This window comes from Manis javanica, chromosome 14, assembly GCF_040802235.1.
Source record: "Manis javanica isolate MJ-LG chromosome 14, MJ_LKY, whole genome shotgun sequence".
Classification (NCBI taxonomy): Eukaryota; Metazoa; Chordata; class Mammalia; order Pholidota; family Manidae; genus Manis; species Manis javanica.
This window is the reverse complement of record NC_133169.1, coordinates 29505528-29577616: the sequence shown is the minus strand read 5'-3', so window position 1 is coordinate 29577616 and position 72089 is coordinate 29505528. Positions and strand designations below refer to the sequence as shown.

The following is a 72089-nucleotide window of genomic DNA, read 5'->3' as shown; positions in this document are numbered from 1 at the left end:
ATATTGGAAATAATTAGGTGATAAATAATAAGCTAAAACATTTTGGACTTGATGTTCTTTGTGATTTAGAGACATACCTAAATTGACCCATGAGAAATTAATCAAAGGTAAGTAGTGAAAAGATAAATTTTAACAACAATTTAAGAGGTCTTTCCCCTGAGGGTGTTAATCTTTAATTAAAAGCATTCAATAAGCTGAAACAGAGGGGGAAGAAACATTGAGCACATCTGAAATAAAGGTGGTGCTAGAAAATCTATTTAGTTTTATCTCTAAGAAACTTGGCAAGCAAGTATTTTATCTATTCATTCATTTGCAAAAATGTGTACATCCTTTGTTTGTAATCAATAAACATGATCCGTTTGAGATACTTTCAGAAGTTGTTTGTCTACTAATTTGGTAAGTGATAACATCCTAATTATTACTCCCTATTTCAGAATTCTGGTTTTGTTTTGTTTTTTTTTTTGCAGGATACAGTATTTTTTCTTTTCCCAGGAAAGGATATCTTATCCTTCTTGAAATATGAACTTGTCACTTTAATTTTTCCTAAAAATAATAGCTCCTTTCATTTACAATGAAGATTTATTCTCTTAAAATATGTTCTCCTTACTTAAAAAGATAATAAATAGGGTGAGCAGATTGTGTGTCTGATTGTGAAGGGAAGTAGTCCTGTTACCTCCTACTAACACTTTTTCTTTATTTTTCATTTCTTACTACAACTGCTTTTCCAGCTATGCCTTATGATTTATCCATTCTCTTCGTTTTCTTCTTTTTATCTTTACAGCATGAAATAGATTAATTCAATTAATATATTCTCTGTTAATGAGTCATTTTCTTGTCATAGTGTTTATTAAATTGAACTTTGCACTAATAATTATCATTGCTGCATTCTCAAATTTGTATTGCTTACAGATAAAGCCTAGATATTTGCAATAGAAACAACTTAAAAAGCAAATGTTCTACAATATAGGACTGATATATAATAGTTAATTTTAACTCAATTAATTTAGCAGCAATGAAGCAAAGTTTACCATTTATTAATACATAATATGAATCTACTCCATTATAATTTTTCTATTCAATTAAGCTTTATAGATGTATATATGCTGTTAAAAAAGAGATAGCACCACCACCTTTTCTCAACAAAAGAGAGCACATGTGTATGATGTGGTCTCACTTTAAAGCCAGCCCACACTCTACAAACTAATAAAGTGAAGATTTCAGACAATGTCTTGAAGAACTGTAAGAAATGTGTAGTCTTCAAAACATAGAGCTTCAGGGAAGCCTGTTAATATTATTAAATTGCTGTATCCCACAGGAGGCATGGTAGCAGCAAGGGCACTGGCCAACCTCACAGCAGTGATGGGATTCCTCCTGGGAAAATTCTCTGACACCAGAGAGCCCCAAGTTCTACATGCCTTTCTTTTTTTACTGATTTACTTGGCAACACTGTTGGGAAAAATTCTCATTATTGTGCTTGTGACCATGGACCAGTGTCCTCACACCCCTATGTACTTCTTCCTGAAGAATTTGTCCTTCTTTGACCTCTGCTTTATTTCCATCATTGTTCCAAAATCCATTCTCACCTATCTGTCCCACAACACCTCTATTTCTTTCCCACGATGTGTATTGCAGGTCTTAATGTTGATACACTTTGCAGGGTCTGAGGTGTTCATCCTCACCGCCATGTCCTATGACTGCTGTGTGGCCATCTGCCACCCCCTGCACTGTGAGTGCATCATGAACAAGACGGCATGTGGGAAGTTGGCAACTGCCTCCTGGGTCCTCAGAGGATTCTTTGGAGGTCTATATGCGACTGGCACTTTCTCTTTCTGTGGTTCCAGAAGAGTCTCACGGCTTTTCTGTGATGTTCCCTCATTATTAAGGATTTCTTACTCTAAAGATCATATCACTGTTAATGTCAGTGTGGCCATTGGGATATTTTACGGGTTTGTTTGTTTACTTGCCATTGTTTTCTCATACATCTGTGTTTTTGATTCCGTGCTAAGCATCCCATCTGTACAAGGCAGGCCAAAAGCTCTCTCCACCTGCCCTCCCTATCTCATGGCTGTGACCACCTTTCCCCTGACAGGAGCCATTGCCTATTTCAAACCAGTGCCTGAGTCCCCCTCTCTCCTGGCCTTGCTGCTCTCAGTGCTGTGCTCAGTGCTCCTCCCTCTCTGAACCCTGTTATCTACAGCCTTAGGAACAGAGAAATACTTATTCCTATAAGCCATTGCTGTTGGACATAAATACATTGAACTTTTAAAGCATATATACTACTGTATATATACAAGTGCATTTTACACTCCCCAAAAAGAAAGCAGAGATTTTTTTACAAACACATGTAATACAATTTTAAAAATGAGTCATATATTTAGCCATAGAATGAGCCTCAATAAATTTAAAAGGATAAATGTGTGAAGTAATTCTGACTTTATTGAATATGTGTATGAGTGTTGGGGATGGGTGTGTATGAAATATCACTGTGGAGTAATCTCCAGGAAATATTGCTAAAGAAAGTTTTAATTAATATTACTTGTATTAAACAATAGAAGGATATACCAAAGCTAATACAGGTGATTTTCTATACAGTTAGGAATGCTACGTGTGACTAAGACAGGACTGGAACCTTCTTTGTATTCTAGCATTTACTTTTTTGTACCTTATTTTGTAGTTTGTAGGTCATGTAAATATTACACATAATTGTACGAAATTAAATTAAATCTTAAATCACTAAAATTGGAAGCAAATTAAACTAATTTAGTATAAATGGTTAGCCTAAATATGAAAATATTTTAATAACAGTAAACCAGAGTAATGTGATGTAAGGTTCAGTAACGTAAATCATAAGGGCAAAAAAACAAAAGGATACACAATATGGCTGCCAAAGAAACAAACAGAAAGAGAAAGTCAAGTACCTTTGAGGCATGAATGAACTACCTTTCAATGTAACCAAAGAGTGAAGTAGTTACCACGTAGAGAAACTTCAAGCACATACATGCAAAAGGAACAAAAACTTTTAAGTATCATTTTTTAGTGACTGCTAAATTACTAGGTAAAGATGGGATATTTTATATGGGATCTATTACAAATGATAGAGAATGAAAACACCTGACCATAATTAAACCTATAATGAATAAAATAAAGGCCACAATACATTATATGATCCTGATATGATGCAGTAAAGGTATACCGCATCTGAATTCTTCTGCACAAAACAATGAAAATAAGAATCAATCAAACTTTTATTTTACAGACAGGACAAGAGACAGAACAAGTTCAGTCGCTATGGAATTGTAATAAAATAATCCAGAAAGTGCACGAGTGGCAAATTGTTGAAGATTAAAAGAAACCCAAGACACAGATCAACCAAATTTGTGGGCTTTTTTGGACTCTGTTTTGAAGAAATCAAAAGTATAAGACACCTAAGCTGCAACCAAAGTGATTTGACACCTAATGGCTGTTTGACAATGTTAAGGAAATACTGCTAAGGTTCTTCTAAGCAACAGCTCAATTTTATTGTATTGGATAAGTAGCCCTAATTTTATTGACAGAGACTAAAATAATTGTAAGATTCCGGGAGTGTGGGCAAGGGGCGCTTTGGATGAATCAATATTCCAGCTGGAACCTGACAGGCCCAGCTCCTCCCAGCTGGGTGGTGGCTCCCGTCCTCCTCAGTGTAGGCCGAGGTCAGTGGGGTGGAGTTCAGACTCCCTGAGCTCTGTGATAATATAGGTCAGTTCCTTATAATAACAACAATCTCTATCTCTCAACATATATATATATATGAATATATTTATATATGTGTGAATATATTTATAAATGTATAAATATATATGTATTATGGGCAGTAATCTTTCTGAACTTTCACTAAGATTTCAAAAGTTCTCTCTGCATGCAAAAGTTATAATTACGTGAGGTGATGCATTGATTCATGTATTACTAACATTATTTTGGTAATTCTATTGCTGTATATAGATGACCCTGGAATAACATGGTTGTAAATATATATATAATTACTATTTATAATAAATATATTATAAGATATATGTATCTTATACTGTGTATATATATATTATGCATATGATAACTTTTATATAAGTATTCTACAGAGAAACAGAGCCAATAGTTTATATGTAACATTTTCTTCCTCTTAGAATTGTCCCTTTTAAATATGCACACTTTGACATGTGATGAGCAACTTGTTAGAGTTATAACCTACTAGAACAAACCACATTTATTAAACAAATGTAATCACTTGTACAATATTTGTGTTAAAATTTCAGTAGAATATCTTTGTAACCATTCGTCATGTTTGATAGCTGCACAATGTTCCATGTTGCAAGCATTTATTGTGTGGAATCTTCTGTAACCAGTTTTCTATCAATGAACATTTTTTAAATTCATTTTATTATCATTAATCTACAATTACATGAAGAACATTATGTTTACTAGACTCCCCCTTCACCAAGTCCCCCCTACAAACCCCATTACAGGCACTGTCCATCAGCTTAGTAAGATGTTGTAGAATCACTACTTGTCTTCTCTGTGTTGCACATCCCTCCCTATGCACCCCTCCACATTATACATGCTAATTGAAGGCCCCCTTTCTTTTTCCCTGCCCTTATTCCTCCCTTCCCACCTCTCCTGCCCAGTCCCTTTCCCTTTGGTAACCGTTACTCCATTCTTGGGTTCTGTGATTCTGCTGCTGTTCTGTTCCTTCAGTTTTTCTTTGTTCTTATACTCCACATATGAGTGAAATCATTTGGTACTTGTCTTTCTCCACCTGGCTTATTTCACTTAGCATAATGCCCTATAGCTCTATTCATGTTCATGTTGTTGCAAATGGTAGGATCTGTTTTTTTTTTTTTTGTTATGGCTGAGTAATATTCCATTGTGTATATGTACCACATCTTCTTTATCCATTCATCTACTGATGGACATTTAGGTCGCTTCCATATCTTGGATGTTGTAAATAGTGCAGCGATAAACATAGGGATGCATCTGTCTTTTTCAAACTGGAGTGCTGCATTCTTGGGTTAAATTCCTAGGAGTGGAATTCCTGGGTCAAATGGTATTTCTATTTTGAGCTTTTTGAGGAACCTCCACACTGCTTTCCACAATGGTTGAACTAATTTGCATTCCCACCAGCAGTGGAGGAGGGTTCCCCTTTCTCCACAACCTCGCCAACATTTGTTGTTGTTTGTCTTTTGGATGGTGGCAATCCTTACGGGTGTGAGGTGATATCTCATTGTGGTTTTAATTTGAATTTCTCTGATGACAAGCGATGTGGAGCATCTTTTCATGTGTCTGTTGGCCATCTGAATTTCTTCTTTGGAGAACTGTCTGTTCAGCTCTTCTGCCCATTTTTTAATTGGATTATTTGCTGTTTGTTTGTTGAGGAGCGTGAGCTCTTTATATATTTTGGATGTCCAGCCTTTATCGTATCTGTCATTTATGAAAATATTCTCCCATACTGGAGGGTACTTTTTCGTTCTGTTAATGGTGTCCTTTGCTGTACAGAAGCTTTTCAGCTTGATATAGTCCCACTTGTTCATTTTTGCTTTTGTTTTCCTTGCCCAGGGAGATACATTCATGAAGAAGTCGTTAATGTTCACATAAAAGAGATTTTTGCCTATGTTTTTTTTCTAAGAGTTTTTGGGTTTCATGATTTACATTCAGGTCTTTGATCCATTTCGAATTTACTTTTGTGTACGGGGTTACACAGTGATCCAGTTTCATTCTCTTACATGTAGCTGTCCAGTTTTGCCAGCACCATCTGTTGAAGAGAATGTCATTTCCCCATTGTATGTCCATGGCTCCTTTATCATATATTAATTGACAATAAATGTTTGGGTTAATATCTGGGGTCTCTATTCTATTCCACTGGTCTGTGGCTCTGTTCTTGTGCCAGTACCAAACTGTCTTGATTACTGTGGCTTTGTAGTAGAGCTTGAAGTGGGACAGCGAGATGCCCCCAACTCTATTGTTCCTTCTCAGGATTGTTTTGGCTATTCGGGGTCTTTGGTGTTTCCATATGAAATTAGAACTATTTGTTCTAGTTCATTGAAGAATATTGTTGTTAATTTGAGAGGGGTTGCATCAAATCTGTGTATTGCTTTGGGCAGGATGGCCATTTTGACGATATTAATTCTTCCTAGCCAAGAGAATGGGATGAGTTTCCATTTATTATTGTCCTCTTTAATTTCTCTTAAGAGTGTCTTATAGTTTTCATGGTATATGTCTTTCTCTTCTTTGGTAAGGTTTATTCCTAAGTAGTTTATTCTTTTTGATGCAATTATGCATGGAATTGTTTCCCTGGTTCCTCTTTCTGTTAGTTCATTGTTAGTGTGTAGGAAAGCCACAGATTTCTGTGTGTTAATTTTGTATCCTGCAACTTTGCTCTATTCCGATATTAGTTCTAGTAGTCTTGGAGTGGAGTCTTTAGGGTTTTTTATGTACAATATCATGTCATCTGCAAATAGTGACAGTTTGACTTCTTCTTTACCAATCTGGATTCCTTGTATTTCTTTGTTTTGTCTAATTGCCATGGCTAGTACCTCCAGTACTATGTTGAATAACAGTGGGGAGAGTGGGCATCCCTGTCTTGTTCCTGATCTCAGAGGAAAAGCTTTCAGCTTTTCACTGTTCAGTATGATGTTGGCGGTGGGTTTATCATATATGGCCTTTATTATGGTGAGGTGCCTGCCCTCGATAACGATTTTGTTGAGAGTTTTTACCATGAATGGATGTTGAATTTTGTCAAATGCTTTTTCAACATCTATGGAAATGATCATGTGGTTTTTGTCCTTCTTTTTATTGATGTGTTGGATGATGTTGATGGATTTTCTGATGTTGTACCATCCTTGTATCCCAGGGATGAATCCCACTTGGTCATGGTGTATGATCCTTTTGATGTATTTTTGAATTTGGTTTGCTAATATTTTGTGGAGTATTTTTGCGTCTACGTTCATCAGGAATATTGGTCTGTAATTTTCATTTTTGGTGGGGTCTTTGCCTGGTTTTGGTATTAGGGTGATGTTGGCTTCATAGAATGAGTTTGGGAGTATTCCCTCCTATTCTATTTCTTGGAAAACTTTAAGGAGAGTGGGAATTATATCTTCTCTGTATGTCTGATAAAATTCCTAGTTAAATCCATTTGGCCCGGGGGTTTTGTTCTTGGGTAGTATTTTTATTACTGATTCAATTTCTTTGCTAGTAATTGGTTTGTTTAGATTTTGTGTTTCTCCTTTGGTCAGTCTTGGAAGGTTGTATTTTTCTAGGAAGTTTTCCATTTCTTCCAGGTTTTCCAGATTCTTAGCATATTGACTTTCATAGTAGTCTCTCATAATTCTTTGTATTTCTGTAGGGTCCATTTTGATGTTTCCTTTCTTGTTTCTGATTCTGTTGATGTGTGATGATTCTCTTTTTCTCTTAATAAGTCTGGCTAGAGGTTGATCTATTTTGTTTATTTTCTCAAAGAACCAGCTCTTAGTTTCATTGATTGTTCCTATTGTTTTATTCTTCTCAATTTTATTTATTTCTTCTCTGATCTTTATTATGTTCCTGCTTCTGCCGACATTAGACCTCATTTTTTCTTTTTTTCCAATTTTGATAACTGTGATATTAGACTATTCATTTGGATTTGTTCTTCCTTCTTTAAATATACCTGGATTGCTATGTACTTTTCTATCAAGACTCTTTCACTGCATCCCACAGAAATTGGGGCTTTGTGTTGTTGTTGTCATTTATTTCCATATATTGCTGGATCTCAATTTTAATTTGGTCATTGATCCATTGACATTGACTATTTAGGAGTGTGCTGTTAATCTTCCATGTGTTTGTGAGACGTTTTGCTTTCTTTGTACAATTTATTTCTAGTTTTATACCTTTGTTGTCTGAAAAGTTGGTTGGTAGAATTTCAATGTTTTTGAATTTACTGAGGCTCTTTTTGTAGCCTAGTATGTGTTCTATTCTGGAGAACGTTCCATGTGCACTTGAGAAGAATATGTATCCTGTTGAATTTGGGTGTAGTGTTCTACAGATGTCTATTAGGTCCATCTCTTCTAGTGTGTTGTTCAGTGCCTTTCTGTCCTTACTTATTTTCTGTCTGGTGGATCTGTCCTTTGGAGTGAGTGGTGTGTTGAAGTCTCCTAAAATGAATGCATTGCATTCTATATTCTCCTTTAGTTCTGTTAGCATTTGTTTCACATATGCTGGTGCTCCTGTGTTGGCTACATATATATTTATAATGTTATATCCTCTTGTTGGACTGAGCCCTTTATCATTATGTAATGTCCTTCTTTATCTCTTGTTACTTTCTTTGTTTTGAAGTCTATTTTGTCTGATACTAGTACTGTAACACCTGCTTTTTTCTCCCTATTGTTTGCATGAAATATGTTTTTCCATCCATTGACTTTAAGTTTGTGCATGTCTTTGAGTTTGAGGTGAGTCTCTTCTAAGCAGCATATGGATGGGTCTTGTTTATTTATCCATTCAGTGACTCTATGTCTTTTGATTGGTGCATTCAGTCCCTTTACATTTAGGGTGATTATCGATAGGTATGTACTTATTGCCATTTCAGTCTTTAGATTAGAGGTTACCAAATGTTCCAAGTTACTTTCCTTACTATCTAAGAGTCTAACTTAACTCACTTAGTATGCTGTTACAAACACAATCTAAAGGTTCTTTCTGTATCTCCTCCTTTTTCTTCCTCCTTGATTCTTTATATATTAGGTTTCATGTTCTGCACTTTTTTTCTATCCCTTGATTGACTTTGAGGACAGTTAATTTAATTTTGCATTGTAATTAGCTGTTCTATTTTCTTTATTGTGGTTTCATTACCTCTGGTGACAGCTATTCAACCTTAGGAACACTTCAATCTATAGCAGTCCCTCCAAAATAGGCTGTAGAGATGGTTTGTGGGAGGTAAATTCTCTCAGCTTTTGCGTATCTGAAAATTGTTTAATCTCTCCTTCAAATTTAAATGATTATCTTGCCAGATAAAGTAATCTTGGTTCCAGGCCCTTCTGCTTCATGGCATTAAATACATCATGCCACTCCCTTCTGTTCTGTAAGGTTTCTGCTGAGAAGTCTGATGTTAGCCTGATGGGCTTTACTATGTATATGATCTTATTTCTCTCTCTGGCTGCTTTTAGCAGTCTGTCCTTATACTTGATCTTCCCCACTTTAATTACTATATGTCTTGGTGTTGTCTTCCTTGGGTCCCTCATGTTGGGAGATCTGTGGATCTCCATGGCCTGAGAGACTTTGTCGTTCCCCAGTTTGAGGAAGTTTTCAGCAACTACGTCCTCAAAGACACTTTCTCTCCCTTTCTCTCTCTCTTCTTCTTCTGGTATCCCTATAATGCGAATATTGTTCCATCGGATTGGTCACACAGTTCTCTCAATATTCTTTCATTCTTTGAGATCCTTTTTTCTCTCTGTGCCTCCGCTTGTTTGTATTGCTCTTCTCTAGTTTCTATTTCATTTATTGTCTCCTCCACCATATCCAACCTGCTTTCAATACCCTCCATCGTGCTCTTCAATGATTGGATCTCTGACCTGAATTCATTCCTGAGTTCTTGAATGTCTTCCCATACCTCCTTTAGGATGTTGATGATTTTTATTTTGAACTCCCTTTCAGGAAGAGTCATGAGGTCCATCTCATTTAAATCTTTCTCAGGAGTTGTATTAATAATTTTTCTCTGGACAAGATTCCTTTGGCGTTTCATGTTTGTATATGGTGCCCTCTTGTGTCCAGAACACTATTCTGGAGCTGCTCCACCCCTGAAGCAATGTCAGGGGTCGCAGGGGAGCTGTACTGGTGCCTGGGGGGAGGAAAGAGCTCTTCCCCACCTCCCGGCTCCTGTGCCTGTCTCCACTGCCTGAGCCAGTGGGCCCTTCACACAGTTATAAGTTTTTATCCCAGAGCAGCCAGATATGGATCCCTGCTTTCCACAAGTGGCCAGAATCCCAGTCTCCCTAGGAACTCTGCCTGTATTAACTTTCCAACCCAGTAGTCATGCAAGTCTCATGAAAGCACCATGAAATGTAGGTTTGTGCTCCCAGAGCAGATCTCTGATGCTAGGTATTCAGCAGTCCCAAGCCTTCCACTCCCTACCTGCTCCATTTCTCTTCCTCCTGCTGGTGGGTGGGAAGGGCTCAGGTCCTGTGGAGCCACAGCTCTGGTACGTTACCCCATTCAATGAGGTCTTCCCTTTTCTCCAGGTGTATGCAGTCTGAAGCCATCCTCTTTCCTGCTGCTCTCTCAGGATTATTTGCACCAACTATATTTTCTAATTGTATCCTGTTTTAGGAGTAAGCCTCTGTCTCTCCTCTTACACTGCCATCTTTAATCCTGTAAGTTCCACTTACATTTTTAACTCAGTGACAGTTTTACCGTAAAAGATGCAACATAATAAAAATGTAAAAATGATCGCTACTGAGCCTCCAGCCTCCAAGGAGAGCTGCTTTGCTGTCACACCACTTCAAATTAATGAGCACTCTTGTAGCAGACACAGTGAGCTTGATGATAAGCAGTGTGTCTATGAATCATGTATGGGAATTGCTCTGATCCCAAGAGAAATAAAAACTTTTTCTCAAAGTTTCTCTTTGATATCACTGTTGCCAATTTATCCCTTAAGTGACTATGGGGTTTAATTACTGTCCAGAATGCCAGGGAGAACTGAGTTAGAAGACCAAGGGTTATTTTAACAAACTCTTCTTCTGGGACTCAAACTGTAGATGCACTTGCTTGTAATTTCCTTTATTTAACCAGAGCTTTGTAACTGCTGTACTGTAGCTCTCTAACAAGTCCCTTGGAACACTCTGAGTACGGCTTTAACTGGCAGGGCCCCAAGCTCAATGACGTTACTAAGAAAATAAACTTGCTTTCAAGCTTTTTTCCCTATGTCCTATGAGGGACAATTTATATCATTAGTCTCTGCTTTTACCCTGCCCCTATTTTAATAAGGACTCTTACTGGAAAGCCAAATTATTAACAAGTTAGAGAAATCAAAACACCTCAAGGGAACACTGAAAAGTGTCCATTGGAACAAAGTAATCCCATTTGGGATTTGTATTACTGGATAATACTGATGCTTTTTTTTTGTTGTTCTCAAACAGAAGTTCTTAGTGTGTTTCTTCTTTTTCCAATATATACCCTAACTCACCTTTGGCAAACCAGGCACAATATATCACTGAGCCCTCCATTATTAGACAACTTTCAAGAGGTAAGATACTAGCATTTATCAAACCGACCATCACTAGAATGTCAATTTTGATTTTTTTAGTCTTGTCATACTCCATTCTCTTTTCCCATTCTCTTCCTGATGCTCCTTTAAAACAAGGGTTGGTTGCTAGACACAGAATAAATACTTCAAGAAGTGAATGTTGGTTATACAGAGAATACAACTGGGCTTTAACAACTGACCAATGAGGTGCTCCATGTGTAACTTTGTAGCAGTTGCAACCCAAAGTGTTCATTGTGGATATTAAAATCTGCATCTGGGGATTTCTAAGATCCTACTTTTTAACAGCCACTACCTTCATTTTGTCCTTACATACTTGTTTTGGAAAAGTGATGTATATAAAATACAAAGTGAAGCTATTTCTTAATTGAATAGATTTAGTGCATAGTCTTTCAGTGTTTTTTAACTGATATATCTTACATTTTCCTATTTTAGGTTCATAAGAGTGAATATAATTACAACATATAGCATCTTTTCTTTATTTGCTATTTAGAAAATGTGGCATTGTCACCACAACCACACTGCTTGCTTGTTTGCACCTGGCCTGATATCCCATGCGTTAGATCTCACATGAGATTTCAGTTCAGCAAAGATGAAGAGCACATATTTAAAAACAGTCATTAGGAAGAGAAACGCAAAAGCCGAAGAGGACTCATGTTCATCACTATTAGAAATTATTCAGGTTATATCTGAAAGCATGTAAGTATATATTATTTTATATTTATTTGCATATTTGTGTACAGTAAAATTCATGACAATGAATAAAAATATATGACAATATAGACACACATCATTTATACATTACATATTTATATATCATTTATATATTTGTAATTTTATACTCAGAATCCTGGTCACATGCCATAGGCTGGGGTTTGATGATGACATGTGCTTGCACTGCTGTAAGTCTGCTCTTGGGAGTCCGGATCCAGCTGAACCCCAGGAGGCTCCTGTGAGCTTGGAGTGAGTACACATGGGAAGGGCCAGGAACTAGGGGGGAATGATGAAAGCAGGAGCTCTGATCTTCTGATTATTGAATAAATCATGCAGTGTCAGGTAGCTGCACAGCTGTCATATGCCATGGTCTCAAGATTTGCCACCTCATTACTTCCCAATAAGTGAAAGAATCACTTTTATTATGAAAATCTCATAAAAAGATTATGTTCATGAAAAATATATTCTTGAGCATTTTCCAAATGATGTAGTGTGCTCACTCATGAGAAGTACCAATGAGAAAAGATGTAGAATTTAGATATTACCATCCAAAATTACAGGATCACCAACTAAGATATTAAGGTAGAATTTTTCTAAGAAAAAAATTAGTATCTCCAATTCCTCAGCAAAAAGGATTAGATTGATGATCTGTTTGTAATTGAAATAAAGGGATTCCTTTCTTGTTTGTTTGTAACTGAAATGAAGGGATTCCTTTCTTGGCAAGTGTCAGCTCTTTTAGAGATGCATTTCTTGATGACTGATCTCTTAGGGTAATCACCTCTCCTGGGTGTCTGTGCTCAATCGGTGCCAGCTCTGGGTGGGTGTAAGCTCTCTGAGTGTTGGGGCACAAGAGGTTCATCTCTTTAGGTGCGTCAACTCGTAGGACTTATCCAAGCCAGTCCATAAGAAAGAAAAGTTTATGACCTGTGATAAATACAGGAAGCAGCCGTCTTAACTGCCAAAGGAGTATCTCCTTGAAGAGCACAGGGCTGTTCCTTTTTTTTTTAATTGAACTTTCTTTTATTCATTCTATTATCAATAATCTACAATTACATGAAGAACATTATGTTTACAAGACTCCCCCCTTCACCAAGTCCTCCCCACAAACCCTATTACAGTCACTGTCCCTCAGCTTAGTAAGATGCTGTAAAATCACTACTTGTCTTCCCTGTGTTGCACATACCGCCCTATGCCCCCCCATTATACATGCTAATCGTAAGGCCCCTTGTTTTTTCCCCGCCCTTATCCCTCCCTTCCCACCCATCCACCCCAGTCCCTTTCCCTTTGGTAACTGTTAGTCCATTCTTGGGTTCTGTGATGCAGCTCCTGTTTTGTTCCTTCAGTTTTCCTTTGTTCTTATACTCCACATATGAGTGAAATCATTTGGTACTTGTCTTTGTCAACCCTGCTTATTTCACTGAACATAATATCCTCTAGCTCCATCCATGTTGCTGCAAATGGTAGTATTTGTTTCCTTCTTATGACTGAATAATATTCCACTGTGTATATGTACCACATCTTCTTTATCCATTCATCTACTGATGGATATTTAGGTTGCTTCCATTTCTTGGCTATTGTAAATATTGCTGCAATAAACATAGGGGTGCATCTGTCATTTTCAAACTGGACTGCTGCATTCTTAGGGTAAATTCCTAGAAGTGGAATTCCTGTGTCAAATGGTATTTCAATTCTGAACTTTTTGAGAAACCTTCATATTGCTTTCCACAATGGTTGAACTAATATGCATTCCCACCAGCAATGTAGGAGGGTTCCCCTTTTCCCAAAACATTTGTTGTTGTTTGTCTTTTGGATGGTGGCGATCCTTACTGGTGTGAGGTGATATCTCATTGTGGTTTTAATTTGCATTTCTCTGATGACTAATGATGTGGAACATCTTTTCATGTATCTGTTGGCGATTTGAATTTCTTCTTTGGAGAACTATCTGTTTAGCTCCTCTGACCATTTTTAATTGGATTATTTGCTTTCTTTTTATTGAGGTATATGAGCTCTTTATATATTTTGGATGTCAACCCTTTATCAAATCTGTCATTTATGAATATATTCTCCCATACTGTAGGGTACCTTTTTGTTCTATTGGTGGTGTACAGAAGCTTTTCAGCTTGATGTAGTCAAACCTTTTCATTATTGCTTTTGTTTCCCTTGCCTGGAGAGATATGTTCATGAAGAAGTCACACAAGTTTATGTCCAAGAGATTTTTGCCTATGTGTTTTTCTAAGAGTTTTATGGTTTCCTGGCTTACATTCAAGTCTTTGATCCATTTTTAATCTACTTTTGTTTATGGGTTTAGACAGTGATCCAGTTTCATTCTATTACATGTAGCTGTCCAGTTTTGCCAGCACCATCTGTTGAAGAGACTATCATTTCCCCAGTGTATGTCAATGGCTCCTTTATCATATATTAATTGGCCGTATATGTTTGGGTTAATGTCTGGAGTCTCTATTCTGTTCCACTGGTCTGTGGCTCTGTTCCTGTGCCAGTACCAAATTGTCTTGATTTCTGTGGCTTTGTAGTAGAGCTTGAAGTTGGGGAGCAAGACACTCCCTACTTTATTCTTCCTTCTCAGAAATGCTTCCGCTCATTGGAGTCTTTGGTTTTTCCATATGAATTTTTGAACTATTTGTTCCAGTTTGTTGAATAATGCTGTTGGTAATTTGATAGGGATTGCATCAAATCTGTATATTGCTTTGGGCAGGATGGCTATTTTGATGATATTATATTAATTCTTCCTAGCCATGAACATGGGATGAGTTTCCATTTGTTACTGTCCTCTTTAATTTCTCTTAAGAGTGTCTTGTAGTTTTCAGGGTATAGGTCTTTCACTTCCTTCATTAGGTTTATTCCTAGGTATTCCATTCTTTTTGATGCAATTGTGAATGAATTGTTTTCCTGATTTCTCTTTCTATTAGTTCATTGTTAGTGTATAGGAAAGCCACAGATTTCTGTGTGTTAATTTTATATTCTGCAATTTTGCTGCAATCCTATATCAGTTCTAGTAGTCTTGGAGTGGAGTCTTTAGGGTTTTCTATGTACAATATCATGTCATCTGCAAACAGTGACAGTTTAACTTCTTCTTTACCAACCTGGATTCCTTGTATTTCTTTGTTTTCTCTAACTGCCATGGCTAGAACCTTCAGTACTATGTTTAATAACAGTGGGAAGTCTGCATCCCTGTCTTGTTCCTGATGTCAGAGGAAAAGATTTCAGTCTCTCACTGTTCAGTAAGATGTTAGCTGTGGGTTTATCATATATGGCCTTTATTATGTTGAGGTACTTGCCCTCTGTGCCCATTTTGTTGAGAGTTTTTATCATGAATGGATGTTGAATTTTGTCGAATGCTTTTTCAGCATCTATGGAGATGATCATATGGTTTTGTCCTTTTTATTTACGTGGTGGATGATGTGGATTGATTTTTGTATGTTGTACCATCCTTACATCCCTGGGGTGAATCCCACTTGGTCACTTGGACATGGTGTATGATCCTTTCGATGTATTTTTGAATTTGGTTTGTAATATTTGGTTAAGTATTTTTGCACCTATGTTCATTAGGGATATTGGTCTGTAATTTACTTTTTTGGTGGGGTCTTTACCGGGTTTTGGTATTAGGGTGATATTGGCTTCATAGAATGAATTTGGGAGTATTTCCTCCTTTTCTATTTTTTGGAAAACTTTGAGGATAATGAGTATTATATCTTCTCTGTGCATCTGACAAAATTCCAAGGTAAATCCATCTGGTCCAGCAGTTTTATTCTTGGGTAGTTTTTTGATTAGTGACTCAATTTCTTTGCAGGTAATTGGTTTGCTTAGATTTTCTGTTTCTTCCTTGGTCAGTCTTGGAAGGTTGTATTTTTCTAGGAAGTTGTCCATTTCTTTTAGGATTTCCAGCTTGTTAGCATATAGGTTTTCATAATATCCCCTAATAATTCTTTGTATTTCTGTGGGGTCCATCGTGATGTTTCCTTTCTCGTTTCTGATTCTGTTGATGTGTGTTGATTCTCTTTTTATCTTAATAAGTCTGGCTAGAGGTCATCTATTTTGTTAATTTTCTCAAAGATCAAACCCTTGGTTTCATTGTTTTTTTCTATTGTTTTATTCCTCTCAATTTTATTTATTTCTTCTCTGATCTTTATTATGTCCCTCCTTTGCCTGATTTAAGGCCTCATTTGTTACTCTTTTTCCAATTTTGATAATTGTGACGTTTCACTATTCATTTAGGATTGTTCTTCCTTCTTTAAATATGCCTGGATTGCTATGTACTTTCCTCTAAGACTGCTTTCGCTCCGTCCCACAGAAGTTGGGGCTTTCTGTTCTTGTTGTCATTTCTTTCCATATATTGCTTGATCTCTATTTTAATTTGGTCATTGATCCATTGATTAATTAGGAGCATGTTGTTAAGCCTCCATGTGTTTATGGGCCTTTTTCCTTTTTTTGTTCAATTTATTTCTAGTTTTATACCTTTGTGGTCTGAAAAATTGATTGGTAGGATTTCAATCTTTTGTAATTTACTGAGGCTCTTTTTGTGGCCTACTATGTGGTCTATTCTGTAGAATGTACTATGTGCACTTGAGAAGAATGTGTATCTTGCTTTTGGATGTAGAGTTATACAGATGTCTATTAGGTCCATCTGTTCTAGTGTGTTTTTCAGTGCCTCTGTGTCCTTGCTTACTTTCTGTCTGGTGGATCTGTCCTTTGTAGTGAATGGTGTGATGAAGTCTCTAAAATGAATGCATTGCATTCTCTTTCATTCTTCAGTTTTGTTAGTATTTGTTTCACATATGCTGGTGCTCCCGTGTTGGGTGCATATACATTTATAATGCTTATATCCTGTTGTTGGACTGAGCCCTTTATCATTATGTAATGTCCTTCTTTATCTCTTGTTACTTTCTTTGTTGACACTATTTTGTCTATTTTGTCTATTTTGTCTGACACTAGTACTGCAACATTTGCTTTTTTCTCCCTGTTGTTTGCATGAAGTATCTTTTTCCATTCCTTGACTTTTAGTCTGTGCATGTCTTTGGGTTTGAGGTGAGTCTCTTGTAAGGAGCATATAGCTGGATCTTGTTTTTTTATCCATTCAGTGACTCTATGTCTTTTGATTGGTGCATTCAGCCCATTACATTTAGGGTGATTATCGATAGGTATGTAGTTATTGCCATTTCAGGCTTTAGATTTGTGATTATCAAAGGTTCTAGGTTACTTTTCTTACGATCTAAGAGTCTAACTTAACTCACTTAGTAAGCTGTTACAAACACAATCTAAAGGTTCTTTTCTATTACTCTTCCTTTTTCTTCCTCCTTCATTCTTTATATATTAGGTATCAAATTCTGTACTTTTTGTCTATACCTTGATTGACCTTGGGGAGAGTCAATTTAATTTTGCATTTGGTTAGCAATCAGCTGATCCACCCTCCCTCCCGTGGTTTTACTACTTCTGGTGACAGCTAGGAATGCTTCCATCTAGAGCAGTCCCTCCAAAATAGACTGCAGTGATGGTTTTTGGGAGGCAAACTCTCTCAGCTTTTGCTTATTTGGAAATTATTTAATCCCTCCTTCAAATTTAAATGATAATCTTGCCAGATAAAGCAGTCTTGGTTCCAGGCCCTTCTGGTTCATGGCATTAAATACATCATGCCACTCCCTTCTGTCCTGTATGGTTTCTGCTGAGAATTCTGATGTTAGCCTTATGGGCTTTCCTTTGTATGTGATATTATTTCTGCTTCTGGCTGCTTTTAACCATCTGTCCTTATCCTTGTTCTTTCCCATTTTAATTACTATGTGTCTTGGTGTTGTCTTCCTTGTGTCCCTTGTTTTGGGAGATCTGTGGATCTCCATGGCTTTAAGACTTTCTCCTTTCCCAGATTGAGGAAGTTTTCAGCAACTACCCCCTCAAAGACACCTTCCATCCCTTTCTCTCTCTCTTCTTCTTCTGGTATCCCTATAATGCAAACATCGTTCCATTTGGATTGGTCACACAGTTCTCTCAATATACTTTCATTCTTCGAGATCCTTTTTTCTCTCTGTGCCTCAGCTTGTTTGTATTCCTCTTCTCTAGTGTCTATTTCATTTATTGTCTCCTCCACCATATCCAACCTGCTTTTAATACCCTCCATTGTGTTCTTTAATGATTGGATCTCTGACCTGAATTCATTCCTGAGTTCTTGGATGTCTTTCTGTACCTCCATTAGGATGTTGATCATTTTTATTTTGAACTCCCTTTCAGGAAGAGTCACGAGGTCCATCTCATTTAAAACTTTCTTGGGAATTGTATTAATAGTTTTACTCTGGACAAGGTTCCTTTGGCATTTCATGTTTGTATATGGCACCCTATAGTGCTCAGAAGGTCTATTCTGGAGCTGCTCAGCTACTGAAGCAATGTCGGGAGTTGCAGGGGAGTGATACTTGTACCTGGGGGGAGGAAAGAGCTGTTCCCCGCCTCCTGGTTGCTGTGCCTGTCTCCACTGCCTGAGCCAGTTTGCTGGTCACACAGGTGTGTTTTTGTCCCAGAGCAGCTGGATATGGATCCCTGCTTTACACAAGCATCTGGATTGCCAGTCTCCCCAGGAACTCTGCCTGTATTAACTTTCCAACCTGTAGTCATGCGATTCTCATGAAAGCACCATGAAATTTACATTTGTGCTCCCAGAGCAGATCTCCGGAGCCAGGTATTCAGCAGTCCCAAGTTTCCCACTCCCTCCCTGCTCCGTTTCTCTTCCTCCCACCAGTGAGCTTGGGTGGGGGAGGGGCTCGGGTCCCTTGGAGCCACAGCTCTAGTATGTTACCCTGTTCAGTGAGGTCTGCTCTTTTCTCCAGGTGTATACAGCTTGATGCCTCCCATTTCCTATTGCTCTCTCAGGATTAGTTGTGCCAATTAAATATTCTAATTGTATCCAGTATTAGGAGGAAGCCTCTGTCTCTCCTCTCGTGTGGCCATCTTTAATCATTGTCTACAGGGCTGTTCTTTTATAGGACAAACCAGTTCTCACTTAGGTTCACCATACAATTAAGAGAAAATTCAGTGCAATTCTGATTGGTGTTCAGAAGGAGAGCAGTGATTGGCCAAAACTGAGTCCTTGACAACCAGGTGGGGAGCCTCTAAGTGGCAGGAGAGCTCTGAGAAATAATATTGGCAAATAGCAACTGAAACGTCCTTCTGAGGCCTTCTCTCCCTAGAACATCTTGTTCTGCAAAACAGCTAGCAGAGAATATTAACTTTCACTGTAAGTTCCCCATTAATAGTTTTTCTCACTAGCTATCTGGTCATATGTTTACTTTTCACCCTGAAAACAATATAATCAGTATAAACATGGTTAGGAATAAATCTATTAAAATAAATTCAACTTTAGCTCTATATAATTAGGACCCCATGAGATTCTGTCTAAAAGTCCCTGAAAAGGAATTGCTATTTATATCTACATCTAATCTTAAGCAGTATCTCTGGTAATTAAGTTAGAAATGGCTGACAGAGTTCAAATTTTAGTTCCAACAAATAAACAGCTTTAGAAAGGTGTTTCTACCCCTAACATTTTATAAATATAATTAGTTTTTAGTCCTTTTGTAGTGTTAATTTCTACATTGAAATGTATTGTTTAAATATAATTTATTTTGGAATGAGGAGTGAAACACGCATCTTGAGGTATTTTCCCTCAGATGCTGTGGGTGCCGTGGCCATGCACTTCTCCCACTGGCAATGCCAATCAGTTAGTGGCAGCTTTTCTCAGGAGCTCAGGTAATTAAAAGCTGAACAGGAAAAAGGAAAATAGAGGCACAAATGGCAGGATTTAAATAACACATTTTTCTTATTTTTTTTCAGCTTCAATACAGTAATATACATGTGACATTGTGTAAATTCAAGGTGTATGATGTAGTGATTTTATATGTGTATATGTTGCAAAATGAACACAATGCCTTTATTGAGGGGAAAATGCTTCATTTAACATATATACAAAACGTCCATACATTGAAGATAGGTTAACTGTGTTTTCAATCAAAAAAAGGCAACAAATGGTACAATAATCACTTGTGTTTATTGGGACCTTAGGGATCACAATCAGAATACAGATTCAGGAGGAAACCCTGTATGCTTCTGGGAAAGCATTAGGGAAAGGAATTAGGGTCTTTAAAGGTAAAGGAAATAACTCCAAGGGTTCTAAAATGGGTCACTCTGAAATAATTATGATTGTCTATACCTATTTAAGCTACATTTATCTGTACATAGTTGGTTGCTAGGATTATCACTAGGCACAGTTTCACTTTGTAGCAGACAGAAAAAGTTTTGGATGTTTGCTGATTGGTGGAATACAAAGTGAAAAATTTATCCCAGAACGGTAGTTTCAGAGAAGAGGATGTGTGTAGACCCCATTTCCTTAATGTCCTTAGGACTCCGTTTCTGTGTATATACTTTCAGTGTCTTTATTAACTTTATTTTGTCCACATTTACAGTGTTATCCTTCTGTCTTGAAGCTTTGACACTATTACTATTCTTAACTTTGTATCACTTTATAGTATGTTAGTTTTTGTGTCAAGTACTTCTTATTAATCTTACTTCTTAATACATTACCTAGTTATTTAATAGTTATATATTTCTAATATTATAGAGGTATAAGGAAATAGAATATAAATATATATAATTACCTCCCATTCCTAAACAAAGTTAGCATTTTCTATATTTGTTCTATGCATAATTTATATATTTATAAATTATGCACAATAATAATTTATAATTAATATATAAATAAAATAAAATAACTATAATTTATAATAATATATAATTTATGTATATATAAATAAAAATTTTATGGTTACTACAGTTTTGTCTGCTTTGTAGAAAATGTACTTATTCTTATTTTATTGAAGTTTAATTGACATACAATGTTATATTAGTTTCATATATGTAATGTACTGATTCAGTATTTCTATATACATCATAATAATTCTACCTACCATCCCTCACTATATGAATTTGTTATGTATTCTTAATAATATTACATATAATGTACAAATAAGACACTCCCATATTTAAGACACTTCCCATGTATAAGTGAAATGTTATGGTATTTGTTTTTCTGTCTGACTTATTTAACTTACATTTAATACAGTAATTTATGTGTGATTCTACACAGGTTGTCACAAATGACAATATTCCATTTTTTTATGGTTGAGTAATATTGTGCATATGTACCACATCTTCTTTATTAATTCATCTATTGATGGGCGCTTAATTTACTTCCATATCTTGGCTGTTGTAAATAATGCTGCAATTAACATAGGGGTGTGGATATCTTTTGAATTAGTGTTTTCATTTTCTATGGATAAATTCCCAGATGTAGAATTTCTGGTTCATATCAAATTACTAATAGAACTATCATATGAGAAACTTCAGTAATGTTTTCCATAGTGATAGGTTATATTAGTCCAGCTTTCTTTTCATTTCCATTTGCATAGACTATCCTCTTCGATCTGATCACTTGCAGTCTGTGTGTGTCTTTAGTTCTGTAGTGAGAATTTGTAGTAGGCAATGTATAGGGGCCTTTTCTTTTTTTACCCATTCATCAACCCTACATCTCTAGATCGGAACATTTATCAATTTACATCATAAGTAATATTGATAGGTATATACTAACTGCTATTTGTTGATTGTCTTCTTGTTTTTATAATCTTCAGTTTTCTTGCTCTCTTCCCTTAAGATTTGGTGACTTTCCTTAAGGTTATATTTGTTTTCTATTCTCTTTATGTTTTATATACCTATTATAGATACTTAGTTTGCTGTAACCATGAGTTTCATATATTACATCCTACATATATAGCAGTCCATTTTAATTGGTAGTGATTCAAGTGTGTTCTAAAAGCATTACATTTTTACTTCTCCTATTTTGGTTTCCATGTCATATTTTATATTTTACTATTGTGTGTATCCCTTGACTAGTTATTGTAGTTTTAGATGATTTAACTTTTGTCTTTAACCAAAAAATAGCTGTGCATGTGGTTGACCCATTTCCTTTATTGTATGTTTAGCAATACTAGTGAGAGTTGTTTCTCTGTTTTCTTCTTTCTAGTTACTGACTTTTCTTTTCCACTTAAAAAAATACCTTGAACATTTCTTGTAAGGTCAGTTTGTTGTTGATGAATTCCTGTATATTTGTTTATCTAGGGAATTCCTTCACTCTCCTTCAGTTTTGAATGATAACCTAGCAGTGTAGTGTATGCTTGGGTGTAAGCATTTTTTCCTTTTTTTTTTTCCTCTTTTAGCACTTCAAGTATATCAAGCCACTCTCTTCTGGACTGGAAGTTTCTGTTGAAAAATCAGCTGATAGTCTTACTGGGTTTTGCCTGTTTTTAATAAGATTTTTTCTCGTGCCTTTTTGTAAATTAAGGTATCATTGATATACACTCTTTTGAAGGTTTCACAAGAAGAACAATGTGGTTATTACATTCACCCTTATTTTCAAATCCCCAACATTACCCCATGACACTCACAGTCCACCATTGTAGTAAGATGCCACAGAGTCCCTATTTGTCTTCTCTGAGCTACACTGTCTTTCCAGTGATCTCACACAACCATGTGCAACAAACATGATACTCCCCAATCCCCTTTTACCTCCCTCCCCGCCCACCCTCCCCACCTTTCCCTTTGGTTACCACTAGACCCTTCTTGGAATCTGTGAATCTGCTGCTATTTTGTTCCTTCAGTTTTGCTTCTTTGTTATACTCCACAAATGAGGAAAATCATTTGGCATTTGTCTTTCTCTGCCTGGCTTATTTCACTGAATATAATACCTTCTAGTTCATTCTGGTTTTAAAATTCTCCCATTGTTGTTAACTACTGTAACTTTAATAATCATAAGTTTTCATGTGGTTTCCTTTGGGTTCATCTTATATGTTACCTTGTGCTTCATGAACTTGGATGTCTATTTCCCTCCCTGGGTTAGAGAAATTGAGCCATTTTCTGTCCCTTTCACTCTCTCTTATCTTCCAGGGACCCCTATAATATGAATATCCACTTGATATTATCCAGAGATGCCTTAAATTATTATCATTTTATTCTTCTTTTTCTTTTTGTTATTCCAATTGGGTGATTTTCACTATCCTGTCCTCCAGATCACTGATCTGTTCTTCTGCATCCTCTAATTTCATGTTGATTCCATTTAATATATTTTGCATTCAATGTATTCTTCATTTCTGATTTGTTCTTTTTTATATTTTCTACCTCTTCGTTGAAGTTCATTCTAAGTTCATCCATTCTTCTCATGATTCAGTGAGTGTCTGCATGAACATTGCTTTGAACTTTTTATCTGGTATATTGTTTATCTCCAGTTTGTTTCCTGAGGTTTTCTCTTGTTTTATGTATGTTTTTTTATGTTTCCACATTTTGCTTAACTCTCTGTTCACATATATGTATTAAGTAGGTCAGTTATGTCTCTCAGTCTTGAAGGAATGTCTTTATGTAGAAGGTGGCCTGTAGGGCAAATAAGCACAAACTCTTCTGGTCAGCTGAACTCTGTGCCCAAGGAGTGGCACCTATGTGGTCTGCATGCACCCTGCAGTTGTGGCTGGGTCATGACTGATGTGGAGCTTCTGTTGTGGTAACTGTCCACTGGCACAACTGTTTTCATGGTCTGGTGGCAATTTCCAGTCCCATGGATGTCTGTGGGTTTGCACCCTGGTTTAACTGCCTGTGAGGCCCAGCTTCAACTGTTACAGTAATTCTAATGTGGAGGAATAACCCACCATGGGGGCGGTGTTTCTTTGGTGGTTCTCTTTTTCTGACCAAGTCTGCCTGCTCTGAGTGATGGGGCAGTAAGCCTCCTGGGAGTGGCTTGGGTTCATAGGGGAAGTTTGTGCTGGCAAATCCACAAAAGAATGTCAAGGTGGACTTAGCAGTGCTAAGACAGGAGATGGAGAGTGTCATAAATGATGCCTTCCAGGGCTGATAGACTCAGTTGTATAGAAAGTGACAAAGATGCCCACCAGTGTTTCCATCCCTGGGGAAAATACCATAGATCCCTGCACCTCTGGCACATGCCCTACTCTTACCCAGTGGATCTCCTTGTTAAACACCAGGCACTTTTCAAATTGTTGCCTTTACACTGGGTCTGAGAGCAAGTGAGATTGTATGCATGGCCTCTAAGAGTGAAGTCTTGATTTCCTACATCCCTCCAGTTGTCCTGGACATAAGCCCAATAGGTTATCAAAGCCAAGTGCTACGGAAGCTCGTCTTACCAGTGTAGGCCCCCTGGGATGCAGAGACCAATGCAGGGCTCAGACACCTCCTTTTACTGGTGGGTTGCTGCAGGAGTGTGGCTCCCGACAGACTGATAATCTGTCCCTCCTGTCCTCATTAGTGTGGCTTTTTCTTTATAATCTTTATTGTATATGATCTGTTCTGCTAGTCTTCAATTCATTCCCAGGGATAGGTGTTCTACAGGTAATTGTAGATTTTGGTATGTCTGTGAGAGGAGTGAGTTCAGGATTTTCTACCCCAATTCTTGATTCCACCTCTCATCAGTTACATGTTTAATTGAAAAAAAATATGAGGGTTAACTTTTTATGACCTTATTTTTTTCTTCAATTATGTGGAAGGCATAGAGGTTTTAATCAGTTCACCTATTGACACTCTCTTGAGTTGCTTGTCACTAATTTGAATATGGGAATGTTTCCCCACAGAATAAGAGAAAACATGGTCAAAAAATATATCTGATAAGGGTTTAAAATCCATAATATATCTCTTATGTCAAGCTGAAAGTTAACCAGTGGAAAGAGAGGAAACATGCTCTAATTTTCACCCTTAGTCCATTATTGTTCATGAATAGGTGTTCATTATTTTGCATTATGTTCTTCAGATATATTTGGGTATATTTTTCCTTTCTTAACTGTCCTTCTTCAACCTACATATCAAGTATATGTTTGTTTCATAAATGGACTATGGCTTATATGTGAATAACTAATGATGGAATCCGTCTGGGTTTGGGAATTCTAACAGTAGACTCAGTGTTATATATAGATTCAGAGTATTCAAATTTTCTCCTTCTTCTTTGGAAATTTTTATAAGCTGTGTTTTTAAGAAAATTATCCATATCTGAATTGTCAAGGTTACTGTCATTTTTGAAGCAGACTTCTTTTTATTGAAGTATTGCTGATGTACAATATTATATTAGTTTCAAGTATAAAATGTTGTGATTCAACAGTTAGATACATTATTAAATCCCTACCAAGAACAGTGTCATTTACTCCCTGTAAAATAGAAAGATATTAAAGAATCATTGACTATATTCTCCGTGCTCCACTTTCATCCCTGTGAGCAGCTTATCGTATGACTGAGATTTTTGTGCCTCTTTATCCTCCTCACACACCTCACTGACCCAACCATCCCCTCCTCCATGGTAACCAGCCATCACTTCTCAGTGTGTCTATGAGTCTGCAGCTGTTTTGTATTTTTAGTTTAGTTTTGTTTTTAGATGCCACATGTAAGTGAAATCATATGATACTTGTATTTCCCTGCTTGGCTTATTTCACCTAGCATAATACCCTCTAGGTCCATCCATGTTGTCATAAATGGCAGGCTTTCTTTAATTTTTATGGTTGAATAATATTCCATTGTGTATATGTACAGCATTTTTATCCATTCATTTATTGACGAACACTTGGATTGCTTCCATATGTTGGCTATTATAAATAATGTGGAAATAAACTTAGGGGTGCATGTATTTTTTCAAATCAGAGATTTTGTTTTCTTTGTGTTAATTCCTAGGAGTGGAGTTACTGGTTCATATGGTATTTCTATTTTTAAATGTTTGAGGAACATCCATTGTTTTCCATAGTGGTAGTACCAATTTACATTCCCAGGAACAGTGTAGGAGGGATCTCTTTTATCCACACATCCTTGCCAAAACTTATTATTTATCATCTTTGGGTAGAGGTCATTTTAACTCGGGTGTGGTGATATCACACTGTGGTTTAGACTTGCGTTTTCCTGATGATTAGTAATGTGGAGCATCTTTTCATGTGCCTGTTGGTCATCTGTATGTCTGCTTTGGAAAAATATCATTTCAGGTATCCCCATTTGTTAGTCAGGTTATTTATATTTTGGTATTGAGTCATATGAGTTCTTTTTTTCTCTTTTGAGAGTTAAAACTGCAGGGGGATTTTATTTAGCACAACTTAATGGTGAGAACAACAATCCAAGTCACAGCAACAAATATGTTATGGATAGAGCTTGTTTCCCTCAATTCTTGTCCCAATTGAAATAAAGAATTGAAAGGCAAAGACACATTGTGAAGAAGTGCAAAAGTTTTATTTTAATACACTCCATTGGAGAAGTGGGCTAGAGTCAAGGTAGACAAAGGCCTCGTATGAGTTCTTTAAATCCTCTGTATGTTAAACCCTTATCAGATAAATCACTTTTGAATATATTTACCCATACAGCATGTTGCCTTTTTGTTCTGTTGATGGTGTCCTTTACTTTACAGAAATGTTTTAATTTGATGTAGTTCCACTTACTCATTTTTGCTTTTGTTTCCCTTGCCTAGGAAGACATATCCAGAAAAAAACTGCTCATGCTGAAGCTCAAGAGAATTTTGTCTATATTTTTTTCTAAGTGTTTTATAGTTTCATGTATTATATTTAGTTCTTTAATCCATTTCAAGTTTACTTTTGTGTATGGAATTAGACTAATCCACTTTCATTTTATTGCATGTAACTATCCAGTTTCCCTAACACCAGTTATTAAAGAGACTTGTCTTTTTCCCACAGTATATCCATGGCTCCTTTGTCATATATGAATTGGGCATATATGCATGGATTTATTTCTGAGCTCTGTATTCTGTTCCATTGAATTATGGATCTTTTTTTGTGCAAGAACCACACTGTTTTGATTACTATAGCTTTGTAGTACAGCTTGAAATAAGGGAGTGTGATACCCCAGTTTTGTTCTATCTCAGGGTTTATTTGGCCTTTAAGGGTCTTTTTGGGTTCAACATGAATTTAACAATTATTTATTGTACTTCATTGAAAAATGCCATTGGTATTTTGATAGGGATTACATTGAATCTGTAAATTGCTTTGGGCCAGATGGTGATTTTGACAAAATGAATTCTTCCTATCCATGAGCACAGGATAGATTTCCATTTATTTATGTCTTCTTTAATTTATCTCATCAGTGTGTTATAGCTTTCAGAGTACAGGTTAGGTTTATTCCTAGGTATTTTATTCTCTCTGATTAAATTATAAGTGGAATTGTTTTCCTGATTTCTATTTCTGCTAATTCATTGTTATATAGGAATGCAACAGATTTCTGTGCATTATTGTGTATCCTGCAACTTTGCCAAATCCAGTCATTTGTTCTGAAGTTTTTTGTGGATTCTGTAGGGTTTTTTATATATAACACTGATTCATCTACAAATAGTGACAGTTTCACTTCTTTACAAATTAGAATTCCTTTTATTTTTTATCTTGCCTGATTGCTGTGGGTAGGATTCCATTGTAGTGATTTTTAATAATATTCCTTTCATTACCTTTTTGATGTCCATATGTTCTACAGCAATTTTTCTTTTTTTCTACTATTTGTTATTCTGGTTTGTTCTTTGTGTTTTCTCATCATTGTAAATTTTTATCTGTTTTGTTAATATTTCAAAAAGGCTCACCTTTTGATTCTTTTATCTACTTTATTATAATTTCATGTTTTAATTTTTCACTTTTCTTTTAATTTTTTATCCCTTTCACTAAGAGTGTTTTAAAAGAAAATCATGTGGCAACATATATCAACTTAATAAGCTATAATTTATCTGACATAGAATACTAGTTTCTAGTTCTTATGCATCCAATCTTCAAAACAGTCACTAATATTAACAACATGAATTATCTGCTCCTTTTGTTTCAAGGCTTCTAGAATATCCTCACTCTGATTTTTGAACTTTTATTGTATGATCATGTGTCTGACTATTTGTTGTGTACTAACATAATTTTGTCACTTATCATCCTGTTCAACCAGGCAATCCTTGTTCTGGTTATACTTCATCATTGTATCTCCGTATACTTCCTTCTTAGAATGACTCTTTGCTCTTCATAAAATTCCTCTTGCACTGTTGATATTTCCATTTCCTTACAGTAATCTTATATTTAAGAATGTTTAATGTCAGCATGCAATAAAAACCACTTGCAATAGTGGAGGCCAGTGCTTATGCTACTTACTTCCCCCTGCACATGCACATGCTTACACACGTGTTGGCAATTACCCACTATTGTCTGTGCTGGTATAGGGTGACCACTTGGGTGCAGATCCATGGATGTGGATGTGATGTCAGTACTCAATCTACCACCATTAGAATAAAACTTGGTGTGAACCCTCCAGCTAATGCTCTATGTCACTTTTCAGTCTCACCAAATCCAGTGTGAATCTGCCAGGAAACTGAACTCCTGAGCGACACCTGACCACAGTGAATCCATTTTGTTTAAAGAAGTCCTTTTAAAGTAAGTTCCTGGACTGCAGTTCCAGGAATAAGGAGGAGCTCAAGATAAGAGGATAAGAAATTAAAAGCCCATGATAGGAAGACAGGAACTCCAAGATTGCCTGCTTTTCTACACGAATGATTTGCATGCCAGCAGGCAGCAACCTTTTCTCATTCTCTGATAAAGGCTAGCCTAGCAGCAGTGGGGTGGCGATTTTGGTAGAGCAGCTGCCAGAATGTTGTCCACCGCTCTAAATAATCCTTTAATAAAACCCACTGACTCACCAAGCTGGACATCACTGTCATTATTTGGCCTTTCAGTTTCCCTCACAATTCAGTGGAAGGCATTTCTTTTACATCCCTCTGAGATAGTCACATAATTTTGCCTAAGCAGGGACTCAACAGGGCCAAAGGTGATTCAGGGCGGGACATCCTCAGGAAAATCCCACTGTGGCCATCCTCTTCCCTGTGATATGGGCGGCTCACTTGCTGGATGAAAGTGGTTCACTGTTTGAGTATGGGGCACCCCAAAACACCAGAGTGTCTAGGAATCTTTTGCATTCCAAGAAAGTAACATGCATGGGAAAGAATTGCAAAAAGGCTTGAGCAAGAGGGCTACGGCCCCTTCTATGGGAGGTAAGACATGCCACAGAAGTTGAGAAATCTACCATGAATGAAATTATCCGCTTGCAGAAGGCATTACAATTAGACAGACATGCAGGTAGCATCCTCTGCCTTAATGTCTGACTTTGCAGAAGTGGATAAAAGGGAGGACCAAACGGAGGTCTTAGCATGCCAGCTTCTTAAACTTTTGGGGATATTAATGGCCCTGTGCTAGAGACTATGCTAAGAAGTTGCATCTGCTTGTGTGTTTGTTTATGTATATGATCTTGTATGTTACCTCTGGACGGTATTGCTAATTACACGTTTCTTTGTCTTGTTTTACATAAATAAGGCTACTGCCAGGGCAGATCTTAGAAGCTAAAAATCTATAAAATTGGTGAGCACAGATCAAGCATTGAAGAACTATTAGAGTGCTTGTCACTTCAGGAAGATGCCCGTGATAGGGTAAGATCATCACAGAATGATTTAGGTTGACATTATATCACCCACCAACCTCAGGAAAATTTCCTTGTAACAGGGTATGCTGTAAAACATGCATAATGCCCTAACCCATGGTATGGCCCGTTTATATATTAGATCTTCTCTAAAAGCTTTAACGTGGTCTTTAAGTTATAGAGACAGGCATGCCACCTTCTGGCAGGAAATGCAAACTGTGGTTCTGAAAACTGTGAATATCTAGCAAAAATAACAAATCTTTGTAAGTTTATTTTGTGTCCCAAGATGATGGCTTAATATCCATCACGTTGGAGATGCTGTGATCAGACAGAACTGTGAGTCATACCCCATTTGAAGCCAGGAATGTTTGGACAGAAACGGGGTTACAACTCCACCTGCAAGTCTTACTTTAGAAAACTTCTGCGAGCCTGCAGGGGAATTACAACTTAGAATAACTATGGCCATAATGGGGGCATTGCAATTAGATAAAATCATTTAAGAAGTAAAATCTTCTTAAAAGCAAAATCTTCAGAACTCATAACTAGTGAGTTTTGTTTTATACCACATTTGTGGCAGTATAAAGTATAAAACTACAAGATATCTGGATTCATAGTTTGTGTGTATATACATATCATGCAAATGGGAGAGAATTTTCTACTTTCCGTTGGTGTCGCGAAAATTTAGTGGCTTAAAAGCAAACACTTGTCTAGGAGTTCGAGGCGGGCGGGTGCGGGGGGGGAGGGACGCGGCAGCGGCTCCGGCCTGAACCTCAGTGGCGGCTGGAGACGGGGACGCTCGCGCGGGGCCTTTTGCTGCCGCCTGGGACCCAAGGCGCTGGGGCCGGGAGCTGCGGGCAGGCGAGCGGGAGGCCGGTGGGGGGAGGGGGGTGGGGAGCGTGCTCTTCCCGCCGCGCTCCTCCCCAGCTCCGTGGTGCTGCAGCCGGGCCAGTTATTGTGGAGCCGCATGTCACAGCACTGTGGGGAAAGAATGTTTCATTGAAATGTTTAATTGAAGTAAATAAAACCATAACACAGATTTCGTAGGAGAAGATAGATGGTGGAAGTTTGCAGACTGTTGCAGTTCATCATCCTCAGCATGGATTCTCTTTCAAGGAGAATATCAGGGAAGGGTCTCTTTTAACAGCTGCGCACTTAATGATGCACCAGTTATGTTCATAACAGGATTCTCTTGTAAGATAAATTCTAATTTAAGATAAATTCTAACTGAAATAAGCAGGCGATGAGAGGAAATAAAGGGCTCGGCAGTTTATTTGAATGCAATTCTTGGGTGATGTTCTTTGGTCTGAAACACAGGCCAGGGAAGTCACACCCGGTCAGGGAGGTGGGGGCTTATAAAGGGTTAGGAGGGGGAGGAGTGGGCAAGCTATCCTAGGGGGCGTGGAGAGGTATGATTGGCTAAAGGTGACATAATAAACAACTAGAAACGTTTTTTTTCTAAGAGGGAGGAGGCTGACATCCGGGTCTTAGTTGGCACATCAGAAGGATGGAATTCAGGAAGAGCTGTCCCCTTTCCACATAAGGCATGGTCCTTGGGGTCTGGTCTGTTCTCCTTTTATGGTATCTCTCTGTTCTGTTTGCATGTCCTTGTTTTTCTTTCTTCTAGCCTAATATTCCAGCCTTTTGGTCATAATGGGCGATGACTTGATATGGCTATTTCTGTCTGACAAGGGGTGTCATGGGGGTTTGAGGCTGGTATTAAGCCGAAGGAAGGGGTTCAGTGGGTAGAGGTGCATAATGGTGAAGTAACATTTGGCTGTTGGTGACTCCGTTCATCTGGGTTAGTTGCTGTTGGAGGAACTTGAGGACATAAGGGGCAACTGAGAGTAAAACTACAAACTGTTATTAAGGGGCCCAGTAGGGGCATTAGCCAGGCCATTATGGGGGACTGGAATTCTGGATCGAGTTTACATCTCAATGACTAGTATTGGGATTTAGTATAGATAAGACTGCATTACTGAAACAATACTTTTCTCTAAAATCACTCTCATTTTTATTAGAAGTAGCTAGATTAAGAAAATAATTAACAGTTGGATTGATTATTTGCATAAGTACAGCAAGAAGAGCATTTGATCACATAGGCTCTTTTAAATATGTTTCGCTGGAACTTTTTATAAGGAATTTCAGATTGAACTTTTAAAGGCTTCTCAAGGTCAGAAAGCCAAGTAAGACTTGACATCAGGTTTTGCCTGCAGTACTTGTACATTTGGGTGAATTCTTCTCTTCTCGAGGTCCCTAAGACAAACTGAGGTTCCTTCACCTGACTGGAAGTGACTTTCTTTACTCACCTGGCAAGGCTGCTGGGAACTCTCTAAACAAGGTATCAGGCCAGTTCTTTCAAGGGGCTTTTTGGCTTTATAAAGTTAATCTTAGTTCTGTAAAGCTAACTGTTCATATCTGAGTTTACACATGTGTCTTTCAGATATGATGTTCCAGTCAAAGTCTTGGAAATAAAACTAGTGTTTTTAATTGGTCTTCTTACAAGGAAAGCAGATTCTTATTGAACTTGTGCAAATAAATATACTGCCATGAAATATAAAAATAGTCACTGAGAGTTTTTAAATTCTGGAGGGATCAGGTAGAGAGAAAGATAAAGTTTCAATTCTGCTTATAAAGGCTGTCATTTACCAAACTGTTGTCAGCTTAAAAGAAAAAGATTAAACACTTTATCAACAACATTTAAAACAAAAAGCTACAAAATCATCTTCTTTAGTCTACTTAATCTTATGTAACTAATACCTGTTCTGCTGAAATCTAGTTTCTTACTAGTTTAGGAGTAATAAACAGTGAGTATAGATGACAAAAGACAAATGACAATGGTTAAAGATCTGATAAGAGCTTACTGTAAGACAGTTGTCATAAGGAAATTTGGATATTTCTGTAACACAAAACATTCAGTAACAAAGTTCAGCATCATTCTTTTTGACAGTGCTTTCTAGGTAATTAAGCAGGTAATTAAATATCAGAAAAATAAGCTAAATTACCTAAATACATTCTCCAATCAGAAAAATTTCTTCTGATATGTTCTAGGGGCCTTCTGGAAAATATAAGAGTTAACTAGAGGTAAAAGTACCTTTTTGAATTTGATTTTGGGAAGCCGTTTAAAGTTTTAAGGCACTTGCTCAAATAGGATTATAGGTTGCTATGAAGCAATACTTATTTATTTAACCAGAATGACAACAAAATACTTCAAAGTCAAATAAAGAAGGTTACACCATTGTTAGCAAACTTTAGCTTTTAGTCTTTTTAATATTAAGATTTCATTTTCTTAAAGACTCCAACAACTCACTGAGACTTTAAGTATAAGAAGCTGCTTTGATAGAACAATTAGAACTCTCTGCAATATTTCAATATTAAGAGCAGATTAACAGTTAAGAAAACTTTGTCTTTTTAAATGAAAACAAAATTCTAATTTTGCTATGTACCTGATACTGAGACTCACTTGCTTTAATTTTATATAGCATGACTATAGTAAATTCTACAAACTTTTACAACTTTCTCTTTACATTTAGATTTCTCTCTCTAAATAAACAGCTTTACTTTAGAACAAAGTTACTTTCTTTTATTAAAAGACACATTTTTTTAGCATGCAGAAATGTTTTCCTTATTATTTTAAGTAGTTTTGATTAGAACTTAAAACCATTACTTTAACCTTCAGTGAACACTGAAAAATAGGCTACTGTAAACTGTTACACTAACATTCTTCAGATTGATACATCTATGAATATATATTATCATTTTTGGAAATGTGCTTTACAACACAATTTCCTACTAGGCACAAGATATGTTTATATAACTTAGCAAACTTTAAGAATTTTGGTTGCTATGAAAACTCTCAGCCTGTTTGCATATATATACACTGTTATACATTAATACAGTATTATTATTAAGATGTTTATTTGCTATGCTTGTTTACTTATTTTTAGCAACTATGCTAGATTACTTACAAAACTTTTACTGAATATGAGGCAAAGCCAAGCCTTTAAGCATTTTATTCTTAAAAGATTTAGCAGATAACATCAACTCAAATGACTTTAGGTAAACTTAGGCAGCTGATAACCACAAGGACATGCCCACGTCAGCTAAACCCAAGTTAGCATTAATGCTGAACATTTTATCAGATTTTCTGGAAGTTTTAGAATGCCTAATTTTCACAAGCACTTGTCTTTAAATCAATTTTTATTAATACTATCTGGAGGTAGAAAATATTTTTCATTTACACACTTAGACACACAAACATACGAATTGAGACATAACAACTACAGTTAGCAACACTTTTCATATAAAAACATATACACAGACAAACTAATATAAAGATTTGAGTTACTGATATTTAATTGCTTTCATTCTTTTTAGCTTCTTGTCAGTGGCTTCTGGGACCAGAGGGACGGAGGAGCGTGTTCTGGTGGGGGAAGAGGGTGGTGAAGGTGCAGCCACCGGGAGAGGAGAGCATCAGGACAACAGCATGGGTGAGAATGTAGGACTTTAAGATTGCAGCAAACAGAGGAGGACAAAGGACTTAAAGATGGTGGTGGAGAGAGGGGTAGGGGGTGGCGATCTGAGAGAGGTGGGAGACTAAGGTATTCTGGTGGATCTGGAAAGGAAGAAGGACTGGGCAGAGTAAGAGGCTGACAATTTTTAACTGGAGATCAGACCAGGAGAACCTGGGTCATTGAACACTTAACATAAAGGCCTGGGCAGGAGTGCAAAGTCCAAAAAGCCTGCACATATGGGATTTCATTCTACTCTCCACTCCAGTGGCAATAATTAACCAAGTCAGTGAGGAGGCCAAAATCAAATGTTCCCTCAGGGGACCAGTGAGACTGATTGTCCAAGGGATACTGAGGCCCGGCCTCAGAGCAAAGGAAGACCAGCTTCCATTTACGAACTTCCCAGGACAAATATAGAGTAGCCAAATTAGAAATGAGACACCACATTGGGTTCTGGGCCTCTGCTTTGAGGGCTGGTTCCCCATGTCTGCACCACTTCCTAACTAATCCCACTGAGAAGAGCACCCACCATCCCAAGCACGCCAAGTCAGGGGAGACATCCTGGGAGCTTGGGTTAGGGACGCCTCCCCCACCACAGGGCCAGAGGTGGGCCGGATGCCCACAGATGTCCTGGGGCCTGGGGTAGGGACGTCTCCCATACTGCAGGGCCAGGGGCAGGCTGGATGCCTGCAGAGGGTGGGCCAAATGCCCAGGTGCCAGATGCCCCACCTGGATGTATGTACTATTTATAGTAGACCCGGTGAAACAGAGTTAGGAAGGGAAACAGACTGGGGGAAACTGAGGGACTCACGGGTAAATAGTCCATGCAGCAGAGAGTAGGCTGAGGTCTCAGGTCAGGGAAGGAGTGGGCAGGGCCACTGGTGACCAGTCGGGGTCCCGTGCTCATGCTCCTTCCTGGGTTTCGGCACCAAATATAAGATGAATTCTAGTTGAAGATAAATTCTAACTGAAATAAGCAGGTGATGAGAGGCAATAAAGAGCTTGGAAGTTTATTTGAATGCAATTCTTGGGTGATGTTCTTCGGTCTGAAACACAGGCTGGGGAAGTCACACCCGGTGAGGGAGGTGGGGGTTTATAAGGGGTTAGGAGGGGGAGGAGTGGGCAAGCTATCCTAGGGGGCGTGGAGAGGTATGATTGGCTAAATGTGACGTAATAGACAACTAGAAACTTTTTTTCTAAGAGGGAAGAGGCTGACATCTGAGTCTTAATTGGTACATCAGAAAGATAGAATTCAGGCAGAGCTGTCTTCTTTCTATATAAGGCACGGACTTTGGAGTCTGGTCTGTTCTCCTTTTATAATATTTCTCTGTTCTGTTTACATGTCCTTGTTTTTCTTTCTTCTAGCCTAACAGCTCTGATTCTGGAAAATACATATGCAAAGCCATTACATTCCCACTTGGAAATGCTCAGTCCTCTACAACCGTAACTGTGTTAGTTGAAACCACTGTGAGCCTAGTAAAAGGGACAGATTCTTTAAATGATGGAGGAAATGAAATAGTAGCAGTCATTTGTATTGCAGCCACTGGAAAACCAGTTGCACATATTGACTGGGTGGGTGATCTTGGTGAAATGGAATCTACTGAAACTTCTTTTCCAAATGAAACAACAATAATAGTTAGTACAAACTGTTTCCAGCCAGGTTTGCTAGAGGAAGGTGAATTACTTGTGTTGTAAAACATCCAGCCTTGGAAAAGGACAGCAGGTATTCTTTCCTATTAGATATACAGTCTGCTCCTGATGATTCAGTAACAGGCTATGATGGAAATTGGTTTTTAGGAAGAAAAGGTGTTAATCTCAAGTGTAATGCTGATGCAAATCCACCACCCTTCAAATCTGTGTGGAGCAGGTTGGACGGACAATGGCCTGAAGGTTTACTGGCTTCAGACAATACTCTTTATTTCGTCCATCCACTGACTTTCAATTATTCTGGTGTTTATATCTATAAAGTGACTACTTCCTTGGTCGCAGAAGTGATCAAAGGTCGTCTACATTTCAGATCCTCCTCCTACTACCACCCTTCAGCCTACAATTCAGTGGCATCCCTCAACTGCTGACATCAAGGATCTCACAACAGAACCAAAAAAATTGCCCTTCCCATTGTCAACTTTGGCAACAATCAAGGATAACACAATTGGCAGGATCATTGCTAGTGTAGTGGGTGGGGCTCTCTTCATAGTACTTGTAAGTGTTTTGGCTGGAATATTCCGCTATAGGAGAAGATGGACGTTTCGTGGAGACTACTTTGCCAAGAACTACATTCCACCATCATATATGCAAAAAGAATCACAAATAGATGTTCTTCAACAAGATGAGCTTGATTCGTACCTAAAAGACAGACAAGAAGACACAGGACAACAGCCAGACTACATCCACACCTGCGAGAACCCAGCGCCTGGTGAAAGGGGTAAGATACAAGAACCGGCTGGGTGGAACCCGAGGCCCCTCACCCCAGCTACCTGTGGGAGGAGAGGAGTCGGAGCAGGGAGGGAGAAGGAGCCCAGGACTGCTAAACACCCAGCCCTAGCGATCCACACCAGAGCACAGACACACAGTGTACGCATGGGGTGCTGGAAACTAGGAAGGCAGGACAGTAATACCTGTGAGCAGGTCCCGCAGCCAGTACCCCTGGGACAAAGAAAAGAGAGTACTTTTTGAAAGTTTTAAAGGGACAGGGACCCCTCAGTTGAATGGAAGCATCCCGGGTAACAGTCTAGCAGCTGGAAATTAGAGGGAACTCTGGGTGCACTAACTCCCTGGGCAACAGCTCTGAGACCCCACACGGAGGTAAACAGCCAAACAGCCCACCGTCCATTGCCCCTCCGGGGCCCCACAAAAGCAGAGCAGCAGCCTGAGGCTGGCCATGCCAACAGCAGGGGAGCTTCCTCCATACTGGCCTGGTAAGATACAGACACAGTCTACACGCAATTGCCCAACACAAGCCACTAGGGGTCGCAGTTGTCCCAGGAAAGAAAGGCCAGGAGCCAAGTGGAAAGAGTCTAGACTCTCCCAGCTGACAGATGAGTAAATAGCATACCACTGCACCTGTCAACATGAAAAGGCAAAAAAAAAATATGATCCAGACAAAACTAACCCAGACAGCTTCAACATCTGCTACATCTTCCCCAGAGAAGGAACCTAGGGAGATAGATTTAACCAATCTTACTGAAAAGGAATTCAAAACAAAAGTCATAACCATGCTGATGGACTTGCAGAGAAATGTGCAAGAACTGAGGAGGGAGAATACAGAAATAAAACAATCCCTGGAAGGACTTCAAAGCAGAATGGACGACATGCAAGAGACCATTAATGGACTAGAAAACAGAGAACAGGAATGCAGAGAAGTTGATGAAGAGAGAGATAAAAGCATCTCCAGGAATGAAAGAATTGTTTTTTTAAACTTCTATTATTTTTATTATATATGTATTAAAATTCCTAGGAGTGGAGTTCCTGGGTCAAATGGAAGGTCTGTTTTGAGCATTTTGATGAACCACCATACTGCTTTCCACAATGGTTTAACTAATTTACATTCCCACCAGCAGTGTAGGAGAGTTCCCCTTTCTCCACAGCATCGCCAACATTTGTTGTTCTTTGTCTTTTGGATGGCAGCAATGCTTACTGGTGTGAAGTGATACCTCATTGTAGTTTTAATTTGCATTTCTCTGATAATTAGCGACGTGGAGCATCTTTTCATGTGTTGGTCATCTGTATTTCTTGTTTAGAGAACTCTCTGTTTAGTTCTTCTGCCCATTTTTTAATTGGAATATTTGTTTTTTGTTTGTTGAGGCATGTGAGCTCTTATATATTCTGGACATCAAGCCTTTGTCGGATCCGTCATTTTCAAATATATTCTCCCATACTGCAGGGTTCCTTTTTGTTCTATTGATGGTGTCCTTCACTGTACAGAAGCTTTTCAGCTTAATGTAGTCCCACTTGCTCATTTTTGCTGTTGTTTTCCTTGCCGGGGGAGATATGTTCAAGAAGAGGTCACTCATGTTTATGTCTAAGAGGTTTTTGCCTATGCGTTTTTCCAAGAGTTTAATGGTTTCATGACTTACATTCAGGTCTTTGATCCATTTTGAGTTTACCTTTGTATATGGGGTTAGACAATGGTCCAGTTTCATTCTCCTACATGTAGCTGTCCAGTTTTGCCAGCACCATCTGTTAGAGACTGTCATTTTTCCATTGTACGTCCATGGCTCCTTTATCAAATATTAATTGACCATATATGTTTGGGTTAATTTCTGGAGTCTCTAATCTCTTCCACTGGTCTGTGGCTCTGTTCTTGTGCCAGTACCAAATTGTCTTGATTACTGTGGCTTTGTAGTAGAGCTTGAAGTTGGAGGGTGAGATCCCCTCTACTTTATTCTTCTTTTTCAGGATTGCTTTGGCTATTCGGAGTCTTTGGTGTTTCCATATGAATTTTTGAATTATTTGTTCCAATTCATTGAAGAATGTTGCTGGTAATTTGATAGGGAATGCATCAAATCTGTATATTGCTTTGGGCAGGATGGCCATTTTGACGATATTAATTCTTCCTAGCCATGAGCATGGGATGAGTTTCCATTTGTTAGTGTCCCCTTTAATTTCTCTTAAGAGTGACTTGTAGTTTTCAGAGTATAAGTCTTTCAATTCTTTGGTTAGGTTTATTCCTAGGTATTTTATTCTTTTTGATGCAATTGTGAATGGAGTTGTTTTCCTGATTTCTCTTTCTATTGGTTCATTGTTAGTGTATAGGAAAGCTCAGGATTTCTGTGAGTTAATTTTGTATCCTGCAACTTTGCTGTATTCTGATATCAGTTCTAGTAGTTTTGTAGTGGAGTCTTTAGGGTTTTTTATGTACAGTATCATATCATCTGCAAATAGTGACAGTTTAACTTCTTCTTTACCAATCTGGATTCCTTGTATTTCTTTGTTTTGTCTGATTGCCGTGGCTAGATCTTCCAGTACTATGTTAAATAACAGTGGAGAGAGTGGGCATCCCTGTCTGGTTCCCGATCTCAGAGGAAATGCTTTCAGCTTCTCGCTGTTCAGTATAGTGCTGGCTGTTGGTTTATCATATATGGCCTTTATTATGTTGAGGTACTTGCCCTCTATTCCCATTTTGCTGAGAGTTTTTATCATGAATGGATGTCGAATTTTGTCAAATGCTTTTTCAGCATCTATGGAGATGATCATGTGGCTTTTGTCTTTCTTTTTGTTGATGTGGTGAATGATGTTGATGGATTTTCAAATGTTGTACCATCCTTGCATCCCTGGGATGAATCCCACTTGGTCATGGTGTATGATCCTTTTGATATACTGTTAAATTCTGTTTGTTAATATTTTATTGTGTATTTTTGCCTCAACATTCATCAGGGAAATTTGTCTGTAATTTTCTGTTTTGGTGGTGTCTTTGCCTAGTTTTGGTATTAGGGTGATGTTGGCTTCATAGAATGAGTTTAGGAGTATTCCCTTCTCTTCTATTTTTTGGAACACTTTAAGGAGAAAGGGTATTATGTCTTCTCTGTGTGTCTGATAAAATTCCTAGGTAAATCTGTCCGGCCCCGGGATTTTGTTCTTGGGTAGTTTTTTGATTACCATTTCAATTTCTTTGCTCTTAATTGGTTTGTTTAACTTTTGTGTTTCTTCCTTGGTCAGTCTTGGGAGATTGTATTTTTCTAGAAAGTTGTCCATTTCTTCTAGGTCTTCCAGCTTGTTGGCATATAGGTTTTCATAGTAGTCTTTAATAATTCTTTGTATTTCTATGGGGTCTGTCATGATTATTCCATTCTCGTTTCTGATTATGTTGATTTCTGTTTATTCTCTTTTTCTCTTAATAAGTTTGGCTAGAGGCTTATCTATTTTGTTTATTTCCTCAAAGAACCAGCTCTTGGTTTCGTTGATTTCTGCTATAGTTTTATGCTTCTCAATTTTATTTATTTCTTCTCTGATCTCTATTATGTCCCTCCTTCTGCTGACTTTAGGCCTCATTTGTTTTTCTTTTCCCAGTTCCCATAGTTGTGATGTTAGACTATTCATTTGGGATTGTTCTTCCTTCTTCAGTTGTGCCTGGATTGCTATATACTTTCTTCTTAAGACTGCTTTCACTGCGTCCCACAGAAGTTGGGGCTTTGTGTTGTTGTTGTCATTTGTTTCTATATATTCCTTGATCTCTATTTTGATTTTTTAATTGATCCATTGATTATTTAGAAGCATGATGTTAAGCCTCCATGTGTTTGTGTGCCTTTTTGCTTTCTTGGTTCAATTTATTTCTAGTTTTATACCTTTGTGGTCTGAATAGTTGGTTGGTAGGATTTCAGTGTTTTTGAATTTACTGAGGCTCTTTTTGTGGCCTAGTATGTGGTCTATTCTGGAGAATGTTCCATGTGCACTTGAGAAGAATGTATATCCGGTTGCTTTTGGATGTAGAGGTCTATAGATATCTATTAGGTCCATCTGTACTAGTGTGTTGTTCAATGCCTGTGTGTCCTTATTTTCTGCCCAGTGGATCTATCCTTTTGGGTGAGTGGTGTGTTGAAGTATCCTTAAATGAATGCATTGCAGTCTATTTCCCTTTTTAGTTCTGTTAGTATTTGTTTCACAAATGCCGGTGCTCCTGTGTTGGGTGCATATATATTTAGAATGGTTATATCCTCTTGTTGGACTGAGCCCTTTATCATTATGTAGTGTCCTTCTTTATCTCTTGTTATTTTCTTTGTTTTGAAGTCTATTTTGTCTGATATTAGTACTGCAACCCCTGCTTTCTTTTCACTGTTGTTTGCCTGAAATATGTTTTTCCATCCCTTGACTTTCAGTCTGTGCATGTCTTTGGGTTTGAGGTGAGTTTCTTGTAAGCAGCATATAGATGGGTCTTGCTTTTTTATCCATTCTATTACTCTGTGTCTTTTGATTGGTGCATTAAGTCCATTTACGTTTAGGGTGACTACTGAGAGATATGTACTTATTACCATTGCAGGCTTTAGATTCGTGGTTACGAAAGGTTCAAGGTTAGCTTCTTTAGTATCTTACTGCTTAACTTAGCTCACTTATTGAGCTGTTATATACACTGTCTGGAGATTCTTTTCTTCTCTCCCTTCTTATTCCTCCTCCTCCATTCTTCATATGTTGTGTGTTCTTTTCTGTGCTTTTTCTAGGAGTGCTCCCATCTAGAGCAGTCCCTGTAAGATGCCCTGTAGAGGTGGTTTGTGGGAAGCAAATTCCCTCAGCTTTTGCTTGTCTGGGAATTGTTTAATCCCGCCATCATATTTAAATGACAGTCGTGCTGGATACAGTATCCTTGGTTCAAGGCCCTTCTGTTTCATTGCATTAAATATATCATGCCATTCTCTTCTGGTCTGCAGGATTTCTGTTGAGAAGTCTGATATTAGTCTGATGGGTTTTCCTTTAAAGGTGACCTTTTTCTCTCTAGCTGCCTTTAAAACTCTTTCCTTGTCCTTGATCCTTGCCATTTTAATTACTATGTGTCTTGGTGTTGTCCTCCTTGGATCCTTTCTGTTGGGATTTCTGTGTATTTCTATGGTCTGTTCGATTATTTCCTCACCCAGTTTGGGGAAGTTTTCAGCAATTATTTCTTCAAAGAGACTCTCTATCCCTTTTCCTCTTTCTTCTTCTTCTGGTACCCCTGTAATACAAATATTATTCCTTTTGGATTGGTCACATAATTCTCTTAGTGTTGTTTCGTTCCTGGAGCTCCTTTTATCTCTCTCTATGTCAGCTTCTATACGTTCCTGTTCTCTGGTTTCTATTCCTTCAATGGCCTCTTGCATCTTATCCATTCTGCTTATAAATCCTTCCTGGGTTTGTTTCACTTCTGTCATCTCCTTCCTGACATCTGTGATCTCCCTCCGGACTTCATCCCATTGCTCTTGCATTTTTCTCTGCATCTCATCCCATTGCTCTTGCATATTTCTCTGCATCTCATCCCATTGTTCTTGCATTTTTCTCTGCATCTCTGTCAGCATGTTCATGATTTTTATTTTGAATTCTTTTTCAGAAGGACTGGTTAATTCTGTCTCCTTCTCAGGTGTTCTCTCTGTGATCTTTGTCTGCCTGTAGTTTTGCCTTTTCATGGTGATAGAGATAGTTTGCAGAGCTGGAAGAGCTTTCCTTCTTGTTAGTTTGTGGCCTTCCTTTCCTGGGAGAATAGTAACCTCTAGTGGCTTATGCTTGACAGCTGTGCATAGAGAGGGCTTCTGCTACCTGCCCGGTTGCTATGGAGTTTATCTCCGCTGTTGCTGTAGGCATGGCCTGGCTGGGGATTCTCCTCCAAAATGGTGGAGCCCTGTTGGAGGGGGAGCTGCCAGGAGGCTGTTTATCTCCATAATGGGCCTCTGTGCTCCCTGTTGCCCAGGGGGTTAGAGTGCTCAGAGATCCCGTGATTCCCTACCTCTGGGCTAAGTGTCCTGCCCTGCCCCTTTAAGACTTTCAAAAAGCACTCTCCAAACCAAAACAACAACAGCAACAACGAAAGAGAAAGAAAAAAAAGGAAAAAACCAAGGAAAAAATGCGTGATTTTCTTTGTCTTTAGGCACCAGTCTCAGCCACCTGCTCACTGGTCTTGCTGCCCTGTTTCCCTAGAATTGGGTTCCCTGTACCTTTAAGGCTTACAAAAAGCACTCGCCAAAAAAAAAAAAAAAAAAACGCTCTGGTTTCTTTCCACCTGCCGGGAGCCGGGGGGAGGGGTGCTCAGGTCCCCCCGCACCGGGGCTTGTATCTTACCCCCTTCATGAGGCACTGGGTTCTCGCAGATGTGGATGTGGTCTGGATGTTGTCCTGTGTCCTCTGGTATCTATTTTAGGAAGACTTGTCTTTATTATATTTTCATAGATCTATGTAGTTTTGGGAGGAGATTTCCACTGCTCTACTCATGCTGCCATCCTGGCTCCGCCTCCCAGCATGAAACAATTTTAAGAGAACTTTGTGACCAATCAAAATGGAGCAATATCCACATTATAGGGGTTCCAGAAGAAAAAGAGAGAGAAAAAGGGATAGAAAGTGTCTTTGAAGAAATAATTGATGAAAACTTCCCCATACTAGGGGAGCAAATGGCCTCTCAGAACACAGAGGTACACAGAAATCCCATGACAAGGGATCCAAGAAGGGCAACACTAAGACACATAATTAAAATGGCAAAGATCAAAGACAATGACAGAATATTAAAGGCAGCACAAGAGAAAAAAAAGGTCACCTACAAAGGAAAACCCATCAGGCTATCATCAGACTTCTCAACAGAAACCTTACAGGACAGAAGAGAATTGCATGACATACTTAATACAATGAAACAGAAGGGCCTCGAACTAAGAATACTGTATCCAGCACGATTATCATTTAAATATGAAGGAGGGAATATAAAATTCATAGACAAGTAAAAGTTGAGGGAATATACCTCCCAGAAACCACCTCCACAGGGCATCTTACAGGGACTGCTCTAGATGGGAGCACTCTTAAAAAGAGCACAGAAAAAAAACACCCAACATATGAAGAATGGAGGAGGAGGAATAAGAAGGGAGAGAAATAAAGAATCATCAGACCATGTTTATAATAGCTCAATAAGTGAGTTAAGTTAGACAGTAATATAGTAAAGCAGCTAAGCTTGAACCTTTGGTAAACACAAACTTAAAGCCTGCAATGGAAATAAGTACATACCTTTCAATAATCACCCTAAATGTAAATGGACTGAATGCACCAATCAAAAGACACAGAGTAATAGAATGGATAAAAAAGCAAGACCCATCCATATGCTGCTTAGAAGAGACTCACCTCAAACCCAAACACTGGCACAGACTTAAAGTCAAGGGATAGAAAAATATATTTCATGAAAACAACAGAGAGAAAAATGCAGGTGTTGCAATATTTGTGTCAGACAAAATAGACTTCAAAATAAAGAAAGTAACAAAAGATAAAGAAGGACACTACATAATGATAAAGGGCTCAGTCCAACAAGAGGATATAACCATTATAAATATATATGCACCCAATAGAGGTGCATCAACATATGTTAAACAAATAGTAACAGAATTAAAGGAGGAAATAGAAGGCAATGCATTCATTTTGGGAGAATTCAACACACCACTCACTCCAAAGGACAGATCCACCAGACAGAAAATAAGTAAGGACACAGAGGCACTGAACAACACACTAGAACAGATGTACCTAACAGACATCTACAGAACTCTACATCCAAAAGCAACAGGATACACATTCTTCTCAAGTGCACATGGAACATTTTCTAGAATAGACCACATACTAGGCCACAAAAAGAGCCTCAGTATACTCCAAAACATTGAAATTCTACCAAACAACTTTTCAGACCACAAAAGCATAAAACTAGAAATAAATTGTACAAAGAAAGCAAAAAGGCTCACAAACACATGGAGGCTTAACAACATGCTCCTAAATAATCAATGGATCAATGACCAAATTAAAATGGAGATCCAGCAATATATGGAAAGAAATGACAAGAACAACAAAAAGCCCCAACTACTGTGGGATACAGCAAAAGCAGTCTTAAGAAGAAATTATATAGCAATCCAGGCATATTTAAAGAAGGAAGAAAAATCCCAAATGAATGGTCTAATGTCACAATTATTGAAATTGGAAAAAGAAGAACAAATGAGGCCTAAGTTCAGCAAAAGGAGGGACATAATAAAGATCAGAGAAGAAATAAATAAAATTGAGAAGAATAAAAATCAATGAAACCAAGAGCTAGTTCTTCCAGAAAATAAACAAAATAGATAAGCCTCCAGCCAGACTTATTAATAGGACAATAGAGTCAATACACATCAACAGAATCAGAAACAAGAAAGGAAAATTCACAACGGACCCCACAGAAATACAAAGAATTATTAGAGAGTACTATGAAAACATATACGCTAACAAGCTAGGAAACCTAGGAGAAATACAGAACTTCCTAGAAAAATACAATCTTCCAAAGCTGACCAAGGAAGAAAAACAAAATCTAAACAGAACAATTACCAGCAGCGAAATTGAATCGGTAATCAAAAAGCTATGAAAGAAAAAAACACACGGGTCAGATGGATGTACCTCAGAATTTTATCAGACATACAGAGAAGATATAATTCCCATTCTCCTTAAAGTTTTCCAAGAAAGAAGAGGAAGAAATACTCCCAAACTCATTCTATGAAGCCAACATCACCCTAATACTAAAACCAGGCAAAGATCCACCAAAAAAAAAAAACCTACAGACCAATATCCCTGATGAACGTAGATTCAAAAATACTCAACAAAATATTAGAAAAACGATTTAAAAAGTACATCAAACGGATCATACACCATGAACAAGTGGGATTCATCCCAGGGATGCAAGGATGGTATAACATTTGAAAATCCATCAAAATCATCCACCACATCAACAAAAAGAAAGACAAAAAGCAGAGGATCATCTCCATAGATGCTGAAAAAGCATTCAACAAAATTCAACATCCATTCATGATAAAAACTCTCAGCAAAATGGGTATAGGGGGCAAGTACCTGAACATAATCAAGGCCATATATGATAAACCCACAGCCAACATCATACTGAACAGTGAGAAGCTGAAAGCTTTTCCTCTGATATCGGGAACAAGACAGGGATGCTCCCTCTCACCACTGTTATTTAACATTATACTGGAGGTACTAGACATGGCAATCAGACAAAACAAAGAAATACAAGGAATCCAGATTGGTAAAGAAGAAGTTTAACTGTTACTATTTGCAGATGACATGATATTGTACATAAAAAACCCCAAAGACTCCACTGTAAAACTACTAGAACTGATATCGGAATACAGCAGAGTTGCAGGATACAAAATTAACACACAGAAATCTGTGGCTTTCCTATACACTAACAATGAACTAATAGAAAGAGAAATCAGGAAAACAATTCCATTCACAATTGTATCAAAAAGAATAAAATACCTAGGAATAAACCTAACCAAGAAAGTGAAAGATCTATACCCTGAAAATTATAAGATACTCTTAAGAGAAATTAAAGGGGACACTAACAAATGGAAACTCATCCCATGCTGATGGCTAGGAAGAATTAATATCATCAAAATGGGCATCCTGCCCAAAGCAATATACAGATTCAATGCAATTCCTATCAAAATACCAACAGCATTCTTCAATAAACTAGCGAAAATCATCCTAAAATTCATATGGAACCACAAAAGACCCTGAATATCCCAAGCAATCCTGAGATGGAAGAATAAAGTGGGGGTTAATCTCACTCCCCAACTTCAAGCTCTGCTACAAAGCCACAGAAATCAAGACAATTTGGTACTGTCACAAGAACAGAGCCACAGACCTATGGAACAGAATAGAGACTCCAAACATTAACCCAAACATATATGGTCACTAATATTCGATAAAGGGGCCGTGGACATACAATGGGGAAATGACAGTCTCTTCAACAGATGGTGCTGGCAAAACTGGACAGCTACATGTAAGAGAATGAAACTGAATCACTGTCTAACCCCATACACAAAAGTAAATTCAAAATGGATCAAAGACTTGAATGTAATTCATGAAACCATAAAACTCTTAGAAAAAACATAGGCAAAAATCTCTTAGACATAAATATGAGTGACCTCTTCTTGAACATATCTCCCTGCGTAAAGGAATCAAAAGCAAAAATGAACAAATAGGACTATATCAAGCTGAAAAGCTTCTGTACAGCAAAGGACACCATCAATAGAACAAAAAGGTATCCCACAGTATGGAAGAATATATTCATAAATGACAGATCTGATAAAGGGTTGACATCGAAAATATATAAAGAGCTCACACACCTCAACAAACAAAAAGCGAAAAATTCAATTAAAAATGGACAGAGGAGCTGAATAGACAGTTCTCTTAAGAAGAAATTCAGATGGCCAACAGACACATGAAAAGATGTTCCACATCGCTTGTCATCAGAGAAATGCAAATCAAAACCACAATGAGATATCATATCTCACACCAGTAAGGATAGCTACCATTCAAAAGACAAACAACAACAAATGTTGGCATGGTTGTGGAGAAAGGGGAACCCTACTACACTGCTGGTGGGAATGTACATTAGTTCAACCATTGTGGAAAGCAGTATGGAAGTTTCTCAAAAAGATCAAAATATAAATACCAGTTGACTCAGGAATTCCACTCCTAGGAATTTACCCCAAGAATGCAGCACTACAGCTTGAAAAAGACAGATTCACCCCTATGTTTATCACTGCACTATTTACAATAGCCAAGATATGGAAGCAACCTAAATGGCCATCACTAGATGAATGGATAGAGAAGATGTGGTTCATATACATAATGGAATATTACTCAGCTATAAGAAAAAAACAAACCCTACCATTTGCAACAACATGGATGGAGCTAGAGGGTATTATGCTCAGTGAAATAAGCCAGGCAGAGAAAGACATGTACCAAATGATTTCACTCATATGTGGAGTAGAAGAACAAAACAGCAGAATCACAGAACCCAAGAATGGACTAACAGGTACCAAAGGGAAAGGGACTGGGGAGGATGGGTGGGAAGGGAGTTTAAGGGCAGGGAAAAAAGAAAGAAGGCATTACGATTAGCATGTATTGTGTGGGAGGGGGACACGGGGAGGGCTGTGCAACACAGAGAAGACAAGTAGTGATTTTACAGCATCTTACTATGTTAATGGACAGTGACTGTGAATGGGTTTGTGGGGGGGACTTGCTGATAGGGGGAGCCTAGTAAACATAATGTCATTCATGTAATTGTAGATTAATGATATCAAAATAAAACTAATAAAAAAATAAAAAAATAAAAAGTAGAATAAGGGTTTTCTAGGCCTGGGAAGGTAGAGGACAGTGTGGGGTGACTGTTAAAGGGTACAGGCTTCTTTCAGGGGTGATGAAATGTTCTAGAATGGATTGTGGAAATGGTTGCACAGCTCTGAATATACTAAAAACCACTGAGTTGTCCATCTTAAATGGGCGAGTTGTATGGTATATGAAGTATGTTTCAATAAAACTATTGTAAAAAAAAATTTCTATCCATTTCTCCACAATAGATCCCATATTTAAATGAGAGACTGATTTCTGACATTTTAGTCTGTGTAAGTAGGATAAATTGATACCAACAATACATAGCAACCACAAAGGTGTGTGTGTTGTGTATCTGTGTGTTAGAAAGTGATGCTTTCAGTATTGATCATGTTGAAGCTATGATAACAGTAACTGAGTGATATAACTGAATCAGTGATAACGTAAGTCCTGTCTTTGGAAACACAGGTAGATCTGAGAAAGTACATGTTCACAGGAAAAGGGAGAAAAGTACAGAAATCCTCAGTCAGTGGAAACAATAATTGAAAGACAGCATGAGTGAAATGGTAATATTATGGAGACATAGACTAGGTAGTCAATCTTATAAGGCAAAGAAGTAAAATCATGATCTGTGAATAGACAATTAGATATGGATTTAAAAGTATATACAAAAGAATAAGGAGATGATATAAGTATAGGTATGGATATGGATATAGATGTGAACATAAATGAAAATTACCTTGAAAGATAGGTTCAGTCTACCATTTTATGTTAGTGTAGGTAGTGTTCTCTGTTACTCATGGCAATGTCTAATTTGGGAGGATATATTTGAAGTACCCATTGGATTGAGATGCACATAAGCTTATACCATTATGTAGGCTTAGAGGTAGACTAAAATCATGTGTATGTTGCATCTCTATAAATTTCAGTGTGCAAAGTATGTATACTCTATATCAATTAACGATTATTTTCTATGAATTCTCCTTATAAATATATTCTGAAATGAGTATTGAGTCATTCTGTTTTACTTTTACAATCACTGTAAACATGCTTTATGATCTAAGACCCTGCTGAGTGCCCCTTTCACCTCTGTGTTCCTCAAAGTGAAGATCATGGGGTTTAGCATTGTGGTGATAATGCTGTAGAGCATGGCAGTGAGTCTGTCAATGGCTGCAAAGTGTTGACTATAGGATGGATGAATGTAGGTAAATATAACTGTACCATAAATAAACAGACCATCAAGAGGTGGGAAGCACATGTGGAAAAGGATTTGTCCTTCCCTTCCACTGACTGGATCTTTAGGATGGTGGATATGATGTACATGTATGAGATGAAGGTAGTTAGGAAGGCACCAATTCCAAACATACCTGCTACCACTAAAATAAACATTTCTTCCATGTAGGTGGATGAGCAGGAGAGGGCCACCACTGGGGGAATGTCACAGTAGTACTGGTTAACCCGATTGGACTTGCAGAAAGACAGGCGGAAGGTGGACACTGTGTGGATGAGGGAATGGAGAAACCCTGCTGCCCAGGTCCCAGCTGCCAGCTGGGCACAGCGAGCCTTCGTCATGATGAGGGGGTAACGGAGGGGGAAGCAGATGGCCACGTACCGGTCATAAGCCATGAGAGTGAGAAGGAAGACCTCAGTCCCCGCCAGGGCCACAAGGAAATAAAGCTGCAAAGCACAGCCCAGGAAGGAAATGCTGTGATTCCCAGTCAAGAGGTTGTCCAGCATCTTGGGGACAGTAGCTGATGGGCAGAATATGTCTAAGTGGGACAGATTGGCCAGAAAGTAGTACATGGGTGTGTGCAGCTTTTTCTCGGTCCCGATGGCCAAGAGAATGGCCCCATTTCCCACCAAAGTGACCTGGTAGGTGATGACAAAGACCACAAAGAGAGGATAGCACACCTCGGGGAGGTCAGAGAGCCCCATGAGGATAAAGTGAGTCACAGTGGTGAGATTGTAGCCATCCATCTCCTCTCTGCATGGGGTTTCTTTGGAGGGAAGGAAGGCAGCAAACCATTTAGAGAAAAAAAACAAGGAATTATTTATTAGAAATTTGGAAAATCACTGTTTGTGGTTGGTGTTTAATAAGCTAGCCATATATTAATTAGAGATCCATTATTACAACTGTTGTTAAAGACATCTGATTTCATGTTGTCTCCTGGAATGTACATCTACAGCTCCTTACAACAAGGAAGCCCTCTGAGACCCTGAGGGGACGTTTAGCAATCCACCTTCTCAGGAAAACCACTGTAGTCCTTTGACAGCGTTTGCAATTACACAATTCAGTGACAGCTGATGTTGTGTTTTTCATACCTTCTTGGGCATTTGCCTTATTTTGTTTTTTTTTAAATTTCAATATGTACAATTTTGTGCACTACCTCAATTTAAAATAACTGAAAACCATAAGCTACATATTTCACAAGATATATATTTATTGGGGGATATAGTTCATATTGAATATTAGATCGGTTTCATATGCACAACAGAATTAGTCACTCAATAATTACACATATTCTTACAGGCTTGCCATGGTACATGAAGATCCCCTATTAGCATACTTCAATATTAGATTATTTGTTGTAATCTCTCTTTTGGAGTACCTTTCCTGTGACTAATTCATTTAAAATTTTGAAGTTTGTACCTTCCTAACCCCATCAGTTTTTTACTTACCTCACCCTCCAACCCACTTGATTTCACTTATATGTACATAAAAATAAACAAAAAATACAGTAAATAATTTTAGTAACTGCTATCAACTAGCAGACATATAATAAATGAATAATTATTTTTTTTGTGTGTATAAGAATGAATGGTGTGAGATTAAAGATGGTAGCGTGAGAGGAGAGACAGAGGCTTCCTCCTAAAATTGTATACTGTTAGAAAATTTAATTGGTGCAACTTATCCTGACAGAGCAACAGGAAAGAGGACGGCACCAGACTGCACACAGCTGGAGAAAAGAGCAGACCTCAGCGAATGGGGTAACGTACCAGAGATGTGGATCCAAGGGACCCGAGCCCCTCCCCCACTCCAGCTCACCAGCGGGAGGAAGAGAAATGGAAAGGGAGGGAGTGGAAGACGGGACTGATGAATATATAGCTCTGGATATCTGCGCTGGGAGCACAAACCTACATTTCATGGTACTTCATGAGACTCATATGACTATCAGGCTGGAAAGTTAATACAAGCAGAGTTCCTGGGGAGACTGGGATTCCAGCTGCTAGTAGAAAGCAGGGATCCATATCTGGAGGCACTGGGACAAAAACTTATACCTGTGTGCCCGGCCCACTGGCTCAGGCAGTGGAGACAGGCACAGGAACCAGGAGGTGGGGAACAGCTCTTTCCTACCCCCAGTACTCTGCCCTGGCAACCACTGACATTGCTTCAGGGGCTGAGCAGCTCCAGAATAGAGCTTCTGGACACTGGAGGGCACCATATACAAACATGAAACGCCACAGGAACCTTGTCCAGAGTAAAATTGTGAATACAACTCCCGAGAAATATTTAAATGATATGGACCTCACGACTCTTCCTGAAAGGGAGTTCAAAATAAAAATAATCAACATCCTAATGGAGGTACAGAAAGGCATCCAGGAACTCAGGAATGAATTCAGGTCAGACATCCAATTGTTAAAGAACACGATGGAGGGTATTAAAAGCAGGTTGGATACGGTGGAGGAGACAATAAATGAAATAGACACTAGAGAAGAGGTAAACAAAGAAGCTGAGGCAGAGAGAGAAAAAAGGATCTCTAAATGTGAAAGAATATTGAGAGAACTGTGTGACCAATCCAAGTGGAAAAATATTCACATTATTGGTATACAAGAAGAAGAAGAGAGAGAAAAGGGGATAGAAAGTGTCTTTGAGGAGGTAGTTGCTGAAAACTTCCCCAATTTGGGGAAGGAGATAGTCTCTCAGGCCATGGAGATCCACAGAGCGCCCTACACAAGGGACCCAAGGAAGATAACAGCAAGACACATAGTAATTAAAATGGGAAATATCAAGGATAAGGACAGACTGTTAAAAGCAGGAAGAGGCAGAAATAACATCACATACAAAGGAAAGCCCATCAGACTAACAACAGACTTCTCAGCAGAAACCTTACAGGACAGAAGGGAGTGGCATGATGTATTTAATGCCATGAAGCAGAAGGGCCTGGAACCAAGATTACTTTATCTGGTGAGATTATCATTTAAATTTGAAGGGGGGATTAAACAATTTCCAGATAAGCAAAAGCTGAGAGAGTTTACCTCCCACAAACCATCTCTGCAGTCTATTTTGGAGGGACTGCAACAGATGGAAGTGTTCCTAGAGTTGGATAGCTGTCACCAGAGGTAGTAAAATAATGGTAGGGAGGGTGGAGCAGCTGATTGTGAGGCAAATGCAAAATTAAATTGACTATCCCCAAAACCAATAAAGGGATAGAGAAAAAGTATAGAATCTGATACCTAATATATAAAGAATGAAGAAGGAAGTAAAAGGAGGAGAAATAGAAAAGAAACTTTAGATTGTGTTTGTAAAAGCATACTAAGTGAGTTAAGTTAGACTATTATATAGTAAGGAAAGTAACATGGAACCTTTGGTAACCACGAATCTAAAGCCTGAAATGGCAATAAGTACATACCTATTGATAATCACCCTAAATGTAAATGGACTGAATGCACCAATCAAAAGACACAGAGTAACACAATGGATAAAAAAGCAAAACCCATCTATATGCTGCTTACAAGAGACTCACCTCAAACCCAAAGACATGCACAGACTAAAAGTCAAGGGATGGAAAAATATATTTCATGCAAACAATAGGGAGAAAAAAGCAGGTGCTGCAGTACTAGTATCAGACAAAATAGACTTCAAAACAAAGACAGTAACACGAGATAAAGAAGGACATTACATAATGATAAAGGGCTCAGTCCTACAAGAGGATATAACCATTCTAAATATATATGCACCCAACACGGGAGCACCAGCATATGTGAAACAAATACTAACAGAACTGAAGGAGGAAATAGACTGCAATGCATTTAATTTAGGAGACTTCAACACACCATTCACTCCAAAGGACAGATCTACCAGACAGAAAATAAGTAAGGACACAGAGGCACTGAACAACACACTAGAACAGATGGACCTAGTAGACATCTATAGAACTCTACACCCAAAAGCAACAGGATACACATTCTTATCAAGTGCACATGGAACATTCTCCAGAATAGACCACATACTAGGCCACAAAAAGAGCCTCAGTATACTCCAAAAGATTGAAATCCTACCCAACAATTTTTCAGACCACAAAGGCATAAAACTAGAAATAAATTGTACAAAGAAAGCGAAAAGGCTCACAAACATATGGAGGCTTAACAACACGCTTCTAAATAGTCAATGTATCAATGACCAAATTAAAATGGAGATCCAACAATATATGGAAGTAAATGACAACAACAACACAAAGCCCCAACTTCTGTGGGATGCAGCAAAAGCAGTCTTAAGAGGAAAGTATATAGCAATCCAGGCATATTTAAAGAAGGAAGAACAAACTCAAATGTATAGTCTAACATCACAGTTATCAAAATTGGAAAAAGAAGAACAAATGATGTCTAAAGTCAGCAGAAGGAGTTACATAATAAAGATCAGAGAAGAAATAAAATTGAGAAGAATAAAACAATAGATAAAATCAATGAAACCAAGATCTGGTTCTTTGAGAAAAAAATAAAATAGATAAGCCTCTAACCAGACTTATTAAGAGAAAAAGAGAATCAACACACATCAACAGAATCAGAAATGAGAAAAGAAACATCATGACAGACCCAACAGAAATACAAATAATTATTAGAGACTACTATGAAGACCTATATGCTAAGAAGCTGGAAAACCTAGAAGAAGTGGACAACCTCCTTAAAAATACAACCTTCCAAGACTGACCAAGGAAGAAACACAAAATCTAAACAAACCAATTACCAGCAAAGAAATTGAATCAGTAATAAAAAAACTACCCAAGAACAAAACCCCTTGGCCAGATGGATTTACCTCGGAATTTTATCAGACATACAGAGAGGATATAATTCCTATTCTTCTTAAAGTTTTCCAAAAAATAGAAGAGGAGGGAATACTCCCAAACTCATTCTATGAAGCCAACATCACCCTAATACCAAAACCAGGCAAAGATCCCACCAAAAAAGAAAATTACAGACCAATATTCCTGATGAATGTAGATGCAAAAATACTCAATAAAATATAAGCAAACTGAATCAAAAACATATCAAAAGGATCATAGACCACAACGATGTGGTATTCATCCCAGGGATGCAAGGATGGTACAACATTCGAAAATCCATCAACATCATCCACCACATCAACAAAAAGAAGACAAAAACTACATGATCATCTCCATAGATGCTGAAAAAGCATTCAACATTATGCAACATCCATTCATGATAAAAGCTCTCAGAAAAATGGATATAGAGGGCAAGTACCTCAACATAATAAAGGCCATATACGATAAACCCACAGCTAACATCATACTGAACAGTGAGAAGCTGAAAGCTTTTCCTCTGCAAGTGGGAACAAGACAGGGATGCCCACTCTCCCTACTGTTATTTAACATAGTACTGGAGGTCCTAGCCATGACAATTAGACAAAACAAAGAAATACAAGGAATCTAGATTGGTAAAGAAGAAGTTAAACTGTCACTATTTGCAGATGATATGATATTGTACATAAAAAAACCCTAAAGACTCCACTCCAAAACTACTAGAACTGATATTGGAATACAGCAGAGTTGCAGGATACAAAATTCACACACAGAAATCCGTGGCTTTCCTATACACTAACGATAAGCCAATAGAAAGAGAAATCAGGAAAACAATTCCATTCACAATTGTATCAAAAAGAATAAAATACCTAGGAATAAACCTAACCAAAGAAGTGAAAGACTTATAAACTGAAAACTATAAGACACTCAAGAGAAGTTAAAGAGGACACTAACAAATGGAAACTCATCCCATGCTCTTGGCTAGGTAGAATTAATATCGTTAAAATGGCCATCCTGCCCAAAGCAATATACAGATTTGATGCAATCCATATCAAATTATCAACAGCATTCTTCTGTGAACTGGAACAAATAGTTCAAAATTTCATATGGAAACACCAAAGACCCCGAATAGCCAAAGCAATCCTGAGAAAGAAGAGTAAAGTGGGAGGATCTCACACCCCAACTTCAAGATCTACTACAAAGCCATAGTAATCAAGACAATTTGGTACTGGCACAAGAACAGAGCCACAGAGCAGTGGAACAGATTAGAGAGTCCAGACATTAACCCAATGGTATATGGTCAATTAATATTCGATAAAGGAGCCATGGACATACAATGGGGAAATAACAGTCTCTTCAACAGATGGTGCTGGCAGAACTGGACAGCTACATGTAAGAGAATGAAACTGGATCACTGTCTAACCCCATATACAAAAGTAAATTCAAAATGGATCAAAGACCTGAATGTAAGTCTTGAAACCATAAAACTCTTAGTAAAAAACATAGGCAAAAATCTCTTGTATGTGAACATTAGTGACTTCTTCATGAATGTATCTCCCTGGGCCAGGAAAACAAAAGCAAAAATGAACAAGTGGGACTATATCAAGCTGAAAAGCTTCTGTACAGCAAAGGACACCATTAATAGAATGAAAAAGTACCCTCCAGTATGGGAGAATATTTTCGTAAATGACAGATACGATAAAGGCTGGACATCCAAAATATATAAAGAGCTCACGCTCCTCAAGAAACAAACAGCAAATAATCCAATTAAAAAATGGGCAGAAGAGCATTTGGAGAACAGACAGTTCTCCAAAGAAGAAATTCAGATGGCCAACAGACACATGAAAAGATGCTCCACATTGCTAGTTATCAGAGAAATGCATATTAAAACCACAATGAGATATTACCTCACACCAGTAAAGATGGCTACCGTCCAAAAGGGAAGCAACAACAAATGTTGGCGAGGTTGCGGAGAAAGGGGAACCCTCCTACACTGCTGTTGGTAATGTAAATTAGTTCAACCATTGTGGGATGCAATATGGAGGTTCCTAAAAATGCTCAAAATGGACTTACCATTTGACCCAGGAATTCCACTTCTAGGAATTTAACCTAAGGATGCAGTACTCCAGTTTGAAAAAGACAGATGCACCCCTATGTTTATAGCAGCACTATTTACAGTAGCCAAGAAATGGATGCAACCTAATTGTCCATCAGTAGATGAGTGGATAAAGAAGAGGTGGTACATATACACAATGGAATATTATTCAGCCATAAGAAGAAAACAAATCCTACCATTTGCAACAACATGGATGGAGCTAGGGGTATTATGCTCAGTGTAATAAGCCAAGCAGAGAAAGACAATTACCAAATGATTTCACTCATATGTGGAGTATAAGAACAAAAGAAAATCTGAAGGAACAAAACAGCAGCAGAATCACAGAACCCAAGAATGGACTAACAGTTACCAAAGGGAAGGAGATGGGGTGAATAGGAGGGTAGGGAGGGATAAGGGCGGGGAAGAAGAAAAGGGGTATTATGATTAGCATGTATAATATGGGGGCTGGGGGAAAGGGGAGGGCTTTGCAACACAGAGAAGATAAGTAGTGATTCTATAACATCTTAGTATGCTGATGGATGGTGACTGTAATGGTGTTTGTGGGGGAGACTTGGGGTAGGGGAGGGCCTAGTAAACATAATGTTCTTCAAGAAAAAAAAGAAGAATGAATGGTGTGTCTCCTTCTTAAACAAATTTTATGTGGTGAGAAGAGTAAATACAGAAATGCTTTAATAACAGAATCAGAATAATTTAACAATGAATTTGAATAGGTGATTTCCATAATTAATATAGGTTAAAAATTTAAATAGCCTCCAGAGTATAAACAAAACAAAATGTAAAGCAGAAAGAGACTCATCTACACACAGAACAGACTGCCGGTTACCATGGAGGGGTGCAAGTGAAATTGGTGCACAGGTTAAAGAGTTAAAAACTGCAATTTATTAAATAATCTGGTCACAGGGATGGAAGTACAGCATAGACAACGCAGACTAAAATACTCTGATATATTTTCCGCGGACATGTAATGACTACAGTTATCGTGGTGATCATTAGGTAATGTATACAAATGGATCACTTAGTTAATCTGAAATCAGCAACATATACATCATTGATATTTCAATAAAAATGTTTAAGGAATAAAGGAAGAATAAAGTGGTTGATAGTGTCTAAATGTGAATGAAAGTATAAAAACTACATTCACATGATACTCAATTCCCATCTCCTTAGAACAAATATTTCAGCATGTATCTCTTTCACTACCCAGGGAAGCATAAGGTCACAAAAATTATGGATGATTGAATTTTTTGGCCAGAGTAAGTCCTTTAAATTTAAGATTGCATTTGTGCATATTTTAAAGTCCTCACAATCATAATGTTCAGAGTTACTTATGAAAACGACTTAATTGAAGGTCTAAAAACATACTTCAATGGATATTCCTGCCACATTGAAAACCATATAATTTTTTAATATCACATTTATATGACAAAGAGGAATAGAAATAGATTTAAAAAATAAACATCCTTTTCATTGGTTCTGCCTTCATAATTTTTTGCCTGTTGGAATTTGTTAAAGATATATTACTCGGATAAAATGGGTAGTATAAATAATACACATTATATATGACATTTTTGCAAATGGAATGAAATTATTTTCTACTAGCTTCTTTAATGCATCATTTCATTATAACCATCCTTTCTTTATTTGCTTCCTTTCTTACTTCTGTCCATCTGTCTTTCCTTTGAAAACAGCAGAACTCATTATGGTTGGCAAACTTTTTCTGAAATTATACTATTGCTGATATATTTCATAAAACTAATGAATTATTGAATATCTTCCTGAATGTTTCTGACACTAAATTTTAATTGAAATTTAATTAATGTACAATGTTATATTTGTCTCAGTGTACAACATAGTGTTTTGACAGTTTTATGCTTTGCTAAATACCAAGATAAACATAGACATTACCTGTAGATAATATCATACAAATTTTCCACAATATTATTGACAATATTCTCTCTGCTGTGCTTTCATCCCTGTGGCTAATTTATTTTAAAATCGTCAGCCTGCCCCTCTTTGTCCCCTTCACCCACTTTGGCCGCCCTCCCATCCCTCTGCCCCATGCAGTATTTAAGGGAGGAAATATGATGTTACTTCTGGGATGATTTTACTCATTCCTCAGTTCACACAGGTGTGCATCATGCTTGTGAGGCAAAGAAAATATATTGTCATGATGTGAAAGTCATGAAATTTAGGAAAGAAAATGCCTATACTAGCCATAACATACTGGGATATCATTATTCAATCAGCAGGTGTTTACTGAGTGAATTAAAATGACTGAAACAATAAAATCCACCTAATCAGTTCACATGTGAGCTTACAAATTCTCAAATGCCAAGGTTCTACAAAGCTGTACAATTTCAGTTCTCTACACCTTTAAATGTTCCTATGTTAATATGTTCATTTTCTTTTCTGAAAATATTTTAGTAAATTTGTGAAATTCTAAAAGGTACTTTCTACTACAAGAAAAATAATAGGAGACATTAAGTATTAAGTTCTACCTGAAATGCTCATTTTCCTTTGAACCCATACTTACAAATTTGACTCCTGGTTTTACAAGAATTATTAGAAATAAGTCAAAACATTCTCATAAATACATAAGCTAGGTCTACCTCAGATCACATAATCAATATGCATCCTTTTAAAGAATATATTTCCCTAAATTTTGTACTTTAAAACAAATTTTACATCAAACTTATGGTCTTGGCATAAAATGTGCACAGTTTGTTCATTTGGGAAGAGAACTTGTATGCATATTAACAATACCTTTCTTTCAAATCAAACATGAAATATTAGATATTTGCCATCTCATTAGAAAGATAAGGTTGTTAATATTCTTGATAATATATTGAATAAATTCTATAACCCTCTGTATTTACCCAAGTGATGGATGGCTCATATAATAGAGAATCAGGGAAATTCTTATGAAGAGCAATCACTCACCTTCTTTGAGATTAAGTGTTGTAACTGTAAGCATCTGAGTATCTGAAAAATACATGTTGAAATCAGTTGCTTTTTCTTTTTTCTTCATAAACTTTCCAAAATAATAAGAATCAGAGCATGGAATAAATTGCTAAGACTATGCTTCTCTTGGAATTATCCAGAAAAAAAAAGCTTTGTATAATTTATATAACTTACCCCTTGCTTATGGTCAACCCTAAATGGAACATATATGAAGATTTTTTCTTTAGCAAATAGTTACTTCAAGGATCTGCTACGTAAAGAAAAAGAGCACTAGTTACTCAAGCAGCAATAATCACTGATAAATCTTGGTACATAAGAGAATAAAAATGTGATAATTACTTTGTCAGTGGAAAAGATAATTGCATCTTAAATTTCTTTAAAAATAGGAGAATGTTTTTATGAAAACTTTACTTCTAAAGCAATTCATTGTCTTGCTTTTTAAAAAGTCATTGAATTGACTGCTAATCTAAATTAACCAAAATGTCTTTCTTTTATTACCTATTATAAATTTAATGTCTTTACTTGCTTGTAACACCCATCCTTTCTGTCAGGTGTCATGGACCACTCTTGAAGGGTACATACATTCAGACCTGTGGGTAAGAAATATTCTGACATATATATTCTGACACAGTAGAACTTTATGTATAAGGATTTTGCATACATACCTGTGTGGGCATGAACAATATTTAGGATTGAAATGAAACAATTTCAGGCATTAATTTAAACATAAACTGTATAAAATCCTAACTTCTCAATCTTTTCCATGTAATAGTCAATTTTAACTATACCTCAAAATGTATACATTTTTATACCATATTAACACTGTGTAAACAACCACTTATTTATCTTAGCTTAAAAAGTCCAGAAAATGACACACACACACACATTTATAGCCTTTTCAGTTTCAGAGTACTCATTCCCAATGAAAAAGATTGAAAAAGAGAAAACAAAATGGTCTAGCCAAGAAAAGAAGCATAAAATTAAAACTGAAGTCTCATGTATATAGAGTGTAAATGTTATAACTTATTCTAGAGTAGATGTTATAGCCCCTTTTCTCTGAGGAGGTATACACAATAATAAGGACTCTAAAGAATATTCTTGTGTTCTTTATAAATATACATTACTATGAACCTAATAATATGAAATGATTAATAAAAACACTTATTTTATATTTAATCAAACTAATGTAAATTTTAAAGAAGCTAAATTAAAGAAGACTGAAAATTTTGCGACTGTCTAGGCTAACATTAAACAAAGAATGACCAAAAATTGAATTTCAAGACAAAAGTAAAGAGAAAAATTGTGTTACCCTTTTTCTGTAATTGGCTAAATCATTCTTTCAAAATATGATTGTACCACACACTTGGAAAATTTTTCATTTTTTATGCTAGACAAGTAAATTTTAGTAAAATCTTCATGCATTATTACATGTGTTTCTAGTGTTAGGATTATCCAAATTAAAAGTTTTCTTACAACCCGTCAAGCTCAAATTGAGTGTAATTTCAGGCTTATTTCCACCTATAATTGCTAATTTGTTCTCTGTTAGAGTAATGGATTAATGTAAAATTAATTTTTATTTATTAATTTAATAAATAGGTATACATAGATCAAGCAATATATGTGCATTTATTGAGTTCAGGTGAAGGGTATATAGATGTGCATTATTACATTGTAATTTTCCTGTAATTGTGTAAACACTCAAATAAAATATTAGGAAAAATTAAATGTAAACATACAAAAGACACTGAAAAATGAATTTCACAGTGCAGCCACATACCAACATTCCTTCCCATTTAATCTCCCAATGACCTTGAAGCTCTTAGCTTTACCCTACATTTTCATGGGGAAACAATTTTTTTAATTTCCATTTATCCACCAAAATCAGCTCTATGAACATCTATACCAGCCATTTTTCATTTTTTACATTTCTTTACTGATACATTCAATTTTTAATCTCTTTTTAGGCCATAACATGGTTTACATTGTACTTTCTGATAGAGATTTTAACTTCAATTATTTTATGCTAACTTTTAGGCCTTTGGGCAATAGAAGTGGATGCCCTGTTATAATCAGGAAATGCCTACATATTGCTTCCTACATCCTCTCAAATGTTTTGTTCCTCTCCTCTGCTAGAATTTGCTTGATTATTGTGTTACTTGGAAATCATAAGACTGATGAATCAAAGAACACCCCTCAAAAGTGTTGCTTAAACCGCATAGAGCACAGTCAGTAGTGCAGTAGCGTCTCTCTACATTGACAGACAGTAACTACACTAGTTGGGTGAGGACTTATTAATGTACATAATTGTCAACTCCTTATATTGTATACCTGAAACCAACGTAATATTGTATATCAACCAAATTTCAATTAAAAAATATAAAAAATGTTGCTGAAGCAAAATTTGAGATATTCTTCTTCCACCCTAAGGAAGTGGGTGAAATGAATTCATCAAACATGACCCTGCACCTGGGTTTCTCCTCAGCATTCTAGTCACATGGCTGTAATTCTCAAGAATCAAATGTGCTTGGCAGCTGCATCCGTCCACACACGCATCCACTGAAGCCCCAGCCGTGTGCACTCAGCCGCCTGCAGCCTTCGTCACCGCGTCAGGGTTCTGACCCCTGGAAAGAGGAAGGGGCATGGGCGCTACATTGAGACCCTTGGAAATTGTTCTGTGAAAGCAGTTCTAAAAATGTCAAAATACTCTGTATTTAAAAGGGTTGAGCTATCTGGGCACAATCAAATGGCAGGGATCCTGAACATATTGATTTTATTTGAGACAGATCTTTAGAAAGCAACCAGCAGTGTCAAGGAGTACATATATTCTGAGTTCTTATAGTTTAATTATATTTATCATAATTATCTCTAAACTGATTATACTGGTACCCAGGTTGAAGTATTAGTGCGACCATCAGCCTTGTGTAACACTTTACAACCTCTTATTGTTCGATTTTTCATTTGTTATTTTGTTACATTATGAGTTGCCACTAATACTTATTCTTTATTGAACAGTGGGTGTGGGGTTGGGGAGATTGTCAGAGAGGAGTAACCCCTGCCTAGTCAGAGGACAGCCTGGGCCCTGGAAAAGGACAGAGCCTGACTGAGGCTTCGGGAATGCAGGGAAGAGGCAGGATGCTTGAGGTTCAGGCAATGTAACAATGTCCCCCCGACCAGGACGCAGTGATAAGGAGCAGCTTGCTGACCACAGATACCATAGGCCCCTCCGTTCACAGTGGGGCAGCCCTGCAGCCTTCACTGAGATGGGTTAAATAATGACCAGCATTCTGGGTAAACCTGCAGGAATACTAACAGCTCCCACTGCCACAGGCATAAACCCGGGACCCCGAGACCCCGAACGGCGGCCCGGCCCCTCCCTGCAAGTATGGGGAAGTATGGGGAGTTCCATACTTCCTGTTATCCTGAAGAAAACTTTTCCTGTAAATCTCCTACCTTGCCTGTTCATGAAGTTCTTTCTTCCACTGCGAACAAGAACCCCGGCTCCAACAGCAATTCAACCCCGTTCAACCATCATCAGCAAGAACAGTTTCCACACTAATGATTACAATTTCCGATGTCTCTTGTACTTAGATGGATCGATCTTAGAAAAAGTTCAGTTCAAGCAATATGGCAAATTTGATGTGTGTATATTCCATGTCATAATTATAAACAAGGTGGGAAATTGACCACTACACACTTGTTATTCATCTTTCAAAAGGTACATCTATGCACTGGTCCAAGATGTTTCCCACAGCCCAGAACTTTCTCTGCAAAGACATTTCCATTTAAGTAGACTTTCAAATACCACACGGTTCTAAATCTTTTTTGACTGAATTCATAATTTTGTAATTAGGAGCACATTAAGATCAGGCATTATATTTTATCTGTGACCACTATGCAGTTACAGTCACTTCTGCATCTTATTTCCCATGCTCAGGTTATCATCCACCCTTTTCGGTTCTCTGTTGCAAATTATTTGGCACATTCTATAAGGTTGACTTCCACAGAATCAACAGTAAACAATTGTTCAATCTCTATCTTTAAGAAATGATACTGAAGTTGCAAAATTTTAATAAAAGGTAGATATAAAGGAAGTGAATTAATAAATACTTCAGAAATTATTTTCAGGATAGTTAATATGATAGAAATATAGAACCCCATTAATCACATTATAAATGGAATGAGATTTCTGTAATTAATATCACAGAATATATGGAAGATGAGTAACATTTTCCAAAGTTGATGCATCAAACAAGGTGAAGACAGTAAAGTCAAGAAAACATAAAAAAATATATGAATTTACTAGATACCAAAACTCTTTAATAGTAACAATTGTAATGTCATTCAGTTTGAAGGAGAGATCAGTCACAGCACTGCTAACCGGACACAGGTATCCCCTAAACCAGTCCCGCCTCTCCATCGTGGGAGATTTCTTTATTATGCATCCATGACCCCTTGTCACTATGCTTGCATCGGATTGTCATATCCCTAGTTGCCTTTCTGTATAAACTGTAACAATAGTATGGCCCTTCATGAAACATTACATTTTTCACAGTGGAATGGATCCCTTCCCTATCTGGGACGTTTGGCACATCCTTATAATTTCTTACAAGCCATTTAATACAGGTTCTTCGAATGAACAAAATGAATGACAATACTACCTAGTAAAATTATACTTTATAATGTTGACTTTGCTAAGCTCCATGAAATTCTGTAGTTTTAGTAAGAAGAATTAGACAAGAATGTTCTGCTAAGATCCACCCAGGGAACAAGGTAACTATGAAAGCACTATAAGAAAAATATATAACCATATTGCATTTACTTAAATAATCTGCTAATGTAAATTTTCAGTTGTTTTCCACTGGTGTTATCATGTGGGGGAAAAAGTTCGCTATCATAAAGTACAAGGAAATGTTCATAAAGTGTTACTTTTAATTGAGTAACTGCAAAAATTGTGCTGGTATAGAAGACATATAACTAACTCCAAGAATAATAAACACAGTCTGAATTTGTTTTTCTCTCCCCTCCATTTATTAATGGTAATTTATTGCTCTTCCAGGTTTACATTAGGCTTTCCAACATCTTTGTGATGATCCCTTTTCTCCCAGGGCATCGAAAGTTGCCAATATGGAAGAATCTCAAATCTGATTTTCAAGGCCAATATGCTGCTAATCAATCTAGACAATAAGCATCCTCTAAATGTCAGTAGATGAACACAGATATCTGAATTAAACTTTTCTTGAAGCTTCCATATATTGCCTATTCTTCTGCATTCATTATTTTAATCTAATTTGAAAAATAAGTGTATTGCTTTATATATTTTGATATTTTAAAACTATATCATTTATGAACTTTTTCACTCAGCGCCCTTAACATGTAACCATCGTTCTCATCTTGGTCATCATAAATTCATGTGAGTTGTTTTCAACGTTCATGTATATCAAATCTACTCTGTGTTTTTCTCTAAGAATGGGTTCATTTCTCTAAGCTAATGCATCTTATCAGAAGCTTTTGAAATTCATCCATGTACTTCCATGTAACAATATCTCATTTTTAAATTGTGTTGTAGCATAAGATTATGAGAAAACCATATTTTATTTAACCATGCTCGTGTTCATGGTCTTTTAGATTATTTCCAGATTTTGGCTATTGTGAATCCATCTTGTATTTTCAATATCTTCAACCCAGTTTTCCAGGAACAAGTCTCTACTACTCATCTTTGACATTTTTTCCCCTTTCTCTTATTTGCACTTTTAAGAAGTTACCAAATCCTTAATGCTACCTTTAAAATTCTGGTGAAATTACTTCTATACTATCTTTACTAAAAGTATATTGTCTAAACCCTATAATTTTACTCAGATGTATTACAGCTGCCATTCTATTAATTCCACTTTCCATCCAGGAATAACATTTATAGAGCAGCATTTGAAAAACACCATGATTATGTGAGGACTGCTTTATAAATTTATGGCTTCCATCTTCCTTCAGGATAAAAGCAAACTACTTAGAAAAGCACATCAAATTAATTCATAATCTGAATTTGGATTATACCTCCCAGTTATCTACTCTTACACTTCTGCTAAGACCTTCTGTGAAATTAAGTAAAAAGTTTCAGTATCTCAGTTGCCAGGCACTCTATCACATCCTGTGTCTCCAATGCTTTCTGCCTTGAGATTGCAGTCCACCTTCTAGATTATTTCAGACACTTCATTATAATAAACTTCACTATAATGAACCTGATCTTCCTCCATAACATTTCTATCTCTAGATTATCTCCCCTCACCTTAGTTCCCCATATATAATGCCTATAAAACTGTATTGATGGAATTAAAGTTTCTCCATATTGTGAGATGATACTGCCATCAAATATATTCTTAATTCACACAATTTCATCTATACTCAGCATCATATTTTATAGGTATTTGGAGATGAAAAATAATTTGTTAAGTTAACAGTTGATTTAAAATGGGCTAAATTGACTTCCTCAATGATCTTGCATTGGAGGAAATGTGACATCAATAATACCTAGATGAAGATCATTCAATCTCTGAAATTAGAAGAAAATGTAGTATTTGCTTATAGGACAATTAAAAGATAAAAAGAAGAATAGGAAAAATGTGAGGATTTCCAAGGAGAAAAGTTGCCTAAAAAATTTTCCATTTGCTAAGAAACAGGTACTAAACTATATCATGCAGTAGTAAAAAATTAATAAGTAATGTACTTCTCTTACAGTATTTTAAAAGTGGGAACTATGGTCATGATTCAAAATTGAGTCAAATCAGATCTGTTCCTTACAAATAATTTTAAAAACTACCATGTTGGATAAATTACAGCTGGGGCAGAGATTCTCAGATAATTCAGCTTGTCAACAAAACAAAAATGAGTAAAAGTACTATAAACTTTATCAGTAATCAACTCTATTTTCTCCACTGTAAATACCATAATTTCCAATTTGTAGAAACAAGATTGTTTTGAAGTGTCATTGCTATACACTCTTATACTGCTTTCAAATGTATAACACAGTGGTTGAAACGTTGCCCATATTATTAAATCCTAACCCCCTCTAGTGCAGTTATTATGTAGCAATACAGAAAGATGCTACGGTATCATTAACTATATTCTGCATGCTGCACTACCATCTGATGACCAGCTTATTTTGTGATTGTGAATTACTGTGCTCCTTTATACCCTTCACCCTTGCCCCCACACCTGCTCCAACCCCTCCCACTTGGTAACCACTAGTTACATCTCAGTGTCTATGAGTCTACTGCTGTTTTCTTCATTCTCTTTTGCTTTGTTTTTGTTCCACAAATAAGTGAAAGCATATGGTATTTGTCTTTCTCCAACTTGCTTTTTTCACTGAGCATTACACCATCTTGATCCATCCATGCTGTTGCAAATGGCAGGATTTATTTTATTTTCATGGATGAATAATATTCCACTGTGTATATGTATCACCTCTTCTTTTTCCATTCATCTACTGATTGACAGTTAGCATGCATCAATATTGTTGCTTTTGCAAATAGTTCAATAGTAACCATAAGGGTACATATATCTTTTTTAATCATGGATTTTTTTTTCCTTTGGGTGAATTCCTAGAAGAGGAATTATTGGCTAGAATGGTATTTCTATTTCTCTTCTTTTGAGGAGCCTCCATACTGTTTTCCACACTGGTTGCACCCATTTACATTCCCACCAGCAGTGTAGGAGAGCTCCCATTTCACCACATCCTTGGCAACATCTGTCATTTCTTGAATTTTGGATAATGGCCAGCCTAACTGGTATGAGGTGATATCTCACTGTGCTTTTAGTTTGCATTTCCCTGATGATTAATGATGTGGAGCACATTTTCATGTGCCTGTTTCTCATCTGTATTTCTTCTTTGGAGAAATATATGTTCAGGTCCTCTGCCCAATTTTTAATCAGGCTGTTTCTGCCAGGGTGGGGGATTGAGATGTCTGAGTTCTTTATATATTTTGGATGTTAACCCCTTATTGGATAAGTCATTTATGACAATATCTACCATAATGTAGGATGCCTTTTTGTTCTGCTTACAGTGTTATTTGCTGTATAACTTTTCTTTTGATGTAGTCCCACTTGTTCATTCTTGATTTTTTTCCTCTGCCTGAGGAGATGTGTCCAGGAAATAAATTGCTCATACTTATGTTCAAGGGATTTCTGCCTATGTTTTCTTCTAAGAGTTTTAGGTTTCATGGATTACATTCAGGTCTTTGATCCATTTTGAGTTTACTTTTGTGTATGGATTTAGAAAACAATTTAGTTTCATTCTCTTAGATGTTGCTGTCCAGGTTTCCCAACATAAGCTGTTGAAGAGGTTGTCTTTTCCAAATCGTATATTCTTGGCTCCTTTATCATATATTAATTGAGAATATACACATGGGTTTTTATCTGTGCTCTCTATTCTGTTCCATTGATCTATGAGTCTGTTCTTGTGCCAGTACCAAACTATTTTGATTACTGTAGCTTTGTAGTATAGCTTGAATTCAGGAAGCATAACCCTCCCAGATTTGTTCTCCTTTCTCAGGATTGCTTTGGCTGTTCAGGTCTTTTGTAGTTCCATATGAATTTTAGGACTATTTGTTCTAGTTCATTGAAAAAAAGCAGTTGTTATTTTCAGAGGGATGGCATTGAATCTATAAATTGCTTTGGGCAGGATGGCCATTTTGACAATATTAATCCTTCCTATCTATGAGCATAGGAAAGATTTCCATTTATTGGGGTCTTCTTCAATTTCTCTCATGAGGGTCTAACAGTTTTCAGAGCATAGAACTTTCATCTCCTTGGTTAGATTTCTACATAGGTATTTTACTCTTTTTGATGCAGTTGTAAATGAAGTTGTTTTTTATTTGTTTTTATGCTAGTTCATTATTCACACATAGGAATGCAACAAATTTCTGTGTATTAAATTTGTATTGTGCAACTTTGCTGAATCCAATTTTTAGTTCAAATAGTTTTATGGTGGAGTTTTTAGGGTTTCTATGTATAATAATATCATGTCATCTGGAAATGGTGACAGTTTGAATTCTTCCTTACCAACTTGGAAAGTTTTCTGTTTTTTCTGATTGCTGTGGCTAGGACCTTCAATACTATGCTAAATAAAAGTGCTGACATCCTTGTTGTCTTCCTTATATTAGAGTAAAACATTTCAACTTTTCACTATAAAGTATGATGTTGCCTCTGGGTTTGTCATACTTGACCTTTATTTTGCTGAGGTACATGCCCTCTGAATCCAATTTTTAGAGTTTTATCATGAATGGATGTTGAATTTTGACAAGTGCTCTTTCAGCATCTATTGAGATGGTCATGTGCTTTTTATTCTTCTTTTTGTTATTATGGTGTAGGATATTGATTGAATTACAAACATATAATCCTGGCATCCCTAAAATAAATAAACTTAGTCATGATATGTTTCACTGAGAAATAAGAAGGAAAGACCCATTGGGAAATAAGGATGGAAAATGTAGACTACGATATTGGAATTTAGGAAAGGGAATAAAGATTTAATGAGTCATGTTTAGGAAGCAAGCACTAAGTAAAGTGATGTTTTCATCAGAGTATTCTGTCTTTCCTCTGATGTGCATGTATTCCATGCATACACACTCAGCACTAGTGTGTGTGTGCATTTATTGTTTTTGGATTTATATTTTGAATAGTTACCTTAATTTGGAGATGTGACCCAGAGAGCAATTGTTAAGCATGAGTAAGTGAAATCCTGAACTCCCAGTAAGAATGTCACTCAGAATAAAATGTTTTCTTTCTTATTTTGCTGCTGTGTTTCCTGGCCTGAGACCTATGTAATTTCTGTTTTTATTTTGTTTTGGGGGAAATCTGAAGTTCTCAGTATTTTGTTTGCATGACATAGAGATCATGCATCCTATATTGAAATAAAACATAGAAATATACATTCCCGCTCCATTTATACCAAACGGAGATGACCCGAATGCCGCATTGGCTTGCTTGAATGTTGACATCCATTACAGTTCCACATTGCAGTGCTAAATGAAATTTACTTTGTTTTCATTAAGAACATCCATTTGTCATTGCTTTGAATAATGACTTAATTTTTGTAGTCATAGTTATAGCTCTCTTAAGTCATATGAGACATAGTGATTTATAAATAAATTTGGTTGGGAAGCTATCACATGATTTTAAAGTTAATAAGAGAGTTCATGTTGAAAAACAGTACAGATGTTTGTCATGTCCACATTCTAATAGGGCAAGACATAGACACCAACAACAGGATCAGTTTTGATGTTGAAGTACTTATGATGGAATTCTTAAAAATTACCATATTTTATGTTGTACGTACATATTTCATCTCCTCTCATTTGCTTTGGATTTGCTTCTATTTCTCCTGTTTAGAGTTACTATTTTAATCTTTCTTCCATTCTGTGGAGTCTAAAACCACAAAACACATGGCAAGGTGGTCATAAAACCGAATCTCAATGTTTCAGAATGTTCCATATAAAATATGAGAGCAACTAACATAATTACATAAGGGAAAAGGGTAACAGTTCATTTTATAATAATAAACATATTATCATACATTTATATTTTCTTCTCAGCTGCTTTACAGTAGAAATGAACAAAATTGAAGGTATCGGATTATTACCTGTACACTAAGAATTGTGCATATTATTGTATGTATATCAATAAATTAACATAAACAAGACAAAGAAAATCACTGGGATACAACCAAAAATGGTTTAGCCAGTAAACTAATTAAGTAAACTCACAGAACGCAGTTCTACAGATAAATAGCCAATGCATTTTGGTTCATTTATAATTAACTACCTGTAAAGGAAATCATATACCTATTTACAATAACATCGTAAATATATTTTACATAAGTTTAAACAATGAATTATAATATTAATACACTAAAAAGTATATGAATGAAGAAATTTAAAGAAATACAAAATATATAAAATATCTCACGTTCATGTATTGTAAGAATTCATATTGTTAAAACCTCCAGACACCCCAAAACTATCTATAGACTCAATATAATTCCTATCAAAATTCCAGTGTAAGTTTATATAAAAGCAGAAATTAAAAGTCTCCTTATTATATGGAATAAAAATGAAACTTAAATTTCAAGAAAAATTGAGAAAAGATCAAAGTAGGCATCACTTATGTTCACCTCAAACTATATTGTGAAGCTATATTGTTCAAAGCAGTACAGTACCAGTTTATAAAAATTTACAACAGACATATGGAATAAGAAAATAGAATTAAGATCCCATATGTAAGCATACAAATATGAACATCTAAAAATGCAATGGAGAAAAGATAGTGTTACAGAGTTGATGGATGTGTTAGCCAGCCTTATGGTGGCAAATACTTCACAGGATACATATATATATATATATATATATCAAACTATCATTTTTGTACCCCTGAACCTCACATGATGTTACGTCAACTATATCTTGGCAATGCTGGGGAAATGATATTACTATAAATGATGTCTGTCCATTACTCCACAACAGTTCCTGCATCTAAATAAAAGTCTAATTTCGGACATTAAATTCTGTGTAAGTAGGGAAATTGATACCAGCAATACATGGTAACCGAAAAGATGTGTGTGTGTGTGTGTGTGTGTGTGTGTGTGTGTGTGTGTGTGTTAGAAGATGATGCTTTCACTTTTGATCATGTTGAAGCTATGATAACAGTAATACATTGAACTGAGTGATATATCTGAATCAGTGATAACGTAAGCCCTCTCTTTGAAAAGACAGGCAGATCTGAGAAACTACATGTTCACAGGAAAAGGGAGAAAAGTACAGGTATCCTCAGTCAGTGGAAGCAACAATTGAAAGACAGCATGAGTGAAATGGTAATGTTATGGAGACAGACTAGGAGGTAAATCTTATAAAACAAAGAAGTAAAATCATAATCTGTGAAGAGACCCTTAGATATGGATTTAAAAGTAGATATAAAAGAATATGGAGATGATATTGGTATAGGTATGGATATGGATATAAATGTGAACATAAATGAAAATCACCTTAAAAGATAGGCTCAGTCTATCATTTTATGTTAGTGTAGGTAGTGTTCTCTGTTACTCATGACAATGTCTAGTTTGCGAGGATATATTTGAAGTACCCTTTGGATTGAGACACACATAATCATATACAATTATGTAGGCTTAGAGGTAGACTAAAATCATGGGTATGTTTGCATGTCGATAAATTTCAGTGTGCAAAAGTATGTATACTGTATATCAATTTTCTATGAATTCTTTTAAAATATATTCTAAAATGAGTATTGAGTCATTCTGTTTTACTTTTACAATCACTGTAAACATGCTTTATGATGTAAAACCCTCCTGAGTGCCCCTTTCACCTCTGTGTTCCTCAAGCTGTAGATCATGGGGTTTAGCATTGGGGTCATAAGCCCATAGAGCATGGCAATGAGTCTGGCCCTGGTTGAGGAGTGTTGGTTGGAGGAGTGGCGAAGATAAGTGAATATTACTGTCCCATAGAATAACCCAACGACCAGGAGGTGGGAAGCACATGTGGAGAAGGCTCTGCGTTTCCCTTCCACTGACTGGATCTTTAGGATGGTGGATAGGATGTATATATAAGAGATGAAGGTGGTTAGGAAGGCACCGATTCCTGAGACACCTCCTACCACAAAAATAAGCATTTCTACCAGGTAGGTGGATGAGCAGGAGAGGGCCACCACTGGGGGAATGTCACAGTAGTACTGGTTAACCCGATTGGACTTGCAGAAAGACAGGCGGAAGGTGGACACTGTGTGGATGAGGGAATGGAGAAACCCTGCTGCCCAGGTCCCAGCTGCCAGCTGGGCACAGCGAGCCTTCGTCATGATGAGGGGGTAACGGAGGGGGAAGCAGATGGCCACGTACCGGTCATAAGCCATGAGAGTGAGAAGGAAGACCTCAGTCCCCGCCAGGGCCACAAGGAAATAAAGCTGCAAAGCACAGCCCAGGAAGGAAATGCTGTGATTCCCAGTCAAGAGGTTGTCCAGCATCTTGGGGACAGTAGCTGATGGGCAGAATATGTCTAAGAGGGACAGATTGGCCAGAAAGTAGTACATGGGTGTGTGCAGCTTTTTCTCGGTCCCGATGGCCAAGAGAATGGCCCCATTTCCCACCAAAGTGACCTGGTAGGTGACGGCAAAGACCACAAAGAGAGGATAGC

The 72089-nt window shown here is 37.2% G+C and overlaps 1 protein-coding gene and 2 pseudogenes across 1 annotated transcript in view; 1 reads left to right on the top strand and 2 right to left on the bottom strand.

Annotated features, from left to right (window-relative positions):
- The first annotated feature begins 29090 nt into the window (after window positions 1-29090).
- On the top strand, window positions 29091-48329 carry LOC140845970 (nectin-3-like; annotated as a pseudogene).
- A 494-nt stretch (window positions 48330-48823) lies between these two features.
- On the bottom strand, window positions 48824-49764 carry LOC108399270 (olfactory receptor 5V1-like; annotated as a pseudogene).
- Window positions 49765-71217: 21453 nt separating this feature from the next.
- Window positions 71218-72089, bottom strand: part of LOC118970615 (olfactory receptor 5V1-like) — a 942-nt gene continuing 70 nt past the window's right edge. The window contains exon 1 of the mRNA XM_037008836.2: window positions 71218-72089. This exon is cut by the window's right edge and continues 70 nt beyond it. Within this exon, the coding sequence (XP_036864731.2) occupies window positions 71218-72089 (872 nt within the window).